The following is a 72,089-nucleotide window of genomic DNA, read 5'->3' on the forward strand; positions in this document are numbered from 1 at the left end:
ACTTCCTCACCCCACCAGAGAAAATAACCTGGAGTATCAGTTAAATGCAAATTTGGCAGAGAAATCACTGAAACCTGTATTTTAAAGTATTTCTAGTAAGAAAGTCTGGAAAATATAATTAATAATAAAATAAATAAAACCACAAAATAATCAAAACAGACAAGACAAATTTCCTTCTTGATAAAGCTCAAGCTGGTATGTACCCAGTAACTCATCTAACACTAAAGTAAGGTCAACAGCCAGAACTCCATACACCAAGTATTTTTCTGCCTGGTAAGTCCTGCTAGTTTACAGATATACTAAAGGAAGATTGTTTCTCCACTATTAAACTTTAAGAAGGTGAGCTGAGAATAGATTATATCCCCAAATAAGATTTCTAAGTGCCTCTAAATCATAACATGAGCCAAGCAGGAAATACCTTGGTCAGGCAAAATAAAACATCCCTAATAATGTGTTGTTTTTACATGCAATTATTAATGAAACCCACTTTAGTGTTAGTCTTTCTGTGGAGCTTAGCCTTAACAGAAGAGGATCTATTTCACAAGTGAGAGAGCAGCCAGTTGTTTAGAAGAGGTTACTTGAAGGCTTAAATCAGTCCTAGACCTTGCTGTGGGTATTCTCTGCCCAAATCCTGGTAGGCTGTTGCTTCCAAGGGCAGCAAAGAAGCTCAAAAGAAGCTTAGATTTATATATTAAAATATAATAATAATAACATGAAAACCACAAATGCAAAGAAAACAACACATGCACAAAAAATGTATAACAAAATTTTGTAGGATTTCTGAACAACACACTCTTTTAAAAACAGACTCTTTTGATGCAGGTTCACAAGGCATTCCCAAAACACTAAGGGTAGTGTTTTGTTCCAGCCTCATGCAATGATGCATCTGTGAACTCACAGAAGCTTGTAACATTAAACAGATCCCACATATAGGAGGTTGGCTTACTAGCTCCTCCTGTACTTGCTCAGGCTTCTCATTATCAACAATTTTGCTCAGCATCTCTTCTGTTAGCTCTGAGAGTTTTGTACTACAGGGGTGACAAGGAATCTATTCTGTATCTGACCTGTTCAACCAAGTCTTAATTAGTTTCTGAGACAAGCAAAAAAGGTATAGATATAGATGATATAGATACTAAGGTGTTCATTCTTTGTGGGTGTTTTGTTTGTTAGTTGGTTGATGTATTGTTATTGTTGTTGTTGTTATTGTTATTATTATTATTATTATTTGAAGTATGTTCTAGTGGAATATTTGTTGTCCTATGAAGGCAATGTCTAGGAGGAACTTTTTACAGATACCAACTTCACCACCTCTAGGAATGCATGTATACTTGTTACACCCCAGCTGTTAATCTGGTGGAAAATCTAGGGCATTCAGTTACACAGTTACTTAGCATATTTTACTTAGCCATTGTGCTAATTCTACTACTAAGAAGCTGCATCTGAGGTTGTGGTAAAGCGTCTCAGTAACCTCTGGGTGTTTCCTTTCATGAATATCTCCTGTTTAAGATAGAACATGATTCCACACAGCATGACAGGCAGCCTCTCTGAAAACCCAATGAAAATTCTTCGGGCTGCTTTAGAGGGAAGGAGACAGAAAGAAAAAGAGTGAAATAGACAAAAAAGAAGGTATCAATCACGCATCAGAAAGAACACAGCATAGTAAGTGTTTTAAATATTCCCTCTACAACTAGAGGTTTCTAAGGTCCACATAGGTTGTCCTCATTCTCTCCTATCTTCCATGACTGCAAAGGTGACAAACATGCCACAGAACTATTGAAGGGATTGATTTCAACAGAGAAACATGTTCTGAGCTTCAAGGTATTGCAAATGCACCCTGCCACAATCCATAGGCTGCAGAGATCACGTTCATCATCCCACAGCATCACAGACCAAAACTGCAGTAAGCTGAGGGGTGGGAAAGCAGTCTTACTTCTGTACCACATACAACATACACATGAGTTTAGTAGCTCTCAGAAAGCCAGCCTATCTCCTGGGAGAAACCTTTTTTTTTTGCCAGGCTTTGAGTGTGTCTTTAAAAGGGGTAAATCAGTACTGAGACTCGACAGTATCCCAGCTGGAAAGTAATTGGTTGCAGCTGAATATACATAAGCCCAAAACATCAAAACCTTTTTTTTTTTTTTTTTTTTAATAAAAGCCTGAGATGCACATTCAAAAGAAAGAAATGAAAATAATTTGAAAAAGAAAATTAAAAAAAAAAAATAAATAAAAGAAGACGGTTCGAGCATTTGATAGGATCTGTTAAGGCAGATAAATTTATCTTGGTTTTGCCTCTGTAGAAGAACAGAGGCAATGCAATTGCCTCTGTTAGCAATACTCTGCAAACTATCTGTAGTTTGTTACTGTTTTTTGTGTTTTTTTTTTGTTTGTTTGCTTAAGAAGAACAAGCTCTTAGGTAAAAATAAGCCTCTCCAACAGTGATATTGCTGTTCATTTTGTTTTATCTTGAGCTTTCTTTTATGTTTCTCGGTTGCACATCTTTATATTCTGGGCCTTGCATGGCCTTTACATTGCTGAAGGTTTTCATGCAATCAATAGAACAGTAATAACATCTAAAGGTGTAGCTTTTTAATAAAGGATAGGCAATCTCTAGTTGGTGTGCCACTGTCTCCCCAAACTGATTAATTATGTATGGAAGAAAAAAAAAAATCCACAAAAACTCTACAGGAAACAACAAACAAACTTTTTTTTCTTTTGGCAGAATGTTGTTAAAAAAAATAAAAAATAGAAAAGTGGACTTGTTCTAAGAATTACATTTCAAAAACAGAGGAAAACCTTATTTAGCAGACTACTTGGATCAAAACTGAAGCAGTTCAGAAGGGGTGGGAAGGTGGTTCCTGGCAAACGCATGTGGAAAGGGAAATTGGAAGCATGGAATCAATATAACTTATGAGCAATCAATTTGCTGTGAATGAATAACCAGAACTAAAGATCTCAGTTAAAAAATAAAGAAAGAAAATAAAAAATCCATCTCTATCCTCAAGAGAGATATGGGATATAAAATGGATTATAAAATTATACATCAACAGAAAAAACAACAACAACAAAAGTGCTGGAAAGTTAAGGAAAAAAAAGTAAAAAATAAGAGAGTGGGAAGTGTGAACATATTTATAAGTTTTGTTTCTTTTATGTTATTTATTTTATGCTTATAATCCAAGCATCACAGAGTGCTTCTGTTGATTAGCACTCTGAGAAAGTGAGAAAGTGTTAAAAACACGTATCTATAGTGAATATAATAAATAAACAAAACTATGTGGACAAAGGGGACAATGGCAAAAAAGCTGAATAGATTACTAATATTAGTGAATTAGATTACTATCTGAGTGAGCACCCAACAAAACATATAAGCAAGGTTGTAATGTGAGAAACCAAGTGCGGACTTTGAAGGAATAAAGGACTTGGTATCATATTTATAATAAAAGCTACTCCTTATAAGCTCCTATATAATGCAGCAGCAAAAACAGCTGGGTTCAAGTGATGATTAAATTAGTAATAAGGGTATGAGAAAATAAATTATTTTTTTTACCTATGCCAAGACTGACACTAATATTGTAAAAATGTGTACAGTTTGAGCATCCACAAAGTAAAAAAGTAGCTAGAAATTCTCTAGTTGAAAGTCAAATAGGCAATTTAAAAGCTGGAGAAATTGCCTTGCAGTAAGGGTTTGAAAGTCCAATCTGTTCAGCCCAAATAGAGGGGCTTGAGAGGTGACTTGATTACTGCTTGCAAGTACCTCCACAGCAATAAATTATGTATTAAGAGGATGTTTAATATAGTAGAGTGATAATAAGAACATATGGATAGAAAGTAATGCCAAACTTTTCTGGCATGACATTTTTCCAACAGTGCAGATGATTAATCATTATAGGGAACTCCTAAGGGAAAAGGTGGATTTGTAATTGTTTCATGCCTTTGTATCGAGATTAAATGTCTTTCCTGGGGATATACATTTGTTAAATGCAACCTGTTTGAATGTATGTGAAAGAAAATGATTCAAGATCCTTTAATGTCTATAAATCCTGTGAATCTATACACCAGGACAAGACCTGTGCAATGTCTGTAAAGCACAGCGGAATATAAAGAAGAGTCCTTTATGCATTGGAAAAGTAGCTGTTTTCTCCCCTGAACCTACTAACCTACATGGAAGAACATATATGGCTATAGTCCCATGTCTTTTGGGATATCTGAAAACACCTGGCAATGTTAACATTTTACATAACTAGAAAATAGCAACATCAAATTTCATGCTTTAATGAAGTCCCATTTTCCATCTGTAAGCCACTAACTCTCACTGCATTCCAAAACAGAATAGCTTCTTTAAGTTGACATATAAAAACTGCTTGTTTAGTAAGATCAAGGCTTTAGTAAGCCTTGGTCCTTGACAGATAGAGTTGGATCACAATAAATAAAATGTCTTCTTTGCTGATTATGTGAATTTTGGGGAGAGTTAGCGAAGTTCACTCAACTTTTCATTTTCACTTTTATGTATATGCACTTTTTGTTTGTGCACAAATTTCTGCTTCAGAGTGGAGCCTTTCTCTAGAAGTGCTGGAAGACCAGTAGCCATTCTGCTCTCCTGAAACCTCTAGATTCTGCATGTCAAGAAGCTGGTATTGTGCCAATGCATTTTCAAGTCATCCAAAGCTTCAGTGGAGACTCTTGATGTCAACTGTGTATTGATAATTAGTCTTCAAATGCTGACTTTCACATCTTGTTACCATAGAATAAGGGTTATTAAGCTCATTTCCAGTATGGTTCTTATGTTAATGGAGAGCATTTTCTAAAACACTCCGGTCACTCAGCCTATCCATTCCATGATAGGTGAATGAAAAGTATCTTTGCAGCATCCTTGGCAATGCACAAGGCTTACACAGAAAATAAATGCTGATGGCTGGACTGAAGATGATGTAGCTGATACAAATGAGAACAATCACCCAGTAATCCTCTCACTCTCCCCAGGTGGGATGGGTGAGAGAATTGGAAAGGTAAATGTACAAAAACTCATAGGCTTATGTACAGACAATTCATCAGGTAAAACAACTGCTGTTTACTCAAACAAAGCAAAACAAGGAATTCATTAACTACTTCCCATCAGCAGGCAGGTGTTCAGCTACATCCAGGGTCCACATATATGTCCACATCTCATGCAGAATGCTGTCACTCTGAATGCTCCTCCACACACACACCCTTCCTCCTTCTTTACTCCAGCTGTTATGGCTGAGCATGATGCCATGTAGTAAGGAATATCCCTTTGGCCAGCCTAGGTCAGTTGTCCTGGCTGTGTTCCCTCCCAGCTCCTCGTACACCTCCAGCCTCCTTGCTGGCAGGACAGCATTAGAAGCTGAAAAGTCCTTAGCTTTGTGTGAGCACCACTCTGCAACAACTGAAAACATCAGCATGTTATCATCACTATTTTCATCAAAAATCTAAAGCATAGCATAGTGTGAGCCTCTGTGAAGAAAATTAACCCTGTTCTAGCCAAAACCATGACACACAGATAGGCTTGCACAGGACAGAGCAGCTCTGGTGCTTTCACTGAACTCTTTAAAGAATTAAAAGTGTGCTGGGGGGGGGGGGGGGGGGGGGAAGAAGATGGCTGTAGTACAGTTGGTTTTGGTAGATATGAGAGGAGTAGGGTAATCCATGGAAAAAAAGTAAGCAGAAGAACCAAGATAAGAGGTGTAAAGACCTGAAAACAGTGATGATAGAGCTGCAGCTAAAGAAACAATATGTTTTGGAAATGACTTGAAGGGCTGTGGGGTTGAGTCAGATACAACAATAAAACCAAATGTTGCCTAGAAAAGGTATAAGAAATCCTGAAGGTGTCATTTTGAAAGGAAAACATTACAATGCATGGATATATAATGGGTACATTCTGAATATATAGAATAGCCTCTTTTTAAAGCTTTGATATAAAAACCTTACTAGTGTAAAGCACTGGTGCTCCGGTTCAGTTAACTGAATAAGACAATATTTTTTTTATTTTTCTCTGCATGCAGAAAAAAAAAAAAAAAAAAAAAAAAGTAGCAGCCCAAGGGAAAACCAGTGCATTTCTAGTTCTGCTTGCTGCAAGCAAAGCTTAGTTTGTTAATTGGGCTTACGAGAATATGAAACACACCAGTGGGAAATTACGCTATGACAATCTCGTTGCAGGAACACAGCCAGCCCTGCAACATCTGTCTTTTCCCAAATTTTGCTGAAGCCAATTAAGTTCCCTTATAGCCAGCTGGTCTCATTGTGACCACAAACTGACTCAGTCGATGTAAACTGAGCTTTCTGTACAGGAGCAAGGCAGCTTTCATTTCTACCTCTGTTGCTCAACTTGTGCACAGCAACCCCAGTGTTGCTCCCATGGGCTTCCTTCACTAAATTTCCATTGCCTTCAGGATAAGACCAAAGCCTTTCTCAAAATTTCTTGAGTCTGCCTTTGTGTTTTACGCTGTGATCCAGATAACCTAATGTACACAGACAGAAATACCTAGCTACTCCTCTGTTGCAATTATGGCTGTCATATCAATGGCAGGCGAGCCCAGTAAATGCTAGGCTTTAAGTACTTTCCAGTGCCCAGAGACTGCAAAGCCTTATTTTCTAAAGAAGTCCCTGGCATTTAATGCTCCTACATGACAGCAATCACTGGACAGACTGACTGACTGACCCCAGCCCAAACTGTTTCACTTCAGGTGCTTTTCTAAGATATCTTTGAATATTTCTGCTGGTTAAGGTCACTTGCCCTTTGGCTTGTTGTCTTATTAAAGGCATTAAAATAATAATAATAAAAAAAAATTGCAGAGGTGCTACATCTCATTTTATTTCCTAGCAGACATAATTATGAAGAATAGAGGGCAAAATAATAAGGTATCGTGGTTCTTTCTGCTCCTGTGTATCAATCAATTAAGATCACATAGAAAAGAAAGTTTTATAGTACAGTAATTTTTAAGAAAGTCATAGTCATACATTGATGAGGATGTTGACAGAAATGTAAGTGAATTACAGCTTGGCAACAGATGAAGCTATTAAAGACAAAATGTCCTCCAAGTCATCCCTAAGGATCAGCAGGTTTTATACCCGACAGCTTTTCTTTACTTAATGGTGTTTCAATGGGAATTACATGAGCACAATTTGCTTTACAGTACTTTATATCTCACATTGGAAGTCTGTGCCTAGTCAGTTCTGTGTTAGGAATATTGTAAATATTTTTTGTTATTTATTATATTTTTTCCAAATAAATATATGTCACAGAAAGCATAAGGGATGATTCAGTGATCTAAAAATCATACACTCGAAATATAAGCAGGATGGATAGTTCATGATGCATTTCAAAGAATGAATGAGAAGGCTAAAACAGGCCTACATGCTTGTTCATGGTTCAAACATTGTTTATATGTGTGTACAGATAGGTATTCCATATCAATAATATGTACATTATATAGATATATGAATATATAAAAATATATTAAGTATACATATATGTTTGTGTATAAATATATATAAATATGTGTGTATAATTAACGTCTGTGACCTGTTTAAGACATTCTTAGGCATGATTTCATTTCAGATGAATTTACCTGCCCATATTTACAGTTGTCGAAATAGTATGGATCCACTCTTGCTTTTTCAAAAATATTTATGTATAATAGTTACGTATATCTTTTTTTTTTTTTTTTTTTTTTTTTTTCTAGCTGAAATGCAGTAGTATTTGCATGGGTCAGAAGAGAAAACACCACAGTGACAATCTCTGTGGTCGTTCCTGTGGGGTGGAAAAGGCTAACTTGGTGAAGATGATTTCTTTGAAGAAGATTCTTTTAAGTTATGTTTCAGTGATATTAAAGCAACATAAGTTTCCCCCCTTTGCATTCACTCACTACTTATCCCTTTAATCTCAGCCTGGGAAGCACTGGTGTCACAGTTTGTATGGCCTCTCTTTGTGAGTGACGGGCCTCAACTTCTGCTGGTACTCACCAGACATTTCCTTGTCCGCCAGGAATGTGGTTTGGGTTGTTTCTGTGCACGGTGAGAACAGCATCCTTTTACCACAGGCAACTAATTTTTCTTGTGTAATTGTAAACCCACTCTTCCAGAGCTGGATGCTTTCTCCTTCCCCTTTACCCTTACCCTGTTCTGAAGGTTTCAGGAGCTGCAGTGATTCTGTTTCTTATTCAAACAGAAGTTGTTTCTCACTGTGCCTTGCTCTTACAATTGATTGGTGGTCAAAGTGACACAAGCCTGCTGAGCAACAGGATGGGGAAACAGGAAATTCTGCTACCAACAGGCACAGAAGGAGGTAAAGAAACAGTTCCGTCCCTCCTACGGCACAGTACATATTAGAGGGCCTTAGAGGGCTCTCAAGAAGGAAGAATGGCTCTAGGAAAAGCAGTGGCACTTTTGCCTTTGGGATAAAAGAGAGATAGAGGCTGACTTTGCAAAGCTGCATTGCCTGGGATAGAAAAAAACGTGACTGCTCCCAAACAACCTGCAAGTTCAGGCAGTTTCTGCTTTTTTGGTGGTGGTGGCTGTTTGCTTTGTGTTTTGTTGTTGTTGTTTGTTTGTTTTGGATTTGCTTGTTTTGTTTGTTTGTTTTTTGTTTGTTTTGTTTGTGCTGTGTTTTTTTGGGGGGGCGGGGGGGAAGGAGGTCAGGAAAGGTAATAATATGTCAAGAAAATACTGTAACACTATATAATGGTATGTCCACTGTATCAATAATTCTCTCAGTGTGGCTACAAAATTTGCCCAGCGTGTAAACAATAGGGTCATTAAGGAGCTCCCTAACTATTTTGAATTACTCCTGGTATCTCGTAAAACTGCTGATAATAAAATGCTTTCGGCACACAGATTCACTTGTAATATATAGCATATTCCACGTGGACTTCTACCTGCTCTGCCAGGTTCTGATTTACAATGATACTAGAAAGAATATTTTTCTCTGCTGTGCTCCAGATTCTGGTTCCATTGTTTTCATCAATGTTGTGGTGTCACTGTTTCCTACTATATCATTCTCTTTATTGATATTTCTTCTAATCTCTGCAGTTAATTGCTGGTATTACAAACAAGGTATTTGACACTTCCAGAAAGAGTGATGTGAAAGTTCAGAGCACAAACAATACATAGCAGCTTTTAGCTGTAATTCCACATACCACATTAGTGTGTGCTTTCTTGGTCAGAAAACACCAAGTATTTGGCATTCATAAGGAACAGTGGATGTATAAAGGAGACATTGATCTCTATCCTGCCAAAGACAGGTTCCATCTTTTTCCCATCTTAATCATAATTCAGTACAGTCATAAGAAATCAAAGGAAAGCACTTCAGCTATCTTACATGCTCACTTAAGAATTCTTCTGGGAGTTCCTGACCCTTCTTGGCATTTCAAGAGGTGTCAAAGGCACTCAGCAGCTTTGCTCTGGATTTGTCTAAAGAATTGAAAAGGAAATAGCAGCCTGTATTTTAGGGTTTGAAGTTTCTTAGGTAGTTTGTGTTTTGCTTTGTTGTTTTTTGTTTGTTTGTTTTTCTTTACTTCCTTCAAGCCTTTTTAATTACAGTGTCTATTGCAAATTCCAAAACAAAATTTGATATTTTGGAATTTGTGGCAGAATATCTACAGTCTCCTTTTTCTTGTAAGCAAACTTGTAATTCATCTCATAACACAGGGGTGAGGGGTGGAAATCTTCCACCTTTTTAATCAGATTGTTAATGCTTCTCAAGAATATAATTGCTGGAGTAACATGAGAAGATTTAAATTTCATGACTGATGTGGTTTAACTCACCCGGCAGCTAAACACCACACAGCCGTTCGCTCACCCTCCCCCCTCCCTCTATGGGATGGGGGAGAGAAGTAGGAAAGTGAAGCCCATGAGTTGAGATAAAGACAGTTTATTAAGATAGGAAATAATAATAATAATAGTAGTAGTAGTAGTATGTATGAAACAAGTGATGCACAATGCAATTGCTCACCACCCACTGCCCGATGCCCAGCCTAACCCTGAGCAGCCATCCCCCCCACCCCAGCTAGCCACCCCTATATATTATTTAGCATAATGTCAGATGGTATGGAATACCCCTTTGGCCAGTTTGGGTCAGCTGTCCTGGGTCTGTCCCCTCCCAGCTCCTGCTGCACCCCCAGCCTGCCCGCTGGCAGGACAGAGCGAGAAGCTGAAAAGTCCTTGGCTTAGTGTAAGCACTGCTCTGCAGCAATTAAAACATCAGCATGTTATCAGCACTCTTCTCATCCTAATCCAAAACATAGCACCTTACCAGTTACTAGGAGGAAAATTAACTCTGCCCTAACTGAAACAAGGACTATGACAATCTTGATACAAATCCAAAGGTTTGTTTATTTTTCTTGTGAGATAAGATTGGTTTCTAAAAAAATAATCTGAATTATAAAAAGAATAATGCCTACTGCCTACTGCATGCAACAAAAACTTGGTCCAAGACTCTAGGAAGTCATTGAAGAAGCAACCTAACTTTTGTATTGCCTTACTTGTAAAACTCCTCCATCACATCAGCCAAATTCATCTAACTGATCTCTCAGGATATGTGATATGCACTTAAATCATGAGCTTAGAGCAGCTAAAATTATAGGGAACAAAACTCTTGGAGTAAGATAGGTACATTAAAAACTAACATCTAATTTTCATCAGGAACATAAAATCCACACCATCTCTTTCAAAACAAGTATGGTCTCACTGTCTGTTCAGTCCTGTTCATGATCTTTCTCATTTACAACAATGTCTGTATTATTTACATCATTTATACAGAAGTATCATTAAGCAAGGTTAGAGAAAAGCAATGATGTTTCCTGGCTGTTCTTTATTACAGGTAACATGAGCCACAGTGTCATCTTAGGTCTTTCTGAATTCTTTAGTGAAGTTATACATTAGCACTACTTAAATACAATTTTGGGGATTGCTGTTAGTTTCTATGTACATTTAATATGATCATATGATCATTGTCTTTTGACTGAGACAAAAATTTCCATTTGTTATACAGTTCTAATAGATTTAATCAGGCTAACTTCCCTGTTATTAAAAAACAAATATATAAATAATCAATTACTTCTAAAAGAAAGAAGAAATCCCCTCCTCACTTACTCTAGAAAACTGTGATTCCAGTAATGTTATGTATAAAAATATATATTTTTATTATTCTAAGCATTAGGAATGTAACAGTTGCACAATATAATTTCTATATAAGACACATTTTTTGCTTATTTAATTATATTAAGTGGATTACTGTCACAGTAGAAACTAGAAATTAATTTAGTACACATAAAAGGAACTGGCCAAGAAGTGAAGGGATAAGATTTAACTTAGTGTACTTCAAAGGGAACATGTTCAGTGATTTGCCTGCAAGAATGTGAAAATATCCAGAAAACAAAAAATTAGACATTATTGCAAAAAAATTGTTATAATTTCCTCTTCAAGGAGGAATAAGTCTGTGTGAAATTATTTTCCCCTTGCTCAGACCCGTAAGGTTGCCTTTTAAAAAAAAATAAATTCTTTTGATAAGGGAAAACTCAGATCTCTGTGAACAATTAAAGATTCTTTGCTATGAAGGAAAGAAAATGACTGAAAAATTTCCATAATAGAAAATCTGAGAAGCTAGCAGACACAATAAAATATAACAAAGATCCTTCCAGGACTACAGAGGGGAACGTGTGAGGTCTTTGAAGGATGTTTTCAGATTATACCTCTGAGAATACACTGGATGAGAAAACACTGTGCTAGATACATGGTTGAAAGTAGGGATATTTTCCCAGAAGCAAAGCAATTTTTCTAATTCAAGTGATATCTCTGGGTTATGGAATCTGAAATTGTCAGAGCAGGAGTCAGAGAAGGACATAACTGTTATTTGAATAATGTTAAGTATATAAATGTATGTATATAGAGACACCTTGGTAGTTATGATTATGAGGTTATATTCTATACTACAAGACAAATTCATAGAATTACTTTATCTGTGTTTACTTTATCTGTGTTCAATATGCTATTGATTGTTTAGGTATCATAAACAATCAATATGCTATTTTTTGCTTAGATATTAGAGCATTTTAAATGAGTTCACCTTAGCTCTTTCTTTGTTTGTTTCACACTGAACTATACTGACAGAGTACACTCCAGCATATAACGTCATTAATAAATATCTGTCAATTAATTATACACACCACTACTCATTAAATTTATCTTTTACATAGAAGAAAACATTCTTCTGCTCCATATCTCTGAACAAAGACATAGTTATTGAGAAAGTATAACTGCAGAAATCCAGTCTTTCATTCCAAACAGAATGCTTAAGATAGATGGCTTTTAAATTTCCTTTATATTTTTAGATGTGAACAGAAATGATTACATCTTATTTGAAATACATTGTCTTAGCCATAGGCTGTACACATTTACTCGTAACAACTTCTAACCTTAAAACAGATCATATAAAATGAAATATTAACAGAATAATTTACTTCAAAACTATTACCAAAAAATAAAATAAAATAAAATGGTTATCAAGTTTGGGCTGTGTAACATAACAGGAAGTTAAGTTTATTTTGTGAATCTCAACAGCATTATGTAAGATTGGATGTTTTCCTGGCTACAGTGCAGATTTTGACCTATACATGGCCAATAGTGTACCTATATACAGGTACACTAGCAGTGGTACTACTGCATCCAACACACAGGTGCTACTGCATCAAATATACTCTGCGTGCCATCCTGCCAGGGGGCTGGAGCAGGCATGGAAGTACAAGTGGCATAATGTGGCATCCAAAGCTTCTGTTGAAGTGCTGCAGTCCACCATGTCTCATGCAGGACTGAAAGTGTCAGTGAGGAATGCCTGTTAACAGGATAACTTTTTAATTGCTGAGAACAATGGGACAAGTATTTGTATTATTTCCTTCAGAAACAAAGGAAGAAAATTGGGCTTTATTATTCTGAGTTTTGTTTTTAGCTGTTTTGTGGTGGGTTTTGTTTTTTTTTCAGCCACTGATGTTACTTGTGGTAAATATTATCTCAGCTTTTCATAATCTCCTTACAATTAAGAAAAAGCGTTCTGAACAGATTGCACACATATCATACTCTAAAACAAAAGTTCATAAGAGTAAGAAGGTAAAATGTATTTAGTTAATAATCTCAATTTGATTGATACATTTAATTGCAAAACACACAAACATCCATGAAGGGTGGTTGTTATTTTTCTTTTAATTACTTGAAGTATCCAGCTAATACATGTGTCATCATTAGCTCTTTCTTTTGCAATTACTGTAATAGTTGTCCTTTGTGGATAAGACATTTTCCAATATTTTGTCCATAGAAACAGTGTTTAAAAATTCTTATATACATGTGAGAAATGATAAAAAATATCCATAGAGAACTATCCTATTTCAACTGCAGATTATTAATCACAGATCATTAATCACAAATGCTCAGAACCAAAAAAGTTTTCCAAAAACTTGCTGTGACTTCTCTCAGTATGAAGTACGAATCCTTGTTTCTGCAGACGTGATACGATCCTTTTGTACTGCCATGTAAAAACACTCAGATTGTCACAACTGCTGAAAATATTAATAACAATAAAAAGAATCAAATACCCATAAATACCCATAAAGATGAGAAAATGTTACCAAACTTGCTACCAGCAAATTACCATTGATGTCTGTTTCTAATGAACAGTGATGACATGGTGAATTGCCTGATCAGACTTAGGTAGCAAACTTACAACACAAAGCTTTTCAATTTACTTTACAATATATGATTTTTTGTACACAATCAGATTTTAAATGTTAAAACAGCCATGCTATAGATATCTTTAACAATTTAATCATTTCCAGGGATCTAACAGTACGGTATTTCCAGGTATCAGCAAGAACTGAAGAAGGAAATTAGAAAACTCAGAAACTTCTAGCTTTTCAGATATCAAACCTTTGGCAAGCTCTATACTCTTTTTTTTTTTTAAAAAAAAAAAAAAAAAAAAAAAAAAAGGGAGGGGGAGGGTTAGCTGAATCCTTCAAAGGAACTTTTTAGGGGACAGAAGACTTAGTATATTACAATGTCTGCCTAATAACCTCTACACTAATGTGAGCATTAGCAAAGATTGCTTTTGTCTGGAGATTCAGATTAATTTTTTCTCCCTCATTGCCTCTGAGGCAAGCCAGGATGCTAAAATAGGGATACTAAATTTGACTCTTCATTCAGAATTGCTGTGATGATTTTCACTGTTTATGAAATAATTTCAGATCCACAGACAGGAATTCTATTATCAGTTTGAAATTATTACTGTTATCAATATGAAATTCCATATTGGGAAAAAAAAAAAAAAAAGTAATTTTTATAAAACTCTTGAAAATAAATCTTACTATGAAGTTAAGGGGGAAAAATAAAATAAAATAAAATAAATAAAATAAAATAAAATAAAATAAAATAAAATAAAAATAAAGAGGTTCACCACGCTAGAGCACTTTTGCTGGCATACTTTGGATAAAGACAGTTGGTTAGAAGAGGTTAATACCCCCACCAAGGTCAGGATGAGTGGAGGACAAAGCCTGACACCAGTTGTGAATTTAGCATAACATGGTAGATTAAACTATTTCTATTAAACAGGATGAACAAGCCATCTGAGGAAGAGAAGATGAAATGTGAATGTGGGATCAAACTGTAAAACTGAGTTATGGTAGCAAAATATTCTGGACCATAAGTTATAGAACAGCATAGGCAGGTAGTAGGAAAGCTCCAAGTTGGGACAATAGGATTTGTGGCTGTACTGTGAAGCTATAAATCATATAATAAGTAGCTATACTGAGTTGGCTGAAGGTAAGTGCAAAGTGCAGAGTGACACATTCGACATTATTGAATACAAGATGCTCTGTAAGATGCACAAGCTGCAATAAGAAAGAGTTATTACCATCATAGACCAGATAAAAGAGTGGAGAATAAATACAGAAAAATATTATAGGGTTTTTCAAACCATATTGCTCACAAAGTATGTGCTGGAAGACCAGCTATAGAGGCTATAAAGAGAGTAGAGAATTTTATTGCTAGCTCTTCTTTGACACAGGATGTGAACATTTAGTTGAGAAAGTGAAAAAAATAAAAAATAATAATAATAAAAAATAAATAAATAAAGACAAATTTAGGCTCATTATGTCCCAAACTGGTAAAAGAACATGACATTGAAAAAGAAAGCATAACACCAGCTGTCTGGGTGCACTGTGTGCATTGCCAGGGGATATTGCAGGAGGACTCTATCAAATATCAAGGATTCCTGTTGCAAAATTCTGTACAGGTCTCTCAAAACACTAGGGAAGAGAACTATAGCTTAAACCTTCTGACATTTTTCTCTTTGTCAATATTCCTGAGATCTTAACAATGTATGGAATAACAATAATAATATTCCACTTATGTTTAAAAGTGCAGTTTTATTGTTTGATAGCATAGATGGAAATTTTTTCTGTGATTATGATGACAGGCAAAACATATGGTATATTACCATCAGTCTGCACTGAGAGGCAGCATGATTTTCCTATAATGCTAAATGTAATGATTGCAATATCTCAAAGACATGAGTAATGACGATGACTGCTTATTATATTTGTGCTTATATATTAAAAAATATATATATAGACAAGTTTTTGCTGAGTCCTATAACTGTGCAGACTAAGGTATCGATTTTATGTCCTGTCTGACTAGACCCCTGAGGCAGTAGAAAGCACAAGTTGCCAGTTCAGCCCTATTGATGCATAAGGTTTAGCATACATATATATCATGCTACGGATCTGGTGGATTTTTTTGAAGTATAACATCTCTCTCTTACTGTGCTATTCCCAGTTGTCTTTGGATGAGGAAAACTAATGTACAAATGAACTTTTGTGGTAAGACTAAAGAACTTTAAAGTCCAGTTGTCTTGAACTAGAATAAAACAGAGTACTCAGATTTAGATGATGCTTCATAGATTTGTCATCCTCACTCATTCATAACTGAACTGAGATCAGAAGGGAATTTCTTTTGTATCTGACAGTCAAGAGTGTATCCACCAGATTTAATGTGATAAAACAGCAAATTTTAAGTGATAGTTTTATGAATGTTGACATTTTAATGATGATTTTCTATGGATCATTATTTGTTTATTTTGAACAGATCGTGATCAATAATAAAAATAACAGCTACAGTCAGCCCTTCTGAGTGATCATAAAATCCTTGCTTGTTTTGAGAAATCACAACTGCTTTTTTCCTTCATATCAAAATATAACTCTTTGTCACCTACATTGCCTTGAAAAATATTTCTTTTATATATACTTTCAAATTTCAGGTCAGTAAACTATAATAACTTTTCTTATACTTAAAGTCTAATTTTTATTTTTTTTTAATAAACCTTTGCTTTCAAAAAGGTGATCCTTCCTTCAGTGGAAAAATTAGGAGGCCTCAAAAAGAGAAAAATGGCAGGCATTATATGTTGTATTATAGTGTGGATCTTCTTGAGTGGAGAAATTATCGGATTTCATAATTCTTGTAACACATTCTAAAGCAATTTTTCAAAGTAGAGTTGATAAGCTAGAAGAAGCTTAAGCTGCAAGTTTTTTTACAGCCCTTTCTGTCTAATGCAATTATTTCCTGATTCATCACCCCTAAGCAAGTTAATGGAAGAAGAAAGAAAAATAGGATTAAATATAAAGATTTATTTCTAATAGTTTCTCCTTTTCAAATTATTGTTGGATTACAATGTCTTTTAATATCATCTCTAAATTATTTAAAGTAAGATAAGCAATCTAAATTCTTCTCCTTCATAAATTATTTAGGGCATAAATGTTCTCTGTTGAATGCTTTTGTGGTCAAATAATGTATCTAAGGCTAAGTGAATAAAATTAAATTTAAAGCAATAATAAAAAGGCAATAGCTAGAAAAGGTAACCAAAGTATCTACCATTATGAATTTTCTCACAAAAGCTGTGAAAACCAACTCAGTAAAATTCATTTCTTACTTTCATTAATAAAAACACAAACCTTTCAGGAATTTGTTGATTGCTTTTTCATGTGTCACTGACCTCAAAAGTAGAAAGTTTTCTTCAAATACAAGTTTACTTACAGCAGAATTAGTTTCTCATGTTTCAAGATTGTTGTAGTTTTACCTAGATGGGCAGCTGAACTCCACTACAACCGCTCTCTTACTCCCCTTTCTCAGAAGAGGAGGGGAAGAAGAAAAGGAAAGGAACTCAGGGTTTGAGATAAGGATAATGTAATTAAAGGAAAAATAATTATTAAGGGAAATTTATTATCAAATAATTTAACTAAAGGAAAAAGGGAAACGAAGAAAGGGAAAAAAAATCAAACAAAGGCTGTGCAGAGGAAATGAATTACTCTCTACTTCCCACCAACAAGTGATGCTTGACCACATCCTTGAAACAGGGCCTCAACGTTGTTCAGGACAGAAGTTTTCATGAGAGCTCACCCCTCCCCTCTTCTTCCTTCTTCCACCTTTTGTGGCTGAGTGTGATACCACATGGTATGGAATATCCCTTTGGTTAGTTTAGGTCAGCTGCCCTGGTGGTGTTCCTTCCTCACCTCTTGCTCCCCCCCAGCCTGCTGGCTCTGGGGGTGTTAGAGGGAGTCCTGATGCTGTGCCAGTATTGCTCAGCAATAGTCACAACACTGGTGTGATACCAATGCTGTTCTAGCTACAAGTGCAGAGCACAGCACTGTGTGGACTGCTGCAGGGAAAGTTAACTCCATCCCAGCCAGACCCAGTACAAAGACCTATCAGATTCCTTCCATAATTATGAATTCCTTAATGCATAGATTTAACTCACAGAGGGAACATGGAGGGCTTCAAGATACAATGCATTATTTAAAGAGACATTTATACTATGTACTTTATAGAGTTAATTTGGTAATTCATTTTTTCACAGTGTTTCACTAGTAAAGGATAAGCTAGACCCAATCAAACAGGTGTTTAAATCACTAGAATAATTTTAATTTGAGAGAACTGTGTTTGGGGTCAGCAAACTTTAGAAACAGGAACATAGGTCAGCTCTGTTTTGTTTCCCCCTCTCTTCTAAACACCCCTTTTTAATTTCTTTTTAAGTTTCTTTATTTAGGCAGTTACATCAAAATTTTTCTTCTTTCAAAAATGTCCTGAAGCAACAAAAATGTGTATAATCTGATGGTCAATGTATATATACTATATATATCTAATACTATATATATCTATGTATAAGTACATATGTGTGTATATATAAATATACACAGTATATATATGTATGTGTACTGCAACATCGCATTTGTTGGGCCAATTACTTAGAATGATATATACAATCTCCAGAGCAGTAGTGGCAGAGTCTTTGTTGCTTATACCTGAAACAATACCTTTATTTGTCAGTCAGTAGGAACTTTTGCCATGGGACAGCCTTAGTTTATCCATGAAGTTTGGGAATGTGAGCTCTCAAATGGTTTTAGTGTGGCAGCCATTTCCCAGCAGCATTTTAATTTCTGTTTTTTGTTTCATTTTCATGAAAATAAAAAGTAACCAGAGCTCATTAAATAGGGAAATAAGAAATTAATTTTATAGCAAAATCAGACAATGAGTTACATTATGTTGTGGCCTACAGCATGAATCCTGGTAAAGCCAGACCACCTGATGTCTGTAGCGTATCAGTATGAGGGATGCATAGCCATTGGAAAGCATGATGGGGGCTACAGGACTGAGAACTCCAAGCCTTTATCTTTCTCAGGATTAAAAACATTATTTATGCAATACAGACAGCCTAGGGATTACCTTATTCTTTTACTTGCTCTCATATATGTTAATATGCTGATCTGTCAGCCAAAGAATATCTACTTGGTTCCTTACCTCAGTGTAGCAGGGGGCCAGAAACAAGCTTGATGTGTTTTCAAATAGAAAATTTCCTGTGCAAAGATGCAACTGGGCCTTATTTGTTATATCAGAGGAGACTACTGTTAATGGCTGTTACAAGGAAAATATAACTGGAGAGAAAAGGTTGGTAATTCATCTGAAGACAGAATTAAAAAAAAAAAGCTTTTCTAGTACTGGAAATTTTTCATAGGCTTCTTGAAAAACAGATAGTGCCTGAGGGATGCTCTACTTATTATCATTACTTGGCCTGTGGTTTTATAATGTTATCTTCTAGTTTCTTAAAAACAAAGATATTTTAAAGATATAATACAAATATTCTAAAAAACATGACATTTTGCTTTCAACATTTCTTCTTCAAAAAAACATAACAGTTTTACCTCATCTTTGCTTGTAGAAGTGAAATGTCTCTGTTGCTTCTAACAGTAGTACCTAAACTTGGATATTCTCTCTAGGTTTCTTACATGGCCCCTGTGCCATGGAATGAGCTGGATTTAATTTATTCATCTCACTCTTAAGAGAATGATTTCTCTCATCACCTGAGAGGTGAGGAAAATATCTTCAAACCCTTATTCCAGAGTGATGAAGAATTTAGTTTCAATGAAAATCTTTACCTTACTCTGATCAGTTATAAAAATTTAACAATGTAGTACTTCAATGGAAGAATGGTGACATGATCTATGCCACCTATCAGGTAAATGTCTTTCCAGGATAAAGACTGTGGAATTACAAAATCACAAATACACTAGCATTTTCTTCAAAAGTAATTTCCCTCAAGAATATATTTGTTTATGTCATGTGAAGTTTGGTATTTGCTACCACGAATACTCTCACCCCCAAGAGTCACAGTATGTTAACATCTTAAAAAAAAAAAAAAGTTTTCATGCAACAGAAATGATGGTTCTAAGCATCAGTATGCTTCTTTGTGTTACATTTCATTCCCTATAGCACCAATCTAGACTGCAATATTAGCCAGAAATAAAGGTTATAGGGTGGTATTAAACACAAGAAGGGAACTGTATTTTCTTTTCTTTTATTACTTTTTTTTTTTTAATTTCTTCCACATACACCCAGTTAAGCACATCTGCAATTCAGTTTTATAGCTGTGGTGTTGCTAAGTTTTTTGGATGGTCTCTGTAGAAAATATCTCTCATGTTATGCAGAAGATCCAGATGCTCCCTCTGAGCCTCACTATAGACGCTAGAAGAGCAGTAGGTTCTTACAGCACTTTCAAGCCTGCACATTTAATATCTCATAGAATACACATAAGTGCTTTATATTTAAAAGTTCAAAAATATAAGTTAGTCCAACTTCTCCAACTCATCACTAACTATAACTATAACCTATCACTAACAATAACTATAACCTCTAGATATAGTAAGTTGAATGAAGATAGAGGAAAAGTTCTTTTCTGTTGATTCAGATAAGGGAAGGTATCAAGAAACATCAAGTTTCAGAAGAGACTTTTCTGCAAGCCACACTTTGTGCAGCTGTAGGTATACTGCTTTATATTACATCTATGCTTTGCCCAAAATATTATAAAGGCAGATGTGCAGTCAAAGTAGGTAGAAGAGTAACTGTCTATTAAACTACCTTACTTAAAGGTACTCTCAAGAAGTGTATGAGTGCTCATAACTTCAGATTGGAATATACCCAATGTGGAAAACTCCCAGTGCATTCAGACTAACCACTGACTGACTTTCTTGTGTTCTTGTTGGGGAAACCCACCAAAAAATGACAAAGGTACTTACAGAGCTGGAGCTGTCTGGGCATAGACCAGCCCCTGAACCATAACAGTTACCAGCCTGATCAGAAATTTCCATGCAATTTATAAAGCTATCATGTGTTCTCACAAAATCATTATTACTCATTGTTCTATATAGGAAAAAAGGAAGAATTCACACCCCTGTGGCTCATAATACTGTACGTTCAGTAGACAACAAATCGCTCTGTAAAGACTGTAGAAACATACACTTCAAGATTCATGATATGGTCATGTTTAAATGGCTCCAATGATCAAACAAGCAGAAGTATACTATAAATTGATTTTTATTGATTGAATTAGATAAACAGATTCATTTTTTAAAAAAATCATATTACAAACTGCTGCAGTACAATAAAATGAGGTTGCACATGTGGAGATGCCATTCTTAGCCTGCACAGCTCCTGCAGCGCTGTAGCCCATTCTCATTGCAAGCAGTACACTTGAGGGCTTTGAATGAGTCCGTAAAGCAGTTCCGAAACACAGACATCTTGCTCCCATGGCACACTGAGCACGGAAGGAATCCAAAGCCACCGCAAGAGAGGCACTCATGAGGGTGCTGGACTCTCTGTTCAAAGAAGAAAGAAAGATCACACTGTTACCTTCTCAACAGCTGTATCTCTAGGACAAATAAGGTTCCAGGATATCTTCTCAGAAATGCATCTTGGTTGCTGTCGTGAGAAACATCCCCTTCCCCATCCCAAGCTATACCACCACAGAAGACCCATATGTCTGCATCTCTATGGCCCCACATGCAATGGTTAGAGATGCTCACTGTGGGATCATCAGTCACATTACACCTCAGAAGCCTGTTGGTAGTTGTCAAAAGAGCTGGCTAAGTGATGGCTTGCATACATTACTCTCATGTAGTCTTAGACCTAGATCAATTCTAATAGGTATTCCAATAGATTGATTCTGAACTCCAGGCAGTTTAGGCTGATGTTATATTTTTCTTAAGATATGAGGACTTTTATCATTTGCACATGCTCATGTAGAATATGTTGTTCTTATTACAGTTAGAGCTGATCATATCAAAAAAAGCAATTCATAGCTTCAGACAAGGAGTGCTTTAGGAAATAAGTGATGTATTCAAATTTATGGGTGTAGAATGCTGAAGCTTTAAGTAGAAAAGAGAAAGATCATTAGCATTCAGCAGTTATACCTGGAGAAAACTGCTGCAGGCAAGACTTGGGCTCCCTCAATTTTCTTATTTCATGAGTAAAACAGAAGTTTTACTCTACTTTGTGGTGGATTAAAGATGACTGAGAATACAGGAATAGATTTTGAAGGCATTTTTAAGTTACAGTTACTGAAAATACTGCTAATTTATTTAGTGATTGCTTGAAAGTTCTGTACCAGATAAATGAAAAGTAGACCAGTACTCACCACAGCACAGATTTTTAACTTTAATATTGTACTGTTGAGTAAAGACTTTATAGATTTATTTATAAATGAAGAAGAGTAATCCATAAAATTCCTGTTAGTGTTACTCTGAGGAATCATACACCACTGAAAATATTAGTCAAAAATTTTTACCAAAGTATGCTAAAATATGTAGAACTAACAAAGCCCTTTTTTTAGCATCGTTGAGAAAACTGAAGAGATTGCTGCAAAGCTATTAAAAACAGCATTCATCTATCGACAACTTAGATGAACATACAAAAAAAAATTTAGAGCATAAGATGAACGGAAAGAGTCTTAGCTGATGTAAGTCATTTCAGCTGCCTTGAAGTCCATGTCAGTTTGATGTAGCAGAAACTCTAACTCATAATCTACAAAAACTTATTTTCACATGGGTCTGATTAGGTGAAATGCAGATTTCAAAGTGCACATTATGCCCCAGCAGGGCTCGTGGGTTGTTGTAGTGAGGATACCATAGGCATTCACAGAGGTATGATGCACCAGTATTGCTGCTGCTGCCATGTTGGTGTATCTTTCTGTTCTGAATCTTTATTGTAATGTAGAAGTATCTTCCTACTTATTTCACTTGTCAGCACTGTTGATACAACAGCATTTGGGCTGGTGTACAGCAGCTCTAATGCAAATCTCTCTAAGATGATAGATTTTTTCTTAGTAGATTTGCAAAACACTTCCATCAATCTTTCTTGCCATATGCTTGATATGTTTGTCCATTAGCTTATCCTTATAGGTAAGAAGATACAGCATGACTAACAGATTATGCGATATATACATCTGTCAAAAAAAGATCAAAGTCATATGGGAAATTTTATGAGGGACAAAACAATTAGAAATGCAGTATAATAGTATCAGATTTTTTATTATTATTATTTGTTTTTTTTGTACTGTAGCTTTGTGAAGAAGAATTTGCCATTCTTCTTCACTGGACCTACAACTCCTCTTACTATTAAATTCTCCAGGGACGACGTTTAGAAGTATATAATGTAATATTTTCATTCTCTTTTATCTCAGGGGTGCATGTGTCATTCATAATTTAAGATGGAATTTTACTTCCTTGGACATTATTTTAATTAATCTCAATATTTTAAGATAATATTGTAATCTTTAAATTCATTATTACTTCTTATGCTTATAAATAGCTACCTTTTCATGTAGAAAGCTAAGTAAGATAGCTAAGAAGAAACAATGCACAGTTGTTTTAGCTTAGTTGCTTCAACAGTCCCCATTTGACAGTTACCTGTCAGACAGCAGTAATGCTGAATGCATTCATTCTATGTATATATTTGTTTAATAGTTTCTGGTCAGCTCTTTAATGAGGCCGGTAGGTTTTTCTGTATGCTACACAGAAGCACATACATTGGGTAATGAGACAGGGAAAGCTTTGCTGAGTTAAGGAACAGGGCAGAAAAATGCAGAAGGTAACACCTGCACTGCAAAGGGACATTTATATCTCCAAAAAGATGAGGCAGTCCTCAATTTACTGGATAATGCCCAATCTACCCCTGGAATATAGCAGAGGTGAACATTCATTGGTCAACCTGACTAACTTTTGAAGGAGTTTAGGAAAGAAACTGGCTATGAGAAATCATCATGCTTCCCCAAAAAGAGGACTCTCTTTTAGTGAAAAGCTCAACATAAGTTTGTATACAAAGAGTTACTATGAAAGAATGTTAGGGAAGCATATGCTGTATTTTGTTTAAAAGCAGGGAAAAAGGAACCTTTTAGATGTAATCTTGGGGATAAATCAACTAGGTACAGGTTTCTTTTACTCTTTTGTTCTTGTCTTTAACAAATACCATATCCATGTTATCTATTTTTAATGTGGAAATTACATACTTCTTAAGTCTATGTGTTATCTTAATTTGTTTACAAGTGATTCAAGACAACTAAATAATAACTCAAAATACATTTCTTCCCCACAGCTATCCATATAACTCAGACATTATGACTGATAGATATCCCACCAAAAAGATAGGTATCTCCACCAAAAAGAAGACAGGTAATACCTTGAGCAGCCAATTTCACAAGATCAGCAGAAAAGTGATAACCAATAGAGATCCTAGCTTAGAGCAAAACAGTTGGAGCAGTCTCACACTGAGACCTAGTGTCCTCAGGGAGAGTATATCAAATGTTCAAAACTAAAGAAAAATAAGCCCCAAAGTACTTGAACTAACAAGGCAAACTAAGAGCTGGAGAAAGGCATAAAAATCTGTAATGTGAGTTCTGTGTAGTTTTGTGTAAATTGGCGTGACTGAAAACTTCCAACTTTTACCCAGACTTTCTAGATTTCAGGTCTAACCAGAATGCAGGAGATGTGCATGAACATCTCAGCATGTTCACTGTGGCACACAGAAAGTGGGTCAGCATCCACACAAGAGGCTTGACTCCTCTGGGACATGATGAAGACTAAATATCAAAGGTGTTGTCAAAAGTTATACGAAAGTGAAAATTACCTGCCTTTCTTGCTGTGGCAAATAAGAGAAAATTTAGATAGGTGGACATTTGGGTTTCATGTTATCACTGAGTTTTCTCGAACTTAATAGGCTGTGATACTGTGATATCATTCATTCAAAGACCAAAAACCAAACCAGCGTTTGGGATCATTATATAACAGAAGAAAGAATAGAGGAGAAAGAATAAAGAATAGAGAAAAAATAATAGAGAAGAAAGAATAAATAAAATAATAAAGAGAAATAAAAGAATTAAAAAAAAAAAAAGAAGAAGAAGAAGAATAGAGAAGAAAGAATAGAGAAGAAAGAAGAAAGATAACAGAAGAAAGGGAATCCATTCAGAAAAATGTTCTCAATTGCAAGTATTCAATGTACATTCCCTATGATTATTTGCAGAAATAGTTACCTCAATTTTGGTTAAGAGATCCTGAAGTTCCCCGGATTCATTCATTAGCAAAATTTTCTCAGCACCCTATTAGTAAGAAGAAAAAGGTCAGCCAGTTTAACATGAAAAGCCAGAGATGATTAGAAGATTTGGTCTTGAAAATTTAAACAGGCTGAGGACAAATTTGACTCACATTAAGCATTTTGCAATTAGGTCAACCTTAGGAAAGCTATAAGGAAAGAAGAATCTAATCACTGTTGTGGTAGAACTCTCTGAGGTTAGTTACCAGGTGTCATATCGCATTTCCCCTTCTTAAAAGGTGACATGGCTTGGAAATTCTGGTTGAGCTCACTTTATTTTACAGGGTGTGGTTCCTGACAGAATAAAATATATGTCTAGTTACTATGTCAAAAATTACAATTATATAAATATAAAACACATCAGAGACTGCAACTAAATGAGAGGAGGAAATTTTATTTCAAGTATTACAGCAGTTGAGCATTGAATTAAGATATAATATGCCTAATGTATAACAGAAGGAGAAAAAGGGTAATGAAAATACCATAATATTAAAGTCAGACACAACAATAATGAATAATAATAATTTAGTCTGAGTACATTAGGCCTCTGAGGGGTTCTGTGATCTGAACCAAGACACCATTGAAGTAGTTCTTTTTTCCCTCTGAAAGTAAAGGCTGAGAGATTATTGCAGATGAAACAAAAATGTCAAAGATGATGTAAATCTCTTTTTCCCTTTAATTAATTTAATTTCTTTTCCATCTGTAATTAGAGGGACAGATTTGGATGCTTACACTTCAGTTATATAGCCAAATATACTGAGTACTAAATATTATTGAATGATTACAAACACTTTTAATCAGTGGTTCAGAAGAAATTGACAAAAGGTAAGGAAACTGAGAGAATTGCACAGTCGTGAAGCCAGCTCACAACAGAGCTCAGATAAGACCTACATTCCCACCTCACTGTCTTGTGCTTACTCATTGCTGTGGGAAATTGGCCACAACTGGTGGGTTCATGACACCTCATTGTCCCATTTTTCAGGTCTCTGAATGCCCAGACTGCTAAAATTCATTTTTGTAGACCTCACATGAGCTGGGAGGTGTGGTGGGATGCTGGAGGTGGAATGCTGGCAAACAGTGAAGACTTGCCATTACTTTTAGCTCCCCATGGTCATCTGCAGAGCCCTGAGGGGCTCTCAGCTCCTGCTCCTCACCAGCACTATTCTCCCCACCATGTGGAGGTACAGGAAGGGATCCCAGGGAGCATATACGTCAGTAATATATGTGCTAGTGTCAGGCTAGTGCCATGCTAGAGACTTCCCATGCTGCATCATCTTTCCAGTATCCCTTTTTTGTCTTGGAAAGCCATGGTCACAGACCAACCCCAGAGGGACCCAGGGACCCAACACACACACAGCTAGTGTTCGGATGGAGCTTCTATCAAGGTGCACAGCAGGGAGAAGGGAAGAATCACAGAATCACAGAATAGTCTAGGTCGGAAGAGACCTCCAAGATCACCGAGTCCAACCTCCTACCTAACGCTAACAAATTTTCCACTAAACCATATCCCTAAGCTCTACATCTAAACATCTTTTAAAGACCTCCAGGGATGGTGACTCAACCACTTCCCTGGGCAGCCTATTCCAGTGACTAACAACCCGTTCAGTAAAGAAGTTTTTCCTAATATCCAACCTAAACCCCCCGCTGGTGCAACTTTAGCCCATTCCCCCTCGTCCTGTCACCAGGCACGTGGGAGAATAGGCCAACCGCCACCTCGCTACAGCCTCCTTTCAGGTACCCGTAGAGTGCAGTAAGGTCACCCCTGAGCCTCCTCTTCTCCAGGCTAAACAGTCCCAGCTCCCTCAGCCACTCCTTGTAAGACTTGGTCTCCAGACCCCTCACCAGCTTCGTAGCCCTTCTCTGGACTCGCTCAAGCACCTCCATGTCCTTCTTGTAGCGAGGGGCCCAAAACTGAATGCAGTACTCGAGGTGCGGCCTCACCAGAGCCGAGAACAGGGGGACAATCACTTCCCTGGACCTGCTGGCCACGCTGTTTCTTATGCAAGCCAGGATGCTGCTGGCCTTCTTGGCCGCCTGAGCACACTGCTGGCTCATATTCAGCCGACTGTCAACCAATACTCCCAGGTCCTTCTCTGCCAGGCAGCTTTCTAACCACACATCTCCCAGCCTGTAGTGCTGTTTGGGGTTGTTGTGCCCCAGGTGCAGGACCCGGCACTTGGCCTTGTTGAACTTCATACCGTTGAAGCCCACTGCTCTACAAATAGCTGAGCACGGGGTACAGAACCTTCAGTGTGTAACACAAAAATCAGCCAAAGTGCACAGAAATGTTGCAAGGGATTTTACATGACACCCTAGTGAGGTTGGTTTCCCTCTACAAAGTCTTCTAGCTGTGGCTTTCTACAAAGAAAAACACTTTTGACTCTGTGTATTATGTTATACTAAATAGATCCCTTGATGACCTCTTTACCATGTTCACGTTTCTTATTCAGAGATTTTTGTAATCACAGTATTGCATTTCTGTTAAAAAGCAAGGTATTAATATTTTGGTGGATGTGAGTGCAACTTCTGCAGTGAATGCTAATCCTTCAGTGCTACACTTTCAAAGAGGTTTAAAAAAAAAAAAAAAAGTGTTTACAAGGTAATTATTTGTGTATAATTATGTGGAAGATGACAGGAGGCAGATCTCAGATCAGCTAGCATTGCTTATGCTGAATCTTCCTCTATTGAAATCTATTATATATCATGGGCCCAGCGTATACCAGCTTCAACATATACATCACAGCCCTCTGTGTCCCCAGCAGAGAAGCTTTTAGCAGTCGACCAGCCTCCTTCACACTTGTTCTCTAATCTTTCTCTATTTTCACCTAGAATGGGCAACAGGAGTGACTGGCACAGCAGAGCAAAAACCACAGGGTATTAGCTCTGGGCTTGAATGCACTGCAGTGGCTTAAGACAGAACTTGCACTGCCTGTGTTAGGCAAAAATATTAAGTATTTGGAGCTTTATTGATGTAATTGCGGCACTGCAAATTCCCTAATCTGGATAAACCCTGATTTGCCCTCATTTAGACAGGGATCTGTTCTCCGTGGCAACAGCTGGCAAAAAGTATTCCTGTGACTTCTGCTCTGTGATACAATGGTACTGTACTGTAATGCTGACTGGCTTTTGCGGCCCTGTAATTAAAAGTCTGACAGGTTTCCCATTATAGATTGATATTTCAAAGGATTTATATTTCAGATGACATTCATCAGCTAGCTGTGTTATTTCCAAAGTGGAAAGTTTTATAATTATAGCTTTAAAATTAAAAACCGAAGTTCTAAATGTCTATCAACATTTTTAAGTGTTTCAGTATGTCTTCTGTGATTAATGTCTGCCTCAACTGAAATTTGAATAAAAGATACTTTGCAGAGGTTAATCTACCCTTTGGATCTGTGAATCTTAATTCTCAGTGCCTGCAATAAATAGAATAATGAAAGCACCTGTTAAATATGTCCAATAGCTGCTTTCTGACCAAAAAGTGACACCTTTCTTTTTATTCTTAGACTGTGCTCTGTCCACAATTATCCATAAAGGGATGTGAAACAGCTAAGAATCTGTCCCTCCAAACACGAGCATTTTGTTGACCAGGTAAAGGTTCAAAGCACCAGCCTGTTAATTCTTTATCTGCCAGCTTAAATAGCTTAATAGCTCTTAAATATCTCACAGCCACGGTGCAGGAGAAGATTTCTTTTGACAAGCAAATGCTACAGACTTTGCTAAATCATTCAACAGGTTTTCTAAACTATTTTTTTGCTTCAAAATATGTCCCAATTTTCCCTTGAGATATTTAGTAATTAGCATTGTATTTCAGGCATGGTCCCACTATCTGCAGAACTAGGACAAGTCCAATAAATTTCCTACTGCCCCAGCTCTGTATCTTGTTGATAATCCAGCACAAATGTAACCTGTGATTTTCATGATGTAATTCCTCATCAAGGACTGCACCTAGATGTATGTATCTGAATGCAAATGCTCTGCATTTGGCTGCACTAGACTGCCTGCTGATTTGGGGAAGCAGCCTCTCTTCTGCATCATTCCCTACATTCAGAGAAAAATTAACACAGCACTGAAATGTTAAATGAGAGTGGGATGGAAATCAACTTTGACCACCATGTGAGAGAATTGGGTTTGCAGGAAATAGATGAACCCAAGTATCTATTGTGGACATATATGAAATTTGATTAAAAGCCTGGAAATCTGTCAATAAACTGAGAAAAGTATGACTGCAGCATAAGAAATGTTAGATTTGATATGCAAAGAGCTATCAGATTTTGTATTAAGAGGACATGCAGTTAAACCCTGATGTTCCTGAAATGTTAAATTGCAAAACAGATGAAGCAGATGACTGAATGCAATAATTATATCACAGCTTTATTGCCACAGAGCAATTCATATCTACCCCATCAAGTGAAAGTCAGGAAAATGTGTTTACTCTAGCAAAACAATGAGGCAATTGAGAGCTACTATCATAAATGACCACTCAAAAGAAGCAAAAAGGAAACGGTTAATATTTTTATAAAGAAATATACTTTAGACAGGTATTCTCTAAACTCAATTATAAAAATAGCTTTATCATTCTTAGTAAATGGTCATAACCTATGAGTTAAGATATTTTAACGGTAAATCTTATGCCATTGTAGATTCACTATATATGGGAAGACTAAGTAGGAAGTTGTTTCTTCATGAAAAAAAAAAAAAAGTACGTATTTGAAAACGTTTTGAGTAAGTCTGAAAGGAGGAGTGGCTGATATCCCAGAGGGCTGTGCTGCTATTCAGGAAGACCTCGACAGGCTGAAGGGTTTTGCAAAGAGGAATTGTGAAGTTCAACAAGGCAGGCAGGGTCATGAACCTAGGGAGAAATAACCCCAAGCACCAGTACAGGCTGGGGCTGGCCTGCTGGAGTGCATCTCTGTAGAGGGGGACCTGGGAGTCCTGGGGGACAGCAGGCTGGCCATGAGACAGCAGTGTGCCCTTGTGGACAAGGACAACAGAATCTTGGGGTGCATTAGGAAAAGTGTTGCCAGCAGGCCAAGGCAGGTGATCCTCCCCCTCTACTCAGCCCTGGTGAGGTCACACCTGGAGTATTTTTTCCAGTTTTGGGCTCCTCAATACCAGAGGGACATGGAGCTACTGGAGCAAGTCCAGAGGTGGGCTATGAAGATGATTAGGGGACTGGAGCACCTGTCGTACAAGGACAGGCTGAGACAACTGGGCATGTTTAGCCTGGAAAAGAGAAGACTGAGGGGCAACCTTATCAATGTGCATAAATATATGAGAGGAGGGTGTCAAGAGGATGGAGCCAGTCTCTTTTCAGTTGTGCCCAGTGACAGGACAAGAGGCAATGGGTGCAAACTGAAGCACAGGGCGTTCCAACTGAATATGAGGGCTCACTTCTTTACTGCGAGGGTGACAGAGCACTGGGACAGGTTGCCAGGAGAGGTTGTGAAGTCTCCTTCTCTGGAGATATTCAAAACCCATATGGATGCCATCCTGTAAAATGTGTTCTAGGTGATCCTCCTCGGCAGTGGGGTTGGACTAGAGGATCTTCAGAGGTCCCTTCAAAGCTTGGCCATTCTGTGATTCTGTGAAGGGCAGCTGAATACTGGAATGTAGTCATATGCTTAAAGTGAAAAATAAATGTATTTTTAAAATATGATGCATTATGTGTTAATATCTATAATGAGCTAATATGTATATTAGGGATGGCTCTGTCTTTTTTATGTGCATCCCTTTTCCAGTTAGGTGGGCTTCTACATAACAAAACTCTAGCAATCCTGGGTTCCTTTGTATGAGTAAGAGAATGATCATTTTCTTCTTTCTTTCTTTCTTTTTTTTTTTTTTTTTTTTCTGCATTGCATTCTGCTTTCTGCTTTCTGGAAATTATTTTTTATTCTCCTTTGGCGCCCCAGCAGATGGCATAATTCCATTTCAGAAGGAGAGATGGAGACAGCCTCTGCAGCCTCTGGAGAGACAGAAACAGCCTCGGGTGAAACGGGGCGGGGGGAGGAATGGGGGAGGGGGGAAGTGATAAGATGGTAAGGTGCATGTTGCAGAAAGAACGTGCAATTTCCTGAAAGACTGATATTTAGACAGCATGTGTCAAAAAATACAATGATTCAATCCTGAAAGAAATGAGAAGATTAAAAACCTGCTGTACTGCAGCACGCAGGACTTTACTTGACACAGAGTAAATATGATTTTTCTATTGCTTCTGCCCGAGTAGCTGATTTGTCTCATTCCCCCTGTGTAGGCAATGATAAATTCCACAGTATTGTGAAGATTTATCCACACAGCTTGCAGTACTCTAGCAACCCTGTCAGGACTTCTGAGCAGCTCCAATACTGTGTACTATGTCACATGCACATATGCTGTGTTCTGGTGCTTTTGTTACATTTATCTCATTAAAAATAATCTTGTCCCTTTTCAAAACTCTTCATATTTTAATTAGGGTGTTTTTTATCCTATGACTCACTGAAAGATGCCTGGCTCAATATAGATTCTCTTTTGTATTGCTACATGCAATCTCCTTTAGGGAGGGATTTGCCAGGAAATAAATATTCAAAATTAAAAAGATAGAGAGAGCAAGACAGAGAGAAAATATTGCATGATTAATTTACTGACACACCAGGCTTCTGGATTTCTGTTTTACATTTGCATATCAGAATATAATTATCATAAAACCCATTACAGAAATGTCCACTGTTACCAACAAGACCAAATTCCGTGTGAGTTCTCAATCACATTTTGCTGAAACACAAGCTCAGCGAAGGATGCAGCCAACCTGCTGCCCTGTGAGTCCCTGACAAGTTGTCTTCTTAAGGTGTCACATCCACGAGGCATTGAAATAGCTGGGGAGTGATTGCCTCATGGCCAGATCCTGAAAGACTGGTAAAACATTTGTAACCTTCCTGATATGCAGACTACTCTCCAACTTATTTCTCTTCCTCAGTGATTTGATTTTGGCCAATTTTGTTTTTTACCAGATCAATGGGTACTTTTTCTTGTTTGAAATAATATGAATGGAGCTTCCATGCTGTAATAAATGTGCGTAGACCAGAACACTAAATTCTTTCTTCATTTTTTTACCCACTGGTGTCAGCAGGTAGTTTGACAGTTTGATATCTCTTCCACATTTATCTAGCTTCCTAATTCACTTTCCTTCCTTTCTATATGTCTGTTAAATATCTCATAAAATAATTAAATAGTTTTAATAAAAGTGTTTGTTACACTGTTGCTCATCTGTTAAAGACAATTTCCCATGATCTTCTAAAAAAAAAGCGACAGTGAATTAATGGGCCATCCATCACACCAAAGTGACTCTAATTGGGCATCAGTTAGAGCTTAGCAAATAATTTATTCAATACATTTCAGTATTTTACCTGATTTATTTTGACAAATTGATCACAGTGAGATTTTTCTTGGACTTGGTCATAACTCATTTTGTTTTATTATTATTACTATTATTATTATTATTATTATTTAACATGACAGTTAGGTAAGCAAATCTTAGTCTGAATCCTAGTGAATTTTAAGCTTTTCTTTTAAGACGGACTGCTGTTCCTGACTGGTTGGAGAGCTCTCTGTCTCAGGGATATGACAAAAGCAGTCTCTAAGCTGTCTGCTAATACCCTGCACATGGCCCATTCTGCAAATACTAGTGTTGTCTGCTGAAGTGGACTGCTCAGTGAAACCAGTCTTAAGCAGAGCATTAAGAGTTTGGCAGACTACTGCCAGTGCCACGAAAGGAAGGGAAGAATATGTGGAATGTGTGCTTGAGCGTTTTTGTAGTCCGAGCACCAATTATATGCTGTTTGTTGATTGCATTTTATTCCATTATTTAAATCTTTTATAAAAATGAAAGCGTTAGGCAATACTAACAAAATAACCCTGCTGTGTTTAAATACAGTTTGCCTCCACAAATCATGGTCTCTCAGTTGGTGTTAATTGCTAGTTCTTCACCACTTCAGACAAATACCTTTTTTGAGCTCCCAACCTATTTTGTCGGTTGCTTTCCAGATTTTTTGCCTTTAAACTCAGATTTTTCACTTTATGAAAGACACATTTCTAAAGAACAGGTTGTCCCTAATACAAAGGTGCAGTTTTACACATAGAGTACCAACATACAAATTTTGATTATAGTTTTCTACTTGGAGTTATGTCTCACAACAGAGCAGAGTTAGGCTATTTTTATTGCTAGATTTTAAGTATTAACCAGTTCTGTACCTAAAACAATGTTCCATTGATTATAGTTTCCTGATACAGAATACGTTATATAAAATTCAGTGCATGTTTAAGCTCTTAAGCCCCAAGCTGTTAGACATTCTCATATTCAACAGAGTTATTACTAAGTGACAGGTATGTTTTGTGTGTTAATTTTCCTGGGTCAATAATACACACACGTTTCCATGGGAAAAAAGAAAAAAAACAAAAAAAAAAAAAAAACTATTTCTCTAGATTTCCATGGTTTCTTCTACAAAGATGAACTCTTTTCTTAGAAACACAGCATCACTTATATTGCATTACTGCATCTTACTCCCCTCCTGAAAGCCTCTCCCCAGCTCTGTTGTGTCTTTACATCAAACCTAACAGCATGGATGGCTGCAACACATGCCACAAAGGGGCTTCTGTCTTTGTTCCCATCATTCCAACATTGCAAACAATTTCATAAAAACATGACTTTCTTCTGTTCTTACAGACTTCTTAGTCTCATGTTTTACTTACCCCAAGGTAATGGCCATCAATAAACACAACAGGGAGGGAGGGAACTTCACACACCCTCCTGCATCTCTCATCTAGTTCTTTTCCATAATCACTGTTGAGAGCAATATTTTTTTCTTCAAATTTAACTCTGTGGTTTTGAAAGATCTTTCTAACCAGTTCACATCTTTCAAAGGTGGTTCTCACCACACGAAGACTGGTAGTATAAATTATTATACGGCCAAATTCCGGCACTGATGACACCTGGAAAAGAAAAAAAAATCCACTTGCAGTATATGAAGTGTTAACAGCTTTTTTTTGTTTGTTTGTTTGTTTTTCTGGCTGCTGTAATAACATCCAAATATTGTATTGAATAATTTCATTAAAAATATTGTTTATGCAGAAAAAGAGAAATACAATCTCTTCTGTACTTTTTTGAAATGTAAAATGGAGTGTGAGGAACTAAGTGTTTGTAATCACCACCTTAAGGCAATTTAAACTGCTTATCAAAGGAAGGTGCAACTTTACTTCTTTTGGAAAGCTTTGGAGATAGTTAATCAAGCACAACATTTTCAAGAAACAGACATATTTTAGAATTGGTGGGCTTCCAAATTTGAATAAGTCATCATTCTTTTGTTGTTGTACTGTACACAAATTCACCAACCTTCCCCAAGCTGTAAGACACAATGCTTTGGGTTAAACCCATTTCATTTGCAAAAGCACAGATTCTTCAAAAAAACAACAGAAACTTGAGTGCAGGGCTCCCCACTGTTTTTAAAAGTGCCTGATTCTGTTACAACAGTGACTCCTGTTTGTTTATACAAACACAATCTGGTAGTATCCAGACAAAGTCCAGACTTGATAGCTAAGGTGTTAAAAGCCTCCTTTCAGCAAGGACAAGAACCAAAGCTAAAAGGTGCATCACATCCACGAACCAACACTGACATAGAATATTTTATCTCCATGCTGAGCTAGATCATAATTGGAGAGGGGACAGATTTATCACTATTTTTTTAGTGAGGACCCAAGTTATATCATTCTAAAATCCAGCCAACATTTTGTGTGTATTCAGTCTCCAAATCAAAGCCCTCTGCAGTTAGGGGACAGAGTTCCATTGTCTGTAATAAGTTACAACACAGGCCAGTTCTTCATAGGTATAAGTTTATACCTCATATTTAATTTCTATGATGAAGAAAAATATGTAGTGTAAGTACTACAGGGGTTATTTTGTCCAAGAGAGAATAGTACATTTTTTAAAAGCCTGAGAATCTTTGCTCTGATCAAAGACACTCTGTACCAATAAATAGCTAAAATTCTTGCTTTTCTAAAAGTTAGTAAGACATTTCCAAGGGTTTTGAGTTATCTATACTATATTGCAAAGGAATTTTCATTATTTCAGTGCTATTCCAGGAGTAAAACCACAAGTTAGAAAATAATAAGTAAATAAACCTATAATGCACTTTAGCAATCTATGCAAAGCAAAGCTTGATGGGTGTATGGATACTTTTGAACCATGTCATGTAATAATTGTAAAGACAAAAATGGGTAGAAGCCATTGGAGATTTTGTCAAATAATGAGGTCATGATTTATCTTACTATTTAAATTGAAGAAAAATGTCTCTTTAAAAGCATATTCTATTTAAAAAGATGTCTACATGGTTCAATGTACAGCAAAGAATTCTTAGAAGATTATGTGAGTTTTACAAATAACTTACAGATCACTGGAAGTTTAATTGCAGATATATGTAATTTACCTATTTTCCATCTCCCATCCCAGGAAAGAAGCATGTTGTCATATGTCAGTATTTATTTCTCTTTGAATAGAATTCAGAGCTTTCATTTTAGGAAAAAAAAAAAAATGTTATAAATAATGTTACAAAAAGAGAGCTACTTTTCTTCTAGTCTTTTTTCTGGGCTGAAAATCTGTTACATCTCTACTGCAAATTGACTCTTTTCCAGAATATAATTCACACATCCCAAGTGAAAGGATTAGCTTGTCCTCTGCTTAAAAGACAAGTAATCTACATAGACACCGACAAATATTGTAGTAACTGTGCATGGAAGGAGGATGAGTTCAACCTTTGCAGAAGTAACCAAAAGGAGGTCTTAAAATATTCTTTCACGATATAATTTCACATACTCATTGTTTTCTTCTTTTTGGAGTGAAAATACATTTTTAAGTGGAAAACCACTCAACAGGATGGAAATTCATGTTGCTTCATAGCTCTAATCTTTAATGCTGTTTGTTCCCAGATAGCAGAGGCTGGCAGGAGAGATACAGACAGTCATTATCTAGTGAAGCATCAGGACTGTGGTGTCCCTGTAGCATACAAATAAGCAGGTGAAGACATGGAAAAACGGAAAGTTGTAAAGTAATCTGGAAAGATATCAAGTGGAAGGTGTGTACACAGAGTCACTTTTATGCTTATTCCTTTATTTTTGCCCTGTTGTGACAGTGAAGAAAAGCTCGTTTGCTCTGCAAAGAAATATAAAGGGCATTGATTAAATAATTCTTTAGGGAAATTTTATTAAATGCCTTGTTTTCTGTGCTAAAAACGCACATAATTTATCCTTGGCAGGACTTTATCATACCAGAGAAAATCCTTCCTCTCACCTGTCCTGAACCACACTGGTATTAAAAAAAATAAAAAATAAAAATAAAAAAATAAAAATAAAAATAAAAATAAAGATAATTAGAGAGATTTACATGTGTTAGTTTGATTTTGGTTTTGGTTTTCCTTAATGAGAATCTATGTTAATTCTTATTTTTCTATCCAATTCAACAGCTACAGCCTGTAATGTTTAGTTGCTAGAATATGGTTTTGAAATAAATCAGCAGAATAATGTTTGAACACTCTGCTTTTGCTTCCTAGGCTGGAACTGTTAAAAAAAAAAAAATAATAATAATAATAATAATAATAATAAATTGCAAGCAATGTAAGCAATAGAAAATGTAGAAAATGTAGAATAGAAAGATTTTTGAAAATGAATATTTACAATTTAATGTAACAAACTTCAAATTTTAGCTGAAGATAAACAGAAGGCAATTCTCAGGTTAATGGGCATGACAAAACTGCTTAGGTTGTGGAAGTTCAAAAGATGTACAAACCAAAAGATTTGGAGTGATTTACATTGGCCATTTTCTTGTACTTAACTGGGATTCTCATTGAAACCTGAAGCTTATGAAAACCATTTGGCCAGAGGCAGCAACTTTTTGTGTCAGATTCAGAAAGTCACATGGCACTCTTGGCACATGGGCCAAGAGTGTGTTTCAAAGAAGGTGTCCATAGAGAAAAACTGTAAAGGAAGAGATTTAAGGCTGCAGAGGGAAATAAACTTTCTTTAGCTTCAATGCTCTGCATCGTTTACAGCTCACAAATTAATAGCATTGTGCTACCAACATCCAAAGAAACATTCAAAGGCATTGGATGTTTTATTGTGTCAATCTAAACAGCTTAAATTTTGCTTGGGACCAGCTAGTAGACAGCAACAGCAGCAGCATAACCTACATGACTTCATGATACAGATGCCACTCAGTGATTCAGGAACAGCTGCCTTTTTTTTTTCTCTCTTTTTTCTTCTCTTTTCTTCTCTTATTTTTCTTTTTTTTTTACTCAAAACAAAAAAACAGAGCAAAATGAAGGGATGTAGGAGACTGCAAAAGAGATGAAGAGACAGAAATAACCAAAAAGAGATAATAAAGCAAAAAACAAATTGTCCGATACCAACAAATTTAGAGCAGTACAAACTAAATGTAGAAATCATAATGCAAGAAATATGACATGAAAGACAGGCAGTGAAACAAAATGTAGTAAACAATAAAACAGAGACAAGGTCACTAATATATGACATCTTGAAGTTTTTTAAAAAAAATAAAAAAAAATAAAAAATACTGGTACCAATGAAAGTACTCAACAGCAAATATATTATAGAATATACAAGTATACAAATCTCCAAATTGTTTCAACACTTTGGGATTTTTTTTTGTTTGTTTGTTTGATTGGTTTTGTTTTTGTTTTTAAGCAAGGCATATTGCTGGAGCTGCACAAATATAATGAAATATTTGAGAATCACACTCAAAATGTATTTGAGAATTTACCTTTTCTGTACAACACCTGCCACAACAATAATAACAGACTTCTCAGCAGCTCCAAAAATATTGTGTAACAGCCAGGTGTTTCCATTGTACTTCTGAAAGCTGTTTAAATTCATACACTGTAAAACTCCCATAGATGTCTCTGGGCTCAGATCTGCCCCAGTGTATCTTAACCCTAGCTTCAAAATCCCGTTGCAACTGAAGTAGCAGCAAAAAATCCGTGTTCCTCTGCTAATCACGTATCTATGCTGACCCTGACCAATCCTCCAGTCTACGTAGATAACACTCACAATCCTATTTGTGAGGGAAAATTATAAAATGGATTTTGGAATAATAATACTAGATTGTTTCTTCAGCATATTTTTAATGAATTGCTTTCCCAAGGCTATATATTTTAATATATTTTATGACATTTTTATGTCTGCCTTGCTGACTTTGAGTGGTTCTTTGGACCAAAACTCATATCATGGATTTTTTTGCAGCACAGTTGGGATCTAGCCAAATTCAGAGCAGAGGAAGTGGTCCAAACTGATGTTTTTCTATTTGTGTAAGGACCACTGGTGGACCTTGGGGTTCTTCATAAAGCAGTTGTAATTTTTTTTTATTTTTTTTATTTTTCCTGAAAGCCTTTCTATATGACCATGTCTGCATGCAGGTAAATAAACAAGACTAGCAGGGAGAGGAATACCCATGTTTTTAGCCTCCTTTTTATTTGCTTGCAAAGGAAAAGGGTGACAGCAACACTTTGAAAGTCATCAGGGGATGTGTTTGTTTTTTTTCTAATCTTCCCTCTGGACAGAAGTATGAATGTGTGTTTTAATCTCATTGGTGTGAAAAGAATATCTATTTAGAAAACAAGCTCTATATTTTACTTTATATGAGCAACTCTTTTCTAGTAAAAACAGAATCTTTTTCTGCTAAGATTAATGGACTTGTATAATACTTTGTCAAAAGCCCAAATTTTAATGCCAGCTTTTATCACATAAGAGATCTTAAAAGGTTTTTACTATGTTCAGGTGTAACATTCAACTAATCTTACTCATACGATAGTGAATTGCTTCATTGACCTAAATCAATGGCTGATATGCCCTTCTCTGTCCCAGAATATCATCTTTCAACATCTCATATTGTTCTACTGAAATATGCACCTCTTGGCTTAGCAATTAGATACTATCAGACCAGCAAAGTATCTCCTATCCACTAAGTCAGCTGAAGAAGGAATCTAAAGTACATTACAGACCCGGTACCAAGAGATGCTTCAGTGAGTAAATGCAACATTCATGATCTAAAGAAAATGTTGTGCAAGAGAAAAGATGTATATATAGATATATGTATGCACGGATGCATGTGCACATATATATATTCATACGTGCTTGCTACAAGTTTTAATTTAAGCTGTTCAATTCAAAACTGGTATTACATAACTTAGGGCTTGAATCAACACCAATAATTGGCAAGAAGAGTTATGATCTAACAATAGTTTTCTAATCATGAGGTTTTTTGAATTTTCATTTTTATTTTACACTCAGAAGGAATGTCAGCTATGGCTGAATATGGCCTTTAGTTTCTGCAAGACTGAAAACTTGTACTGTCTTTTGACTTTTAAAAGGCTTCCAAAATCTATATGAAATGAGTACTAAAACAAATTTATTCTTTCTGAAAAGTTAACGTAAAAAACAATCACCACAATTTTAAAAATTTTTTACATGACATTTCCTCAGAACATACATGTTCTCCAAAATGCATAGTATTTAATAAAAGACACCAGGACACTCTTTAGATGAAAATGTGTAATATTCTTTGAAAGAGATGGCTGGAGACTGAAGGTTTGTGGTCTAGTGAAAACTCTACAGTATTATACAGTGCTAATAGAGTTGTGAACTAGTCCCTTTGGTCTGTCATTGTTTGTTGTCTATTTTAAATTAAAGATTTAATGGCATTTTTCAGAAAGCATTGATTCCCAGGCCAGAATACCTCATGCAATGAATGGATCTCATGTTGCAAAGTAACATATTTTTCCTTGGCAGGTAAGGTCTGTTTACGCATACCGAAGGAATTGCAAACAGCCATGGTGTGCACTCTCAGTACAAAATCACATTCTGTTCGATTTCACTGTTTGTAGTTCAAACCCTCCATAGGCTCACGCAGCAAAAGCACAGTGTTCACTTATTTTTTTAATTTAAGCACTCTCTAAAGTGCTCTACTACGTTAAGTCTGTTAGTTCTGTTTACATTGTTTTCAAGGACCTGGCACTATGTCAACATTTGGGAAAATTGAACTTTATTAAATACAAGAATCTGCATTTTAGTAATGCACTGTAGAAGAAAGACTAATTTTCTGCAACATAGCAGGTCATATACTCGATTCAAATTGTGTCCTAACCTTCTCTTAAAAGTATAATTTTGATAACACTACACTTTTTCTTATCCGGTTTGGTACTTGCAGGGACCATAACTGTAGGACTTGGAGTCTGTGACCCCCTGTCATCGCGACAGTGAAATTATATCACCAGTTATCATACACATAACCATCTGTAAGCTGGTAAGGTGTATCAATACCAATTTACCAATGAGAGCATCAAGAGCTGCACCCCTAAACTAGGCAGACAGAGAGACTGGAACAGTCTCAAACACAGACAGTAGTTTTGTTGTGTTCAAGAAAGTGGTTCAGTCATTGTTTTTCTCAGATTTCAAAATAGCACACGTACTTGTGTGCCTCTTATCTGCCTACTTTCTGGCACTCTCCTCCTCCACAAACAGCAGCCCTAGGAATATATCCATTTCCAAAAGCAGTACAGGAGAACCTGTTCTTCTGCTTGATTGAATGTCCCAACACAGGACATGAAGCATCTATTTTTTTCTGTTTCTGTTTCATAGGGCTAGTTAATTCTGAGGAGCTGGTCACAGTTACAGAGAAAGGCTGAGATCCAGCAGGAAACTGAATTGTTTGATCTTCTAGCTCCTGGGCAATTCTTGTCTCTCTTACTTATACGTCCATCATATAGTCCAGATTGTAAAATAGCACATTTTTACTTCCCTGAAGTTGGCAGGGAAATTGCTCATCAATGCAATATCTATAAAATAGATATAGGATTATATCTATATCTATATCTATAAAATAGATATAGGATTTCATTATGCTTAAGGCATATGTATAGTTTCTTTATGTATGTCTGTAGTTCATTTTTACTTCTCAGATCATATATCAACTTTGATCTGATGAAAATAACAGAAGTAGTAATAACATTACATGTGGTTTTTATGTAGTTCCTTTCTTCCAAAAGAATTCCAAGCCATTTTATGAGGAAGAAAAAATAGCTTTTAACATTATTCTCAGCATTCAAGTCGGTTTATTGAGTACTCAGAAAGCAAAACAAGGCCTGTCCAACCTCTCACACCATGTATATGTGTGTTGCGACCCTTTCTGTTCCTCAAATAACAAAACATAACATAGCATTTTTTCTGCCACTGTAGGATTTCCCACATACCCTCCAGCATAGACTGCTGTGCAGGAGGTGTCAAAGGGTTTTCACTTCAAACCAGAAAAAATAATTGCAATATCACAGCAGTGGAGTACAGGGTGCAACCCTGCTTCTCCCAGCTCTTTGCAATGCTTCAGCTATTCATGAAGTTCATGAAGGGTTCAGGAAGGGTTCAGGAAGGGTTCATGAAGTACAAAGAATACATCTGAGCTCACCTCCCTATGTTCCTGTTACCGTTCTTCCTGCACGCACTCATACAGCCTGCTCTCAGGTGACCCCAATCCAGCTAAGAGAACAAGCTATCTCCCTCAGGGTCGTGGTTTCTGCTAGACCCTGATGCTTCTGCTTGCATGTACTTTATAAAGGTAAAGCTGCCTGCTACCAGCATTGCACTTACTCTGGGTTAAAAAAATAAAAATAAATAACAATAAAATTTATTTGATTTACTTAAGGAAGTCAGCCAGCGCATAATGTAATAGAGTGTTCAAATTTGAAAAAAAAAAAAAAAAAAAAAAAGAGCAGTATCTGTCCATGCCTAATTGGATGTTATTTGATGTTATTTGGATGTTATTTATCGTGCTTTGGGATGCCTATCAGTATTTTCTTATTAGTGTATTTATTCCTTTTTGCATATGATAGAAATAAATGAGGCCTTCGAAAATCAGAAGCAAAAATTAATTCCTGTAAGTAATTCTAATCTATCATGAAATTCTCCCTGGAAGAAACCACACTGTGACATAATGCTTGTTTTCCTCTTTTGATCACTCACTCTTTATTTCTCTCTCATCGTGCTTACCAACTTGATATCTCCAATAACTCCTTCCAGAGGAAAAGGGAAAGAGTTTCTGGGAAGTCTCGCTTGGAAATGTTGAATGGTTTGGCAAGAAAAGAGAAGGATTTCATTGTTGCACAGTTTCCCACAAATATTGAAAGGGAAGAAGCAAAAGAAGCCAAAAATAGTTTTGCCCTCAGTAGTTTACAAAAGACACTAGAAGTTTTTTGAAAAAGGTTCTTCAGTAAGTGTCCAACGATAATCTAACATCATGCAGTGCTTTGAAATGTTCTTGGTTTTGGTGAAAGAGGCCTGAAGACAGAAAAATTGTACCTAGATTGTCTTGTAACATCTACTTTTAGGTAGTCTGAGGTATAGAATGGGTTAGAACAGGTAATAGTTTAGCTGTTTACACTAGAGTGTTTCTATCTTCTGTACCTTACAGATCTCATCAGCCTGGTAGATCTCATCTTTCTTTTTCTTTCCAAGGGAAATACAGTGACTTGAAAGAAATATTAAGGTACCTTTTATCCACAGAGTATCTTATGCTCCATATTCAGCACAGTAATTTATTTAATAGCTGGTGACATATAAGGAAATCTAAGCATTTAGAGGATCAAATCACATCTCAAAAACCATCTGTCATATCCTTTTTTTTTCTTTTTTTCTTTTTTTCTTTTTTTTTTTGAGCAGGCAATTTCATTCATTCTTCAAAAGTAATGGAAGAAATTATTACACCAAGTAATAATAATGACCAAAATATAGTCCTAAAAGCTACAGATATTAAGAAATTACCAAAATGTTGCCCATAAATGAAATATAATTGCTACTGTTAATTTGAAAAATGTTATCATACAGTCCTTAAAATGTTATCATACAGTCCTTAAAATCTTTATTAAATGATTTTACTTCATTCTTTTTCAATAATTACATATATATATGCTGTTACAGAGATCTCTGTGATTCAGTTTGCTAGCATTTTCTTCTCCACTCATCAACACAATAAAGACACCAAGAAAAATACAGTGTTAGAATGCACAAGACAAATAACAATAAAGTATTAGAGCTAGACAAATTGTCCCACAAGTAATCTTGTTACATTTGGCCTGTACTGACTTTAGACTGCTAATAATTTTGAAACTTCCACTGCTAGGACAAAGAAAGTCCACTGCATCCACAGTGGAAACATCTGGCACTTAATTCCAGACAGTGCAATTCTGTTGTTACAGCACTATCTGTTAAGATACATCAGTATCCACAAAACTTAATTTCAGAAAATTGTTATCAACAAATACAACCATCATACAAAAATGTTTGTTTATAGCCAAGAACTTCTATTGCAATTTTAAGTCAGTAGTCAGGTAATATCCAAGCCAAGTTTCAGCAAGGTATAGAAACACTTTCCCTTCATTTACAAAGTGTGCTATGGGATCTTACACAAAAACAGATACCTGAAACCTTTCATTCTTATTATGATCTCACCTACAAAATGAGTATCTGGTGACAAATGTTTCCAGAATTAAGTAGTACTTAAAATCAGTGTTTAAGTGTTGTCTGATAACTTTAGTTTCTTTGAGTATATCAGTCATTATAAACCACATAAAGCATTATTCTAGAATGATTATTTTATATCATTTTTTTTGACTAATATTGTCAAATGAAAACATTTGGAGCTTTTTATCCAGTCCAAACTGATAACCAAGATTCATCTCAGTATGAGGAGACACGGTGGAGATAATGCTCTGCACCAAGTGAAAGACATTCACTTTGTAAACTGAATAAAACTGCAATAGTTCCCAGAATGCATTATGAAAAGGAGAAATATTTATCACTTAATTGGAAACAAGTCTCATAGAATGATTTTGCCACCCTAGGATCATCATTTACTTCAGTGCACATCCATGAAGTGACTTCACCTGGGTCAAGCTCCATGACAGTTTCTTAGTGTATTTATTTTACTAAATACACTGTTTGCTTGTAGAGTGAGCAAAGTGGCCTCAAAACAAATGGAAGGTACACTTGCTTTTTCTGATGTTGATCTTCATCTGCACTAAGAGCTTGATAGCTTCTCAACTTTCAATAGCTGTGCCAGCGTATAGTACAGTTTTGTTCTTTGATTTGTTAACTCAATATCTGTAATGTCATCTCTGAAATGAACTGTTTGGGAAGGTGAAAGTAAATAAAGTTTAAAACTGCTCTCAGTTAAATCACCTATTTTAAATTTCCTTTACCTTGCCTTTCCTGATCAATCATTTCAGAGGACCAAGATTGCCTATACAAGAGGAACAGTGGTGGTATTATTTGAAATATGTTTTACTTCTAATAGATGTTTTAGAGTATGTTTAACAAGAACATGGTTAATACCTGCATTAACCTATACAGACCACATCATGCAGACAACACCTGTTCTAACAATGAATTTTCTTTGGCAATGAGATATGCCTTGTTCCTTTCTGTGCCTATTTTGTGTTGAAAGATTTATTGTAGTTCACTGTAACCTTCTGTACAACCAGGGAAATAATTGTTCTCTACAGGTGCAGTGGTAGAAGAGTTATAAGTTAATTTTACTAGCATTTGCTTATCTGCACAATCTGAGTGACATTATAAACAACTTCTCTTTGATGTGTTTGCTGGATCAGGAAATTGAAATCTATACTTCAATAAAATTATGTTACAGTCTTACAGGCTCTCTGATTTGCTTCTTGGATATACATAACATATATATACATATATTATATTTCTTGCATTGTTGTTATTGCATAAAAGAAATAAATTAAAACTGCTCCTTAAATTTAAATAGCATGCCTTAAGAAGTAGGCTGTGCCAGTGAATGCATAGGAGTAAAAAAAAAAAAAAAAAAAAAAAAAAAAAAGTCAGAAAAATTCAAAAGTAGTAGCTGCAAAGATTTCCAAAACCTCAAATCCCATTGTTGTCAGACTGAAGTCCTAGTTGAAAATTATTCTAGAGTTTTTTCTAGTTACAACATAGTTAGGAAGAAAATTCAGCATAGAGGAGGTTAAATATGGGTATTTTGAAGTTGTAAACCTCCTGTTTCTGCAAGAACATTATTCTTGGAAGACATAGCTTGTGTTGTGACATGCCTGTATACAGACATAATGCCTACAAAATTGTATAACATTATTTTGCTGCATGAATCGTGTGACCATTTGGAAGTTTTTTAGCATGAACTTTCACTGTATTAAGTTATCTTGGTGATGGTTTATGGTTGTATTACTTCAAAGAGAGGCAAAACAACAGCATAACAGTTTATGTCTTTTGACATGCAAAATATATATCTGGAAAATTGGGAAGTCAAATAAAGTGTGAAAATAGAAATGGTGATTCGCAACATATCATTCCTACCAATTTTCTGTGTCTGCTAACAGACAACAGAGAACAGGCATATTAGAAGATCATTGCTACTTCTCCAAAGCACCTTGGAAACAGAAATTAATTAATGTAAGAGAGGGAAAAAAAAATAAAAAAATAAAAAAAAAGTCTACTGCATATCACTTATAGAAATGCTGCCATCCATAAATTTAAAATGTATGACTGGAGCTGCATAGCATCCGCCTACCTAAATATACATCTGTAAATAATGTGGAAGACCAGAGAACTGAAACAATGGATCACAGATGTATCATGAAAATAATGTTAATATTAATTATGCAATTCTAAACAATTTACAAGTCCTGGATATCTAAGAATTAGTCTTTATTCTTAGAAGAAGATTTGACCACCATTTAATTTCCTATTGCTTAATGTTCATGGGATACTACTTGGTACTAATACCAATTATATCTAGAAGTATGGAAAAGAATTATTATTCAACATTTGTTCTCTCTTTATTTCACCTTTATCTCCTTATCATTGGGAACAGGGAGATACAGATTAAAATGAGAATGGAGTTTCAATAAAATTGAACTTTTTCTCATGTTTAAAAAACACTGATTTTATGTGTTTATTTTTTCTGAGCCTTTTTTTTCTGGTTCTAGTCAAAACAAGAAGATGGGCTGGAAAAGAGAGCATATAGGTCAACTTGAAAGAGTTGTGACTAGTCTTTAGTGCTTCACCACTTGCCCAAACAGAAATGTTAAACTTATCTAGAGAAATGTTAAACTTATCTAGAGTTGCTTATATTTGTCTGTGTTCATAAAATGTTTAAAATTGCTAATTATTTCTCTTGCATGTTGTATTACTCTCAGTTCACATTGTAAGGTTCCTTTTGGCCTTGCTTTCCAATAAAATGAGTATGATTTTTCAAATATGATTACCTGTCATGAGTAGAAGCATCTTGTTCTGCTAATTATTCAAATGCTGGTGGTAATTCTAAGGTTTATTTACACTTCCCATTATGTCACCCTGAATTACTAAAAAAAAAAACAAACCAAAAAAAAAAAAAAAAAAAAGCACAATATAATTGTCTTAAACAGCATGCTGAGATTTAGGTCCCAAATCCTATCTTCAGTAATAAAACAGCTTTTATTCTTGTTTATGTTTATCTGTTTATCACACTGTTCAAGATATTTGAATATTGAGTTGTCTATGTAGGATCATTGTACAGCTTGTGTCCTATTTGAGAATATCCTATAAGGATGGCCTTAGCCAGAAGTGAACCAGAGCAAGAATTTCTGAGGGTGGGCAGATAAAGATGAAGCTGTTTGAGAGCACAGATCATGTGAAAAAGTCAGCAAACAGCATGGCTCTGACTGAGTCCTGGTTTGAGCATGCTGGTCCCATCTGTCTGTAATCACTGCTGCTTCCCCTGGTGGAACATTGCATACTTCAGGTTTGTGTTGATCAGCAGCAAATTACTGTCATGAAAATGACTGTGTCTACTCCAGCCCATTTCTTTTTGGCAGGAGCTCTGGAAAACCCTGTTTATTGTTCTCTGGCACACAGATGAATTTTAAAAGAAAAGGTTGCTACCCCTTTCTATTTTGGCAGGTTGATTTCTGTTTGAAGAAATAATCACTCTTTCTGTTTTCTCCTGTCTTTCACCAGTCCCTCACTCATCCTTTCTAAAATATTCCCTTTTGTAACCTTACACTGCTGGAGAGATTGATAGATGCTAATAATAGTGTAATAATGTATACATGGATCTCTGACAATGATTTTACATTTAAACACAGCCAGGTGCAGTTTGCTCACATAGTGATTCTCAGTTCCCAAATGTCAGTTACAGTTTGTTTAATTAAAAAGCATTGCTGCTCTATGAAAATGAACTGTAGCCTGTTGAGCTTCTTACAGTTATAATTCATCCCACTGCTGACTGCAGAACAAACTGTTTAGCAGGTGGGATCCTGCTCATGATGTTATATACCTCTGTCTTCTTGGCCAAGCTATGCTTTGCATGGTGAATGGTTCTTTTTTCCTAAGGCTTTCCTTGAGTATAACAGAAAAAATTAGGAAACAACGCAATAGTCCATGACTTTTTTATTTGCACTAGTGTTGAAACAGTTAATTTTTCTAGTGTAAAAGATAGTGTATAAGTACAAAACAACATCAAGAAAAGCTCTTATCAGTTAGGTTTAAGTCAGCCGAAAATTTAACTTTAATTACGATCAATTACCCTCTGGGGTCAGTCTGTCTTACACAACAGAACTACTGCTCACTCAGAACTGCTAAAGAATGCAGTAGCATAAATGGATTAAGGTGCCACTTTTGAACTGCAAATAGCAGCAGTAGAAAAAAATCTAAATTGCAATCCATTCTTCACAGTTTACCTTCCTGTGCAATAAAATGGCTGGACTTGATGATCTTATGGTCCTTTTCCAACATAAATTATTCTATGAAAATCAGAGGAAAAATTTGAATGAATATTACTTTGATTTGGGATATACCCTGGAGTTTTTATGCTTGGTGGATAACAAGCTTTCTGTCAAAAGTTATTTAATCTTTTACTGTATTCCTGTGAATGGCAACTGGAATGAGATGCACTGGCATCTTGAAACTCACAAGAAGTGTTGAGCAAAACTGGGAAACCAGCACCCTCTCGGCATGCATAGCTTTCATTTCCAAACTTCTGCCACTTATGTGGAAAATGATTCCCTTTTTCTTTTCCTCTGTTCTATCAAATTTAAATACTACCTGAAGATATTACTCATCTGGGCTGAGATAAAAACAGGCTATTCTGTAATGAGTTGAAGTTGTCATTTGTACTTCACAGTTAAAGAAAACGCAAATAATTTTTTCAGGTGCGCAGAGAGCATACTCTCCCCCAGTACCACAAAGCACTCTGCCTCCACTAATGAATGTTCCACAAGTCTCTGAATGAGACAAAGAGCATGAGCAATGCTTAGCTTGACAAAATGCTGATGAAGTGCTGACTCGGTCCTTGCTCCCCAACAACAGAGAGCCTTATCGCTCAATACACAGAAGTGATGAACAGGAATCTCTTCAAGTTATAGCACTACTTAGTTCTGTATTAGCACTGAGAGATAAAGGACCGTGTTTCCCTGCTAAATTACCTAACATAATTGGAACTATGCTCTCAGCTATGTCTTCATTACTTAATAATATCTAGAACTTTGGTACTTTCATCTTCACACCCTGAGTAGTTAATTACTCATTATACACTCAATCTTTGTTTCTTTAAATTAAAGAGCCATATGCATTGCACACATAAGGTGCTTCATTCCTTTTCTTATTGAATGCATTCCAAAACCAAAGGCAGAGATGGAGATTTTTATGCAGACAAAGAGGATTCAACTCCTAGACAGCATAAATATACTAGTCTTGCCCTGGAATAACCCATACTGTTATCCCTAGCTTTGATGTACAAATAGCTGCCAGTGTAGTTGTTCTGTATATATCACATCTGCAGTTGGTGAAAATTTTTTAGCAGGGACAATTTAAGCAGCTTTATGCTCTAGTCAAAATCAGGATTTGGTCCAGAGATATATAGTTTTAAAATAAAACATACATTTTTATATTTACAATTATATTTTCCTAAAATAATGTACTTATAATAGGGATATAATCTATATCATGTCATGTAGTTTAATGTGTTGTGGTCAAAGAATATGAACAGAAATGGAGATGCTGGGGTGATTTAAGTTAGCTATCTGCTTTTCTTTTGGAGCAACATTTCCCTGTCTCCTTTACATAGACATTATTTAATCCCCTAAAAAAAAAAATAAAAATAAAAAAAAATAGACTGACATTTGTATCCAGATGCAAATCCTGAGCTGTAGAAGTACCCTTCCACTCTGCAGTCTCTTACATGAAGATCCATGAGAACATCATGCACCAAGCAGGTTTTCAAAAGGCATGACCAACAGGCAGTTGCAAAAATCTTAGCCACCATAGCAAAATTTCATAGACATTTAAGTGAACAGAATCTATTTTCTGAACAGGTAATTTAGGAGCTGCCATCTCTTTTAAATCTTTATGAGAACTTAATCTTAGACTTGGAGGGACTGAGTAGGTGGTTATATAGTTGGACGTTGGTGGAATTTAGAGCAGACTTCTCCATTACACATTTGGAAATCTGATTGAAACCATCAGCGAACACGTAGAGAGGGAAGTCCTCAAGGTGCAGATTAAGATCTGCAATAGGTGGAATGAACTCTAGCAATAATGGTTAAATCACTCATTTTTCCCTTCTTTAATCAGGGAAGAATGTTTCCTGTCTCTTGTGGCATTCTGCACTTGAATACCAATGGAATGCTTCACTGATGCCTGTGTGGGAAGGGAGAGTCCTTTTGCATTTAGGTGCACTACACTAAGAGCAGGACGTGAGAAGCTGGGCAGGAAAAGAACATATTTTCTTTTAAAATCTGCAATTGTGTATGCATGTTTAGAAACTGTCCGCTTTCTGATGTACATGCACAAGTTGCATGGGGAAAAATATTTTTATTAAATAATATTGCACAACTGCTATTGCAATCAGTGGCATTCCAAAAAGCTTACCAAACTCAATCCCAAAGAAACATTTTTTTTGCCTTTGCACCAGCATTGTCTGATTTGTCAGTGCAGAAGATAACACTGCATTTTGTTATAAACTTGTGCAATTTTTGGCCAGTAAGCTTTCCCATATTTCTTGTGACGAGGGGAGGAAGAGTGAATTTTCATGTGGCATTTCTGTGGTATAGAAGACATACTTCTCTGACATTATTGATGGATGGTGACTCTAGATATAGTTCCAAAGCAAAATTGTGCTAAGGTTGTTAAAATGTTTTCCACAATTCATACTAGCAATATAGATGGCTTTCTGTCATCTTTCTTGTCATGTGTGAAATAAGTCTTTACCTCACTGACTCGAGTTGCTCGTCTGTGACCATTTCTGTTGCTCTGTATGATGGAGGTTGTAAAGACTTGTACTGTGGCCAACTTTCTACAATATGATTAACTGTTCCAAGCAAAAGCACAGGACTGCTTCTTCGGTTGGGAAGCAATATTTTTCCTACTCCTTTTCAAAATCAAAAGGCTGGGGATGTTGTCCTAATTACTATTTACCTTATAAGATGTAGAAAATTTTAGCAAGATTTGACTTTCATGCTTTGTAATATCTAGCACTGGATGTTGCAGCAGTGAAGGTGGTTTTCATGCATGAAAGTCAAACCTTTTTCTCTCTAGCTGCAAATTACATTCTTAAGTATATTTTACTGCACTTTAACTACAAACGTATTGTACTGCTGAACATTACAGTCACAGGCTAAAGCTCCAGCCAGAAAAAGAAGTATCTCTTTAACCACTTCTTTCTTTCAAACTGTTAATCACCAACCTTGTGTTGGTGTAGTGTGTAATAAACTGTCAACAGTACTAGACAAATGTCAAAGCAGGCTGCTGACAGGCCAGAACAGTCTAGCAAGAATTATATATATATATATATATATATATATATATATATATATATATATATATATATATATATAAAAAAAAACATGGCTTTACTTCTTCTCTCTTAAGAAAGGAGATGACATGTACATGACAATTAAATTGGCAGCAGGTGACTCCTGAAATGTGTTTTTGGTCAACTACTAAAATACACTTTACTTGGGTCATTGTAATAGAGTTCCAATAAAGCATGTGTACATTTAAAGTTGACTAGCTAGTCTTTGCAAATACTGGTGTTTCAAAGGATTTGCAAATCCTAGTTCAGATCTGACGTAGTTCTGAGATCTGTAAATTACATGGAATCGTAATGTAATTAACTTGTTAATAAGCATTTTTGTTAATGTCTTTTATGGCATGAAATGAAAAACATTAGTACACACCCGCAGAACCATACCACTAAGGTGAAGAAAATTTCTAACTCTTTGAAGCTAACATTTGTTAAAAGAAATGAGCTCTATCCTTATTATTAGCATATTTTTACAATTGTACAAGTGTACTGCTGTGCAGACTAGTAACAAATTGTCCCACTCTAGCAAAATCACAGAATCACAGAATGGAGGTTGGAAGTGACTTCTAAAGGTCATCTTATCTAACCCCCCTACCGAGCAGGATCACCTAGAGCACATTTTACAGGATGACATCCAGGCAGGTTTTGAATATCTCCAGAGGAGACTCCACAACCTCTCTGGGCAGCCTGTTCCAATGCTCGCTCACCCTCACAGTAAAGTGCCCTCTCATAATCAGCCACAACCTCCTGTGCTTCAGTTTGTGCCCATTGACTCTTGTCCTGTCACTGGGCACAACTGAAAAAAGACAGGCTTGACACCCTCTCCTCATATATTTATGCAGATGAGGTCTCCCCTCAGTCATCTATTTTTGAGGCTAAACAGGCCCAGTTCTCTCATCCTGTCCTCATACAACAGGTGCTCCAGTCATTTAATCATCTTAGTAGCCCTAAAATATTTGCTTCTATGTTTGTAAATGTAACTAAAATATACCTCACCTAAGACAATGGGTACAATGAGGACCCTTAAATATCTGTTTGCAAGGTGGTTTATTTGCACATAATCATTAGATGTAAATAAACAAGACTGATGCTAGTAACTAAGCATATAGAATGGTTCAAATTTGTAGACAACTATATTTCAACTTTCAGCTTTAAGTTGACCACAGAATTCATTTGTCTTGTGTCAAAGGATGAAGACATTTATGGGCAAGAGGACACAGCAAATGAGATAGCAGGCAGCGTGTTGTACCATATCAACAAAGAGAGAATAGCTTAAATTCTTTTTGATGGTTCTAGTTTTAAAAACACTTTAAAAGTCATTTTTTCCTAATTGTCCTCCTGAGTTACTGATTTGAGCTTCATAGCCAAAAAAAAAAATAAAATAAAAGTGTTTTTGCTGCTACTTAACATTTAATACTAACCAGTTCATCATTTTATCTCTGTTGTAAGAGGCCAACTCTCAGAAAAACGAATTTCATACTGTTAGAATAAGTAGAAAGAACTTCTACACTAATGTCCTAAGAATTTTTTGATAAGCAGTTTACTTAACATTACTCTTTTTCAGTCAACAATAAGGTCAGCTTAAAGGAAGAAGAGGCATTTTCCACATTCATTGAAAGGCTGAGCACCTTCTCGAGCAGCTCTGCAAAGTGACATTATGTAAGAATACCAGAGCTGCAACTGGGCTCAGCACCAGTGTTCATCTAGTATTCCAGGTCATTTACCAGACAGATAATTAAGAGAGGATAGAAAGCATATATGGCATTTCCTCCTAATACTCTCTAATTTTATTGTTCTTTTCAGCTCAGAGAATTTCCTGAGGCCAAAGTTTTTACGAATACTGCTAAGTATGACCACTTTTTTCCATTTGGTATTTGTGTTCATTTCCTGAGAACAAGCACATTAATTCTTTCTTTCAAAAAGAAAGCAAAAGTGTTTTTTTTTGTTTGTTTGTTTTGTTTTGTTTTGTTTTGTTGTGTGTTCTTTTTGTTGTTGTTGTTGTTGTTTCAGATTTAAAGGGGGGCAGAGACTGGCAGAATGTGGTTACTTGCAGTCTCTCAGGTCTTGTCTACCTGGATTCAGTCTCCTCTCTACCTCCTGTCCCTGACAAGTAAGTCACAGGTTACAAGCTTTTCTAGGACACTTTCTTGCTGTAGTAATGCCATCACCTTATAATGTGTAAGACTGGAGAGAGAGAGAGAGAGAGAAATGGGAGTCAAGTATAGTATTTGGGATGACAAGTTGAGTCAGCAAGCCTGCTCCAGCAACTTATTCACGCTGTCTTATGACTGCCTAACTCAAAGTACTACTCCCACCACTGCCTCCTGAGGACACATTTTGTAACAAAGCAGCATCTGCTTATGTACATTTTGTGTAGGATCTGATCCACCAGGCATGCTCAGAGGACACCTACTGCATGAAGCCCTGCAGGTGAGGCAGGCAAAGGAATGCCTATTTTGTGGGTCCCACAGGACATGAGTAGGAGGTACCTGTCACATCCTGTCAATACTGATATAATGAGGCACATGGCCAAGGCAGATCATTAATCAAATTTTCATTAATAAAAGGTTTTTCTTTGCCTTTCAGACAAGGTAGCAACAAAAGAGGGGTTTGGAAAATTAATGTAGTTTTAAGTCCTCATTCAGAAGCCTATCTTTTTTTTGAATCTATACCTAAAGTCCTGGTTCACTCTAATACTACATCTATGTATTCTACATATAAGTAATCACTGCTGTATAAGCATAGCTTCTTTGCTCTGCCCTTTGTTATGCAAAGGAGGGTATGCCAGGGGGTAAGGCTAATTAATAAATCACTCTGTTTGGGAAAGTAGCCACATGGTGTAGACTTCACAAAAGGAAAAAATGTAATTGTGTTCTCCCTCACAGCCCAGGACAACAGCTTTGCTTTTTCCTACAGGCTGCACAATCTGCTTGGACCACAGGCACTTAGATCTGAGCTGGGGTAAGTCTGAGACATCTCTGTTCAGTATCAGTTAGTTCTTAGAAGTTGCTTTCTATCAGCAGATGAGAGAAGATGCAAAGTGCAAAATGATCTCCCCACTCCTGCTCCCATCCTGCTGCTGCAGGAGGCTGGCTATACAAGAGACTCAAGTGTCAAGGGCGTTCACAGACCTGTGCTAGTAAGTGTCAGTACAGTCTGTTTCAGGGAAGGCTGGATTGCACAGATAAGCCTGTCAAGGTTCAAAACTGCACCACTCACATCACTGATGCCTGATTTCTGCTGCAAAATGCACAAAGGCTGGCTCAGTTGCCTTTCATTTTGTGATCCAGTCTACCTGTGCTAAATTAATAAAAATAGTACAACCAGTGGGGAAATGCCAGTTCAATTTTATAACATTTTGCACTCATCTGCAAATGTAGGTGTGATTCCAGAGGCAAAGTACATGCTTATCTGAAGCAGAAACTTATATTTACACTGAGCAGAAAGGTTTAATTTTTGAACTGTCTATGGGGTTTGACTCTGCTTGAGACACCTGAGTGTCTCAAGAACACAGACTTCTTTTATGGATCTTTTCTTGGGATCAAAACACACCAGAACAAGAGTAATTTTGAGATCTTACAGTGTTCTGGCAGGTTGGACAGACATCCAGGGCATGCTGATCAGACTGCTAGAACAAAAGCCTAGTGTTTTTTTCTTCAATTATTGATTCAATCTTGAAGAGGTGATAAATGTAACCATGGTTTTGTTGCTTAGCTTTCCAATGTTGAGTACATTGAAAAATCAAGACATTCTTACCTATATTTTTTAAAGAAGAGACAGATAAGTCTTTTCAAACTCAAAGCTTGTATATAACTTTTAGAAGTTTAGATAGTTTAAAGTCTGTTTACACATTGTCTAAGTCGAATATGTATTTCAAGTCCAGTAACAGCAAAAACTAAAATATCATGAATATTCTAATAATAGACTTGTCTGAGTTCAGTGCTTTATAGCTGATTTATAGAAGAATATGAGAGCTGGTTTATAGGATAACATGACAACAATATTAATATCTTAAATACTGACCAACCCCAGGCTCCTGTTAAAAGCTGACAGACCTGAGCATCTTTCTTTTTGAATCAGTATGGCTGTTCAGCAACCAGCTCTGGAAATGACTGTTTTTAGCCATCACTTAATTAACAGAATTAATTGAATCACCGTACCATGTGTTGTGGTTACAGATAAAAGGACTTAGGAAGGTACAAAGGAAGAGGTGAACAGACAGTATGACCATTCCAGTGGTGATCCAGGTGACCTGCTAACACTGAATTTTCTGTAAAACAGACCTTTTTTGTAGTAATTTGACTCTCTGTAATTATAATTTTTCCTGTTCTTAGGTGGATTTCAGTGCTACAATACTCAATACTTAGATTCATGAACACTAAAAACATACCCTGGATCTTTATATCTCAGAGAAGGTACCTACAAGTCACTGGGGTTTATCTCCCCTTATAAATATGACAAAAGGTAGCTTTAGGTTATGAGCAGGTTTCCCTGACATTGCTATGGACAGTTACTGGGAATCCAGCATGTCATTTCCTTCTGCAAACTATGCCTGTTTGGGAGTCACAGGACAGTGTTTATGGACAGGAATATGAAGGGAAAGCTCAGGAGGCCTCTAACAAACTTAGTCCAGTACTAGAAGTTTTTGAGTTCAAAGAGTCCAATGATGCTGGAAAGTCAGGAGCACAACCAGCACTGACCAAAGAACCATGGAGGGGAATGATGTTACATCGTGACTTCTCCAGTAAAACCACAGACATTTTCCTCTCTCTTCTGCCCGTAGTTTTGGGGATTGCAGTGATACACTTCAGAGGACAGTGATATAGTGTGCCACCCAACCTAAGGCCTTTGCTTTTACTGTCACACCAGAAACTTTCTTATCAGCACTTTGCAGCATCTGCCTTCTTTGGAAGACTGTTGCTTTTGTGGCTGTATTTCATTTTATTTTCTCTGTGGCTTGGCATTAGCCATCCCTTCTGGTTTTGTGAGCTCTGCATGTCTTGCAGCATGTTCACTTCGCCAGATCACTAACAAGCAGAGAGATGGCAATGACTCTAACCACCCCAGAAGCTTTCCTTCTCTTAACAAACTCTACCTGATTTTTAACTCTGATTGTTTTTTCCCATCTCTCTCTCTAAATATTAATAAGCTAATCCTTTATCTGGCTGAATATTGACTTACATTTTGTAACGTTAAATGTTAGGTCTACCTGTGATACTGCACTGGAAAATATCATAAAGACCAAACGCATTATGTCTGTCTCTTCACCCATATCCATTCTGATGCAATGTTCAGAAAGACATTAATCAGGTCTGTTAACCAGGCCTGCCCTTCCATAACAGATGTCAGCAGGCCCTGCCTGGGAATGAGATCTGTAGGTAATTTAGCAGGAAACGACCTTTCAGAGCATAGTGGAAGGCCAGTGGAGTGTGTAAGTGTGGGACTAGAGGAAAGGATCTGTGCTAAAACTGGGAATGAGGGGATACCTGTTTGAAAGCTCTGGCTGAGTTCCATTGCTGTGCACAGTGTACAGCAGTGTCTCGCATGAAATGAACATTGCACTACTTAGCAATATACCAGGCAACCACAGGATTATTGCTCTGCATCACTTGGAAGCCATCACAGGGACAACCTATTCAGACACACACTCACATATATACACACAAAGTAATTATGAAGAGAATTACATTTATTTCAAGGACAAAAGAATTGTTTCTGTTCTGCTTTGTATGGGAAAATATAGGATGTATTCAAACCTATTCACATTTTAACAATGTTCAGGTTTAAGTATTAGAAAACAAACGCTTTAGTCATGTGCTGAAGAAATAATTATATATGTTTGATATATGCAGAGAAAGAGCTTATGCCCCTGGTGTAATCAGAAGGTCACTTACTTAGATCCAGAACTACCAGTGTGGTCAGATTTAATGTTTCAGTGAAGATAATTTCACTCATGCTGAGAAGGTGGATGAACAGGAAGACCAGGAGCTCATGGTCTTTTCAAGGTTTTGAACCATGCACATTTCTCATGGATAAAATATTTCTGACTATCTGACCACTGTAGTGTCAGCCTGTACAAATGAACTGAGGCCACCCCTCAGGTCCCAAGTGAGGTGGATTTGGCTGTTGAATGGGCATGGTGGTGGGACAGGTTGGACATGGTTTTGGAACAGACTGGACACAGGGGAGCCCCAGCAGCCTGCCTGCTCCAGTTGCTATGGGAATGGTCTCTTTATGGCATCACCCTTGGAAGAAAAAGGCTGGTGGGGTTGTCATGGAAACACCATTCCCGCAAATTGGGCTGGTGTCTTCCTGCATTTTTGTACCTAACGTCCTGCCATGGAGCAGAGACGCTACCCCAAACACATGCTTCTCTTCCCCACACCATCCCCACAGCTGTGCCATCCCCAGCTGCACATGGCTGCTCCTGCTGGGCTCCCCAGGCTCCTCCCAGGAGGAAGGGAGACAGAGGTCCTAATGTCACCATGCCACAACAGCTCATGTCCAGGGACAGTCATTGGACAAGCAAACACATGGGACCTAATTCATCTTAAGAAATGCCTGAAACTGGAATTTGGTGGCTGTGCTGGTGATGGAAGTGCTTGGCATGTGGTTGCAGGAAGATGTAGCTGGGGCTGCACATTTATTTGATGTATGTACATTTTCAGGCTTGTATCATACAATAACAATAACGTTTTCTTTTTTCTTTTTTTTTTTCCTACAAATACCGCCTGTATGCCTCACAATATTCACATTTCCAAAAATTCCAGAAGTGAGGCTTCTGGATGAGACTGTTATGGGAATGAGCTGTTTAAACCAATTCTGTAGAAAGGCTGTAGTTAGCAAATGTGGAAAAATTATTCAAAAAGACAAGTATTCAATGGAATATTAAAAATACATAGGAGTGCTTTTATCACAGGTATACTAGATGTTTTTCTGAACACCAAACATCAAAGATCTTGACTGTGTGACTTAAGGACCATTTAATGAATCCCTGTTTATCCCTAGAATATCTGAACAAAGTGACTTATTTTAAAGGACAGTTAGACTTGAGGATTCTTGCAGGTCCCTTCCAACTGAACTATTCTATGCTATTCTATTCTATTCTAGTCTAGTCTATTCTAGTCTAGTCTATCCTATGCTATGCTATCCTATCCTATCTTATCCTATCCTATTCTATTCTATTTATAGAAATAACATGGAACAGGGTCTGGAATCAAGGTGGGAGAAGAACACAGACATGTTGCAGCTAACACTTCTTAACTTATATCTGATTAGAAAAAGTTCCAAGTGAGTTTGTTACAAATTTTGCCAGAGCAGGGAAGTCGAGGGCAAAGTTTTTGGTGAGTAGCTTGAAAGAAAGCAAGCTCACTGAGTGCTCTGTGATATAAAGAACAAAACACAGACATTGCAGATGATTCATCTTTGAAGAAAGAAAGAGACTTCTCACACAGAATCAGTACTGACAAAAAGACTAGGTACAGCACAGGGGGTGAGTTCATACTCAGAAGCAAGAGAATGCCAGTCCACAGCCATTCCACAGCCAGTATTATGAAATGACTTAGCTTCAAAGTAACAAAGAACTTTTAGAATGTTTAATTACAATACAAAAAGCTATTGGTATTAATATTGAATTCCCCATGATTTAAAGCCGCATAAATTATTTTAAAAGAAGGCACTGAAGCCAACTATAGGCTAATTTAAATGAGCATCATAATTCTGGGTTCTAATAAACTTTAGAGAGAGTTTTGTTGCATACTTGTTCTTTTGCTTGAATATTAATGACTGAAAGACCTGAATAGTTATGTAGATAAATTATGTATATGAACTAAATTTTTTAGAACTTTATCTTGAGTTTTCTGAGACCTGCTTTTCTCTGTCTAAGGGGTCAGTGTGGCACATACTGTTTCAAATACAGATATTCTACTCCTTCAATAAAATGAATGGAAAACAGACATTAATAAAAGACACGTCTGACTAAGATTTCATTCCTCTGAAATTTTCATGTGGGAAAACAGTCATTGCTGCCATCCTGCATTTAATTTGATCTACTTTGCAGATTAAACACAATGGAATTTACAAGTATACATATTTACTTGTAAGGGACAGTAGATAGCATTGCAAACTCATTAGAACTAATACAACAGAGGTGGAAACATGACACATCCTTGTACAGATCCCCTGTACAGATCTTTGGTAAAGCCCTGGTTAATTCCTCTCTTTTGTTTCTTTCCTGGTCTTGACATGAGAAGCACAGTATACCCAGTGCTGGTAAGCAAATTTTAGGTCTATTTTGAAAAAAAAAAATATTGCAGTCAGTTTGGAGAGTGGAGCCAGTGTGTACCAGAAAGAGCAATGAGACTGTGCTGAGCAAGAGCAGCCAGCAGCCAGTAAAGGGGATGAAGCAGAATTGAATCCAGAGCCTGAGAAATTGTCAAAGAGAGAGATCTGGACAAAGGAACAGAATAATATGCAACATTAAAAGGGACAGATACTGGGCCTAGAGCCAGCTGTACTGCATCACTTACCTGAAATACTTTTGACAGATTGTCAAAGAGGGCTTGACCAGCGCTGACTTTGTGCTTGACACCTCTGACAGTGCCATTTTTGCTGAGAATGTTGACTCGTTTTGTACCAAAACCCTTCTCTTTAGCGGCTCTGACTAAAATAAGCAAGTCATCCTGCTCGCTTTCATTTTCATCACACTCAGACCCGACGTGTCCGTTCTGCTGCCCTTCCACCTCACTCAACCGGCTGGTCTGGTCGGTCTCCGAGCTACTGGCGTATTCAGAGTCCAGTGAGTCAGTGGCCTCCCCATCGGCATAGACCTCCTTCAGCACCCTTCCGCTGTGCGAGGACGCCACGCGGAACCGAACCTTCCTCGACAGCCTCTCACCTTCCACCTTCACCTCGCTCTTAAACATTGTCTCTTCCACCGATATAAGCAGTTTGCATTGTTCCACTGTGGTGCCCATTGGACCTGCCAGTTTGTCACGCTTAACAACAATACCAGCACTGTTTCCTGCTGACAGGGGTTCTCATATTAAGCCAAAGAGGATCCCCAAGAACCTACACTGCTGTTCGGCAGTTAATAATGGATGTGTTTGTGCTATGGTTACCTTTAAACTAAAACCCGTAAAACGATATCATCAATTAAATATTAAAGAGCCATTGTGTAGTTTTTAGCACTAAAGAAGAAAGGGAGAAATTATATTCATTGAATAAAAATTCAAACCCACTCATGATAAACCCAGTAACAGACATTACATGAGTTTATATAAATGTAATTTTTGCTTGCTGAGGAAGGCACAAAGGTAGAAAGAGCTTTCCACAAGATTTATAGAGTCACAACTGCTCATGTACATGACACCTGAGGTGAAAATCACAAATTTCAATACCAAAGAGGAGTAAATGATGGGCACATCTTTCATCATGACATTTCATTCACCTACCAGTCAGACCTCATTGGCCAGTTTCCTTTCTGTATAAGCTTGCAGAGATTAGGAGGGGAGCTATGACAGCATTTGGAGTTGCTGGCATTTCACAGGCTAACAGAGAAGTGGAGAAGCAATTAGTCTCAATTTGTTGCAGACTAACACAGTGATATTAAACAAAATTGAGCCACTGCTGTCATCAGACAGTAACTATAGTCTCTGTTCTGTTTTGGGTTTTCAAAGGACTGGGACAAGGGAAACTGAAGAGAAGAATAGGAGAAAGCTAATTAATTGGGGCAACATGTGTCAAACAAAAGAAATGTAGGATAAGATGGATTCCACAACAGGAGGAGCAAAATGTTCCATACACACTCCTTACAGCTTCGTTTCCCCCCAGACTCATAAATAATACACTCTTTCCAGAAATCTCTACCTTTCAGACAGGTGTAGGCAAGAAATGAGTCCTGAGATTCTCAGCCAACCCAGAATGGTAATGTCCATGATCATGAGCAGATGCAGAGCTTCAAGCATCTGAGGAGGTTTTCTGGCCAAGATTTTGGAAATGCAGACTCATATCTTTCATCAATTTGGTGGGGATTATTGCAGCAGCTTTCTTTTGAACAAGAGACAAGAAAATGCTGCCCTTTGGTCATGTTTCTTATGAATAAATTCTAAAATTACATTTTTCCATCTGCAAATTGGGACCACAATCGATTAGTGGCACTTCATAGCATTAGTGGTTGCCACACTTCCTTCTGAAAAGGAAGGTCACTATATTACCAACTATATATAATTCACTGTATTATCAACTATATTATCAACTACATACAGTTCACTATTATTATTATTATTCACACAGAAAAAAAAAAAAAAGTTAAGTAAAAATAATAAGTTACAGGAGTTAAAATCCATTGCTATTCAGCTTTCAGCGAAGAAAAACATCTTGTGTCAAAGCCTGTACTAATATTGAATACAACCATAAGATACCTTGTAAAATTCAGTTTGAGGGGGTGAGGTGAGTCACACTGATTGTAATATACCTGCTTGCCTATAGGATCTTTAACATCATTATTACGAAAATTACTATTACTGTTCATTATTACTAAAAACTGACTTAGAATTAAGAGCATTTAGTAGCAGAATGAATATTTCCAAATATCTGTTATGAAATTATCTAAATAGGGCTAGATGGTACCTAAAGAAATCACTTAGCAGGTTGCTTACTCCGAAGTTAACTATATCATTATATTCTGTGATATCTGAGTGATCTCCTCAGAAATCTGCAGTAATTAAATTATTTGTAATAGTTGGTTTTTTTAGTTAAATAAAATCCTAGTGCTTTGCAATGAATTGTCACTGTTTAAGAAAGCTGAGGTCCTATAACAAAAATATTTTTCACACTTTCATAATATTTTTAATCTCCTCCAATGGATGTTATACATTCTTTAAAATAAAAAACATTTTATTCTCATTGCAGGCAATGGGAAAAGCTTCTATCATCTATATTGCAGAGAACTTGATGATACCTGAGTGATTTAAAAAGTTAATGTAACATTGAAGAAATGCAGAATTAAACTGTACTACATTCTATAAATATTTCAAATACTGTTAGCAACTTCTTCTCTACCAATAGGAAATGAGCTCACTATTTAGTTTCATGGCAATTCCATTACTCACTGGAAAATATTTTTTGCTTCTCTTAAAAACAAACTAACTAACTAACTAAATAAATAAATAAACTACATGCTCTGTTTTATCTGAAGGAAAACATAAAAGCAGAGTGGAGAATGCCTTTTGACAGAGGTGTCTACATACTAAGGTTTCATCTTGACATTCCAGCTGCAGACCTTCTCTGAGCAAACGTGACTTTTGGGGGCAAGTGCACATAACCAGCAGGAAACAGATTACTGGGACTTAACTGATTATATTCATGACATAAGACATATGAGAGTTCAAAGAACTGAAATGCACATATTTGTACCATCTGCTGGGTGCATATGCTCAACAAACACAGAATGGATAGAATTTGACTAAGCATCTCTGTCCCTCCTGCAGAATTAAATTTGTTAACTCCTGTAATAAATGCTGACACTAACCCCACTTTCCCACTTTGCTGTTGCATCCTGCCAGCTGATATATTTGTGTTCCTCATTTCCTAGCTTCTCTATACAAAGTTATATTCATTCGTTATTTCTTTTAATGAGCGATATCCATTAAAATTAATGTGGCAGGTTTTTTCAGTAATGACATACTTCTTACTTGTAATTATGACTTTTCTTGAAACTTTTGGCTATTGTTGTTTTTGTTCCTTCTTCATCAACCTTTGATTAATGTGGGGCAAGGGGATCAGCAAGCATAAAGTCAAAGCACATTGAGAAAGAGTTATCACTATGGAGATTTCTCCTGTGTAGAGAAGCACTCTGTAAGCATAAGCACTACAGTTTTGTAGGTACTACAACCATTCTTTGAGTCTGGAGAAAGAAGGAGACACAAGGAACTGGACAAGTCCATTAGCTTGACGTTGCTGCTAAATAACTGTTTCCAGTAAAATTCTCACAATTCAACTTTATCACTAAGTTGAAAGGAACAAAGAAAACGGTGCTTTTGGTAGTTACTGACTTCCTTCTTGGCATGAAGTTCAGATAACTGTACTGGAGGAAGCTTATGGGACTAGTGCTGCACAGTGCAGCCTAAATGACCAACATGTGCTCCCAGACAGACATCTGAGAATCTTCCACACTCCATGCAGAAAGGTACATGCAGTATGCAATCCGTTGTATTTTACTTCCATGACAGTAGAAGTCCAACTAACTAGTGTAGCCTAAATACTTACCTTTTAAATTACTGAAATTAGGTCAGGTGAGACAAATTATTTAGTGTTTATAAGGAGGAATGATATTACATCAAAAATTACTATTCTAACTGTATCATGATGGAAGAAAAGAGAATAGAAAGAAGGTATAGTTTCATTTATAACCCTAACAATTTATGTAATATGTAGACAACATCTACTTGTCAGTATTCATCATATGTGCTCATACATTATATGCTTTTATTTCAGCAGATTATGCAAGTAGAGAATCTGTCCCACATAATTTATTTCTGTAAGTCTGGAGCACTACCGGCTTCATCTCAGAAATGGACCACACATCAACAAGATTTAACTGTAGTAAAATGTTTTAAAGATAAGCAAATGATTAAACAGCAAAGACTTTTTTGTTTTGTTTTCCTGAAGAAATGTAGATTATACTATCCGAAACTACTGTAAAAATAGACCTCATGACATTCCCATTAGTAGAATAGAAGACCAAGGTAATAAAAAGATGCCAGAATTGGTAGTATTAAAATACCAATGAAGTGGAAACTAAATCATGAAAACGAGACTTTTGGAAGAAAACAGATGTCCAAAGAAGAAATAAATGAGGTTGAAAATAACAAATGTCTTCTTCATTTCTGAATATGTGATAATTTTAATAATTTACCCTGTGACAAATTGTTATCCTGTCTGTTTTGATGCACAGTGTAAGTGGGGCCATTTTGCTTTGTGTATTTGCAGCTTACTAAGTATATATAGCAAATCTGTAGGCTGATTTGATAGCATTTACACTGGTGTCATTCATCATTAGACAGATGGCATGAATTCACCGTGACATGTCTTGTCATATGATTTTTTTTTTCACTCTACAAAGTCTGTTTGCAACCACCTCTAACTTTATTACACTGGTAGTAATCAGAAGCATATTGCTGTAATCCATAGCTGTTAATGTATAATTAGAACAGTTATCAGCACCCAGATACTCAAAAGACCTAGATTTCCCATCCATTGTTGGGAAGAGGGTAGCTTGGTTTGAAAATATGAGCTTGTTCATTCTGTTACAAACAACTAATATTAGTGAATAACATCAAACAGGAATCTTTAGAGATTACAGAAGTAGATGATTTGGATAATGAAGTATAAACATGTTGCTAGCTGAGACAGATTTAGTGCATTTCCCGCTTGCTCAGAAAGGAATATTCCCATTTGCTAGCCTTGTAAAGCACCTGCTTACTTTTCTGCAGGTCAAGGATAATATTTTAACTTTAGTAAAACTCAGAAGGACAAACAGAGTATATAACCAGATATCCATCAGAGAACTTGCATCTGGTCATTGTCAGGCATAGCAGCTGCTAAACAGATTGTTGCTATTATAACGTCTAATTACTCATATGAAAAGTGCTTTACAGTGTCATTTCATTTTGTTTTGTAGGTTTTATTTAACTTCTGTTAAACGCTTGATAGACGGAATGACAGGGCTTCTGTGTCTATATTTCTGTTTGCAATAGTGGGTTGAGTATGTTGGTTCAATTTATATAATGAAGGATTTAAATGAATGAATCAACACATGCATCTAGGCTGTGCACACAAGTGCACAAGAAGGTAAGAGGATCTTTCTGTTATGGCATCTTTCTGCTACCCTTTTTGCCAGGGTAGCAGAAAGCCTTCATTTCCAAACTCTTTAGGCAGATATGATTTATGTTGTATCTAGAAAGGTATTCAATAACTACCTTGAATTTGAAATTGACAGGCATTTCAGCATAGTTCTTTCATTTCTGCTTTTTCCAAGGTATACATCTGTAGGAGCCAGGCTGCTGAGTTAAATGCAGAAATAGTAGTTCATGAAAAGATTCTGTCTTTATGAGGGAGTTCAACTTCGGCTGAAAACATATTTTGTTTATTTATTCTGAACAAAGTAAAAGGTCAGTTCTTAAATATGCTAAATATCTGAGTTATGCAAGGTACAGACCATATTTTTTTCTTTGGGAGAGCTTGCAAATATTTCTAGCTTATCAGCTGCAGTATTAAGAACACTGACTGGAAGCTTTGACCTATGTCATATGTCTGATAACAGGCAGAATCATTTATTTTCTCTGTTACATAGCCAGTCTCAAAATTCATTGTTTGTAGTTTTTTTTGGTTGGTTGGTTGGTTGATTTTTTTGTTCATGTAAGTGGTCATCATTGGATATGGAAAGTGCTAGCTGTCTCACCAGAAGCTTTAGCTTGTAGTTAGACACCAAAGTCTTTCACGGTCACAAATTTTGGAGTCAAGAACAGGATTGAATTTATATGCTGAGCTTCATTAAAATCTTTGGTATATTTTCTCCCTGAGTAGGACATGTCCTAGTCAGTGTAGGATTAAGAACAGTGTGCACCTGTCTCCCAAGCCATCTCCCAGCTGATCATGACAAGCATTTCCCCAGGGAGGAGGTTCCACTTACACCTCAAGTGCTAAGTCTGAATGTCAGAATCTAGCATAGAATAGGTCCAAGAGTCATTGTCTTCAAACTAAAAGGTTGTTAGGCTGTGGAGTAACCATAAAACATATGGCAAGAAGTTCAATTTTCTGTCCCAAAATTCCTTAGTGGCTCTTCTTGAGCCCATCTCAGGTTGGCTTTACTGTCATCAATACTGGAAACTACAGGTAAGGTACAAAAGAAAACACCGGAGATTAGAGAGCATTAAAGGTGTAGGGAAGTATTTATATATTATATTTATTGTAAATTCTACTTAGGCTTTCTAATATGAAAACATTATTTTTTCAGTGTGATTTATAACATCTTTCAAATCTGGACTAAAATCCGATAGTTCCTCATCAATTATTTCATTCAAAATTCTACCAAATTAGCTAATGTTTGGAAGAAGAACCTTCTACAGGAAATACTGATTCCCTAGAAAGAAGATTCTCTCCTGTATAGATATTAAATTTATCATTTTATCAATGACTTTGAAGCCTAAGAAACATCCAGGACTGTAAAATCAGTTAATCTTCTTCTCTTGGGAAGAATAATGATTCTCACACTCATACTTTTCCTAAGTATTTTTCTGGGATTGCAAAGAGTCCTTCACTGAGGGAAAAAAAATAAAATAAAATAAAAAATAAAATAAAATAAAATAAAATAAAAACACAATAAATCAAAAAAAAATAATAAATCAAATTAAAACACAATTAAGACAATCTGGCATTCAGTTACACAAGAATAAAATGGGAAGGACACTCTGGTGAAATTCAATCTAGTACTGTTCTTCCTCATATGACTCACTGCTATTTGTTAAGTATCCCACGTGTGCTTCCCAGGATTTCAGTGTTCACAGGCAGCATCTCTGGGTAATATCACCTCAATAAAATATAAAAAATCCTAGCACACTTCTGACTCCTAAATGCATATGTATAACAGATATTAAGTCCTTATTGCCCCTTTCATTAAAAAATAAAAAATAAAAATAATAAAAATATATATAAAAAAAAAAAGTTGTGTTATGCCTACATATTGCTTTCAATATTTTGGATAAATTCCAGACAGAACATTACATTCTGCATTGATAAATTTTCCCTGTGCTTCTGACTGGACATGGTGGTCTTCACTTCATGTTGCTATGTTCCTCTAAACATCTGCTGAGTCCTACTGCTAGGCTGTCAACATTTCATTACTGAGTGACCTTATTTAAACACCTTTCTTAAATGTTCCTTGTAGACAGGAAAGATCTGCTTATATAGTTTTACTAGAATTATTCTGAGACACTTCTAAATAAATGAAAAGGATTTACAAGTACTGAGAGTAGGCTTAGGGCTTTTTTTATTTATTTTATTTTTAGAATATGATTTTTTTTTCAGGCTGGTTTATATCCAGCCTGGAGTTTTTGATTAGTGATACTTGGTTTGGGACTTCACCTTTGAGGGAGTCAATGCCAATGATGTTTAAGTGGCCTTTTTTTTGGGCCAGATTTATCCTTATGCAGAAAGATGTACAAGTTACTGTTCACAGACTGTATGGAAATTCTGTTGCTGAGCATGTAAATGTCTACCAAAATCCTATATCTGATTTGCAGTACAGATCTTGCAAACCTCTCTCAGATTTTCCACCAGATAACATTTTTAAGATATATTTTTGAGCCAAAATATCATAGAATCATAGAATATATCCTGAGTTGGAAGGGACCCTTAAGGATCATCAAGTCCAACTCTCGACACCGCACAGGTCTACCCAAAAGTTCAGACCATGTGCCTAAGTTCACAGTCCAATCTCTTCTTAAATTCAGACAGGCTCGGTGCAGTGACCACTTCCCTGGGGAGCCTGTTCCAGTGTGCAACCACCCTCTCTGTGAAGAACCCCCTCCTGACGTCCAGCCTAAATTTCCCCTGCCTCAGCTTAACCCCGTTCCCGCGGGTCCTGTCACTAGTGTTAATGGAGAAAAGGTCTCCTGCCTCTTGACAACCCCTTACGAGGAAGTTGTAGACTGCGATGAGGTCTCCCCTCAGCCTCCTCTTCTCCAGGCTGAACAGGCCCAGTGACCTCAGCCGTTCCTCGTACGTCTTCCCCTCCAGGCCTTTCACCATCTTCGTAGCCCTCCTCTGGACACTCTCCAACAGTTTCATGTCCTTTTTATACTGTGGTGCCCAGAACTGCACACAGTACTCGAGGTGAGGCCGCACCAGCGCAGAGTAGAGCGGGACAATCACCTCCCTTGACCTACTAGCGATGCCGTTCTTGATGCACCCCAGGATACGATTGGCCCTCCTGGCTGCCAGGGCACACTGCTGGCTCATATTCAACTTGCTGTCTACCATGACCCCCAGATCCCTCTCTTCTAGGCTGCTCTCCAGCGTCTCATCGCCCAGTCTGTACGTGCAGCCAGGGTTTCCCTGTCCCGGGTGCAGGACCCGGCACTTGCTCTTATTGAACTTCATGCGGTTGGTGATCGCCCAGCTCTCCAACCTGTCCAGATCCCTCTGCAAGGCCTTTACGCCCTCATTTGAGTCCACAACTCCTCCAAGTTTGGTGTCATCAGCAAACTTGCTCAAAATACCCTCTATTCCTACATCCAGATCATTTATAAAAATATTGAAAAGTACCGGCCCTAAAATGGAGCCTTGAGGGACCCCACTGGTGACCGCCCGCCAGCCTGACGCAGCTCCATTTACCATAACCCTTTGGGCCCTGCCCGTTAGCCAATTGCTCACCCATCGTATGATGTTTTTATTTAGCTGTATGGTGGACATTTTGTCCAGTAGGATCCTATGGGAAACCGTGTCAAAAGCCTTGCTGAAGTCCAAAAAAATCACATCAGCTGGTTTCCCTTGGTCCACCATACGGGTGATCTTATCATAAAAGGAAATCAGGTTAGTTAGGCAGGACCTACCCTTCACAAACCCATGCTGGCTGGGACCAATGACTGCTTTGTCCCCCAGGTGCGCCTCAATAAGTCCGAGAACCAACTTCTCCATGATTTTACCAGGCACTGACGTGAGACTGACAGGCCTGTAATTGCTAGGGTCTTCTTTCTGACCCTTCTTGAAAATTGGCACAACATTTGCCAGCTTCCAGTCTACTGGGACCTCTCCAAATTCCCAGGATCGTTGAAAAATAATTGATAGAGGTTCCGCGATGACATCCGCCAGCTCTTTCAGCACCCGGGGATGAATCCCATCCGGACCCATGGACTTGTAGGGATCCAGGTGGAGTAGCAAATCCCGCACACGTTCAGGGTCAGTGACTAATAGTGATTTAGAATCTTTGTTTGCATCTCTGGCTTTCACAGGAGAAAATCAGATTCAGAGTGTTCCTCCTATCATTTCTTTTTTCCTTAGAAAACTACATCATTACTGTAATTGTTGATGTTAGATACTCCAGAGACAATAACATATAATAATGCAGCTTAGCTCTCACTTCACATGTGGGAATAGGAGCGATGAAAATAAGATAAAGGACTTTCATTTGGGTATATTATTACTAGCTAAAGTTACCACTAACATTGTTTCTGTGGGTTCCTTTTATTCAAAACTTGATAAATCCTTGCATGCTAGTTCTCCATGTCTCTAGATCATTGCTGAAGGAAAAAAAAAAAAAAAAAAAAAAATCCAAAATCTTGTGAAGTTGTTTTGTTTGTTTTTCAGCTGTGTACACTGCTGTTCACCTATGTAACAGATTCCTGTACAATGAAGATGATCTGCATACACTATGATTTCCCTTCTGGCTTCTAGTTGATAAGAAAAGTAGCTCAATGCCTGGACTGTTTTGCTATTTTTAATTTAAGATATGGTCCCTATCAGTAGTGATGAAGGAAATATTTATGTATGTACAAATGTATTAAATCCTCGATGGAAAGAAAAGGGTAGCATATCATATACCCTTCAGTATAACAGGAACACATCAGCTTTGTTTTGTGTGCCCCAGAGGAAATTTTAATAGCTGTGAATTCCCAGAGTCAATTCTTTATGAGGCCTGGAGGCACAAGGACCATCCACAGACGCAGAAGAGATGAGACTGGTTTGATTTTTCCACCTGGCTAACCGATTAGTGAGTCTAGAGGTGAGCAGAGAAAGACTGCAGAGGGCAGAAGATTGAGGTATTGGTTTCCTTAATGGCTGAGATAATTGCAAGAGGGATGAATCATTAAGTCACTTTGGCTCTGCAGATCTCAGCCACTGAACTGGGATCACCTCACTCAGTTTGATCCAGGCAAAACTCTTTGTATGAGGAGGGAAATAACATGTACAACTACTATCTGGAGTGACTGATGATATTACGCTCATGCTGAGTGAAATTCCTTGCCTTATACTGACAAATTCAGAGCTTATCCTGTGTAAATGAAGGAGAGGTAATGATCTGCACATCAGCACAGGCTAGTTAGGGAGCTGTGGGACCCAGTCTTTGGGAAGGGCTGGCACAGGACACCCCCAGGCAGGTGTAAGAGGGGTTAGGGGGCACCACCACCAGAGGAGAGGGGCCTTCCTCTTCTGTTTGCTAGCAGAAAAATGTGTACTTTTTGATGTATAGAGGAAGAAAAAGCTTGGGAGGACAGATGATTTCTTTTAGCATTGATAGCTTCAAAATCCTTTGCTAATAAGTGATACAGCACATTGCTGTTATCATAAATCTAGTTATTCGTGACTCTAATTTTCAGTCTCTTCTTTGGGCCACTCATTTTCTATTTTAGAAAATAAAACTACAAAAAAAAATATGTCAAACATTGTCCAAAGGCATATGCACATAACAGAGTACTGAGGGGAAAAGAGAGGGAGGAAGGCAGGAAGGCAGGAAGGGAGGCAGGAAGGAAGGCAGGATGGATTCAGGAAACACTGACTTGCCAGCTGAGCACCCACCACTCAGATATTTGAACACTTTAACATACTAGTTTGTACTTTATAACAAATCACATGTCTTCAGTCATATATTCTTTTGTCATGTTATTATTACTACGTTGGTCTTATTGCATTCCCCAGGAAATCAAAGAGAGCAAAACACAAATAACCTCCAAACACTATTCTAATCTTGCTTCATTTTAGCTTGGATTTTGAGCACTTAGACTGAGCTAATTCAATTTACAGGCCCATTAACCAGACTGCAAATGAAAGTGGAAGACAGTGTGTCTCCACAGGAATCCTCAATGTCAAAACAGTCTCTGGGTTTTAAAACCTCAGGAGCTCCTAATGCAGCTCCAATATGTTTTCTTAAACCTGAAATTCAAAATAGGATCCAACAGGTAGAGAAAGTGTCAAGGAAACTAAAATGAAATTTGTAATGCTTTTTTCTCCAGTAAATGTTAAATTGCATGTGAATTTATCTACAGGCTTCTGAGTGAAATCTCTACAAATAACGACTGACTTGCCAACAGGACTTTATTCTTAATAACTTTTTATCCTGATTTGCCTTAAAGTTGTTTAAAAATAAAAAGAAATATTTATTTTTGTGTCTCTCTCTATCTCTACCTCTATCTCTGTCAGAAGTGAGGGACAGAAACAGTATTCAGCGGTGTTTCCAGCAGGCATATATGTCTGAGCTGCAGATGGTTGTGTGCTGAGTCTCCCCATCAGAGCTGTTCCATGCACCCAGCCTCACAACATTATCAGTACCATGTGGTATTGCCACCTTTTAATTACAAGACTCTTCCCATGAATGCAAGATTACTTTTTATATTTTTATATATAATTTTGTAATTTTTTTGTTTTTGTTTTGATCAGAATATCTTTTGTATTTTGTTTGGTTTGATTAGTTTTACTGTAGCTGTTCATTTACTATTTCTGCTCCCCGAGCTGAGAAGACTGCTGAATTGCATCTGTTCCCAAAGGACGCATCCTTCAACTGAATATTCGTACGTAAACAACTATTATTTCCTCTGTGATGCGTATTCATCAGAGGCAAATTCAGATGTGCACTCTCGCTTTATTACATTCTTACATTTGAAATACGTTTCCACAAATGCAAGATTTCAAATCAAGACTTTGGCAAGGTTCAGTGGCAATCTAAATAAGAGGCAGTCTAAATAAGTTCAGAGGATTTCCGATCTCCCTACCACTCTCCATCACTGATGTCAAGCCCAAGTTGTTGACTGAACTGTTGAATATTTCATTTAGAAATTTACCTATAGTCTCCTGTTAACAATGCAGAGACACTATCTTTTTTTGAACACAAGTAGTGGCCTTTACGTCAGGCAACTAAATGCCTGCTAACTAAATGTCACCTCTCTGAATGGAAAAGCTATTTCATTGTCCAGAACCATTCCTGGAACACTAAGCAGCATAACGATCCCTGATAAAATAGGCACCTGGGAGGGCTGATACCACAGTGAATTTTCATAGACATGCACTGTCACTAGACTCCCATTTTATTGTAACCTCCAAAGACTTGCATTTATTGGATTCAAAGTCTCCCTTCTGCCATTCTGCTGTTGCTTCTCTTCCACGGCAGATAATTTGAAGTTTTTCTGCATCTTACATTTTCTGGGGCAGATTCTCTTCTTCTCTGCAGCACATTATGTTTATT

At 36.8% G+C, this 72,089-nt stretch overlaps 1 protein-coding gene across 1 annotated transcript; it reads right to left on the reverse strand.

The window, feature by feature from the left end:
- Positions 1-20,975: 20,975 nt before the first annotated feature.
- On the reverse strand, positions 20,976-59,793 carry GRXCR1 (glutaredoxin and cysteine rich domain containing 1). The gene is made up of 4 exons (XM_035325786.1): positions 59,383-59,793; positions 33,682-33,921; positions 24,902-24,967; positions 20,976-21,194 (listed from the first exon to the last, which is right to left on the reverse strand). The coding sequence occupies exons 1-4, from the start codon at positions 59,776-59,778 to the stop codon at positions 21,015-21,017; spliced, it is 882 nt and encodes a 293-aa protein (XP_035181677.1). The 5' UTR covers positions 59,779-59,793; the 3' UTR covers positions 20,976-21,014.
- Positions 59,794-72,089: the final 12,296 nt, after the last annotated feature.

The sequence above is a fragment of the Oxyura jamaicensis genome, chromosome 4, assembly GCF_011077185.1.
Source record: "Oxyura jamaicensis isolate SHBP4307 breed ruddy duck chromosome 4, BPBGC_Ojam_1.0, whole genome shotgun sequence".
Lineage (NCBI taxonomy): Eukaryota > Metazoa > Chordata > Aves > Anseriformes > Anatidae > Oxyura > Oxyura jamaicensis.

Coding starts and splice junctions, on each gene's coding strand:
- GRXCR1 (XM_035325786.1), bottom strand. CDS start 59,778: ATGTTTAAGAGCGAGGTGAAGGTGGAAGGTGAGAGGCTGTCGAGGAAG. Junction 33,922..59,382: donor ATCTGTCAAAAGTATTTCAG/GTAAGTGATGCA, acceptor TTTCTTTTCCAG/GTGTCATCAGTGCCGGAATT. Junction 24,968..33,681: donor TTGATGGCCATTACCTTGGG/GTAAGTAAAACA, acceptor TCTTACTAATAG/GGTGCTGAGAAAATTTTGCT.